A 72,089-nucleotide genomic window follows, 5' to 3' on the forward strand; every position below is an offset into this window, starting at 1 on the left:
CACTGATCACAAGAGCCTCCAATGTGTGTTCACTCAGAAGGAACTCGTGGTTAGAATTACTTAAGGATTATGATATGAGTATTCCTTACCACTCAGGTAAGGAAAATCTGGTTGCTGATGCCTTAAGCAGGTTATCCATAGGGAGTACGGCCCATGTTGAAGAAGAAAAGAGGGAGTTAGCTAAATATGTGCACAGACTTGCACATCTGGGACTCAAACTTATAGATTTCACAGAAGGAGGGATAGTGATGACTAATGGGACTGAATCATAACTAGTGTTAGGGCTGATTTGAAGGCGAATGTTCAAAAGTAAAGAGTATTGACTTTTGAACAAGGGGGAGATGGTGTACTAAAGTACCAAGGTAGATTGTGTGTACCTAGGGTGGATGGACTCCAATAGAGGATCTTGGAGGAGGTTCATTGCTGCAGATATTCCATTCATCCGATTTCCTCCAAGATGTACCGCGATTTGAGAGAGGTATATTGGTGGGAAGGCAAAGAGAGAGATATTGTTGCCAAGTACCTGAGTTGCCAACAAGTGAAAGTAGAGCACCAAAGTCCTGGAGGTTTGGCTCAAACTTTAGAACTTCTTGAATGGAAGTGGAGATAAATAACATGGACTTTATCACAGGTTTGCAAAGATCTCGAAGGCAACATGACTCTAGGTGATTTTCGATAGAATGACAAAGTCATCCCTTTTCTTATTGGTAAAGACTACTTAATCGGTTGAGGATTATGCTAAGTTGTACCTTCAAGAGGTGGTGATACTTCATGGAGTTTCAGTCTCCATTATTTCATATAGAGGTGCACAATATACTGCACAATTCTAGAAATCATTTCAGAAAGGTTTGGGTTCAAAGGTGAACTTAAGCATTGCGTTTCATCCTCAGATAGATGGGCAATCACATACTATCCAGACATTAGAAGATATTTTGAGAGTTTGTGTGATCGAATTAAAAGGGAATTTTGATTATCAAATGCCTATCATTGATTTCTCTTACAACAATAGCTACCATTCGAGCATCCAATTGGCTCCATACGAAGATCTTTATGAGACAAGATGAAGATATTTATTTGGGTGGTTCGAAGTTGGTGAAGCAGGATTAATAGAACCAGATCTAGTTCACCAAGTTATGGAGAAGGTGAAAGTGATTCAAGAGAGTTTTAAAATGGCATAGAGTTGCCACAAGTTCTACATTTATGTTAGGAGAAGGACGTTAGAGTTTGAAGTGGATGATTAAGTGTACCTAAAGGTCTCACCCATGAAAGGTTTTATGATGTTTAGTAAGAAGGGGAAACTTAGTCTCCGGTACATTGGTCCTTATTGAATCTGCAAAAGAGTTGGCAATGTAGCATATGAGTTGGAGTTACCCAAAAGTTATAAGCGGTTCATTTGGCATTGCATGTGTCTATGTTGAAGAAATGTTGGGATTAAGGATAGTTTAACCTATGAGAAGGTTCTTCAAATTTTAGATCATCAAGTTTGCAAGTTGAAAACAAAAAAAGTTGCATCGGTCAAAGTCCTATGAAGGAATCAGTTTGTTGAAGAAACAACTTGGGAAGTTGAGGATATGAAGAGGACATATCCACATCTCTTCGAATTCGGAGAGAATTCATATCAAGGTACTAAATTCTCTCCTAAGCACTTTATAAGACTATGTGTAAGCATGTTATTACTTGTTTTTATTTGTTGAGTGTTGTAATGAAGTTACTGCTCTTAGCTTAGCGGAAAAACTCTCATTCGAGAATGAATGTTACCAAGTGGGACATATTGTAACATCTTGTAAATCAAAATATATAGGATTAAACAAGAAACTAAGAATAGTTATTTTTGAAAGAATAGGAGAAATCTGGAAAATTTCCTAAGTGTAAGAGTAGGATTTTGGTCTTTTTCTAATGGTCATAACTTTTGGATCAGGATGACTTAAGGTCATTTCTTCATATGGTTGGAAATACCTCGAAGTAATCTTTACAATGCCGTTGAGTTTGCAAATTTTTTATATCGTATGAGGGAGATATTTCTTTCGGAAGTTGGGTTTTTGAACTAAGGAAGTCCAATCCGTATTTTAGTAGGGGTAAAGTGGTCTTTTCACCCAACTATTTCCTAATTCATTTTAAGAGTTTATTACGGGTAAAATTAAGCCTTAATTCAGTTTTAGAAAAGTTGAATACGCTTAGGGATTGGGAGAAGAGATAAGAGAAGAAGATTTTTCCAAGATCGTTGAGTGAGTTTCGTCCCTGGTGATCCCTTTTTGGTATGTGAGATATTTTTGGGTTAGGTTTTCCACCCACACAACTATATGTTTAATTCAGTGAAATTAGAGTAGATTGAATTATTAACATTGAAGTTCTTGATGAAAAATCCTTGAAATCTTGTTGGTTGAATTGTAGTATAACTTTTATTGTTTGTTTTGTGTTCCGACATTGTTTTACAAGTCTAAACTATTGGGTATTGAGAATTTTAGTGATACTAAGTGCTTGGGGAAATATCCATGAGATTTTAGAAGGTTTAGATATGAAAAATCGGAGATGAAAAACCGAAAATACCACCGGATAGGCCTTGGGGCTTTGCGACTACCAGATCCCCTCAAAAGAGCCTCTGTCTAACACCGCGCGGGATATAGCGCCATAGACTAGAGTCTGTGCGTCAGGCTCAAGCGCTTTGCACCTCTCAGAGCGCAAAGGTCACATGGAGACCCCATTCTTTCCCTATCTTTTCGTACTAGTTCCTAAGTGATGTGCCCACATTTGTTGGTTGATTCCAACCCTCTAAAGTACATCTAAACACCTATATATCATCCATAAAAATGAGATCATGATCCTTGAATCCATGATCCAATAAAATGAAAGTTAAGATCAAAGTCAAAAGAGCTAAGTGCCAAGTCTCCAAGTTAAGAAGCAAGTCAAAGTGAGTTCTTAAAATTTCCAAGAGTCCTTAACCAACCTTTTTAACTTTGTTTAAAGACTCAAGTTACAAGTTGAGCAAGAGTAAAGAGTTGAGTTCATTCTCAAAAGTCATAAGGGGAACTAAGTAATCCCTAAGAGTTACAAATGTTTTCACATTTAAACAAGTAAAGAGCCTTCTGGCTGTTTTCAGACAGAAGTAATAGCTTTACGAAATGAAGAAAGCAAGTAAACTATGATTTCCAAGAGAGATATTAAAGATAAGTGTTGAGCACTAATCTCAAACCAAAAAATCAGTACCTTGTAAAAACATAAGAGCCAATATATGTTTGTGAGTAGTATTGAGCATCGATGTGGGGATGCGAGTTCATATTAACTCAAGTCACTATGAAAACCATGTAGCCATCATGGATAGAAAAGGGTCATATCTTTTAGATAAACCATTTTCACAGCATAATAGTGGACGCATTAGGCAGTTCAGGCAAGGTTAGGATGGTGGGGGCAGTGTGGGCCGAGTAACGTTGTATCATCACTATATCTCTTAAATGATGGTTGTCGATTAGAGAAGCTCCCACATAAGTTATCATATTTTCATATACATAAGTTATTTGCATTTTTTTACATACATCTCAGATATCTATTGAATCCATATATATATATACAAAGTTTACAACATATTTTCAATCAGTTTTTCTTTATATTGCGGTTACATTTTAAATTGCATTATATTGAACCGAGTAGTTATTCATGAACTGTACAGAGCCAAGTTAAGTGTCTCTTCTTACTCATTTCCAGTTTAAGTTTGTTTTGGATTTCCAACTCGCATACTCGTACATTCAATGTACTGATGTCAGTTGGTCTGCATCATATTATGATGAACACACAGGTAACTAGGATCAGCATTCGAGGCACCGTTGATCCAGTTAGCAACTCAGAGCCAGTTGGTGAGTCTCCCTTCATTTTGGACGACATCTTTAGTTTTAGTTATTTGTTTAATATTCAGTTGTTAGGATGAGTGGGCGTCCTGTCCCAACATCCATCTTTATATCAGAAGCTTCATATACAGATGATATTAGTTTTCTTACTCTTTCCTTTCACTTGTAATTGACTAAGACTTGGGTTTCCACTTTGGCTAGTTATTTTAATTTAATTTATTTCTTGAGATTATATCTTGTGTTTGACTTTTTTGCTGAGTTAAGTAAGCCAGACCAATGGTTCGCTCAAGACCAGAAATGATCAATGAGTGTCGGCCACGTCCAGGGTGTAGGCTCAGGGAATGACATCTTATTTTCTTCTAAATGTATAGGAATGATAAAGAGTGGTTTAGCATCTGATTCGACCCTTAATTGGGTGAGAAAAATAAGTCTAGGCTTAGTAGGAAAAAAGAAAATACCTAAATACCCTTATTCAGATGAATGAGATGCCTTAAACAAAGAGGTCTCACTCAAGTGAGCATTACTTTTTACAGTGTGCTTGGAATTAAGTAAACTTTATGGCATTTGAAAGTATTTTTTTCTCATTTTCAAACAACATAACTTCTAGCTCAAAATGAGTTATAGCCAGTTTCTCATATTGTTGGAAACACCTTGAAGATATATTTCCAACCTATCCGAAATTGTGAATTTTTGATATTGTATGAGGGAGATATGCCTTTCAGAAGTTGGGATGTTGGATCGAGGAAAGTACAATCCGTATTTTAGTAAGGGTAAAGTGGTCTTTTCACCCTACTATTTCCTAATTCATTTTAAAGGTTTATTATGGGTAAAACTAAGCCTTTGTTCAGTTACAAAATAGTTGAATATGCTTAGGGCTTGGGAGAAAAGAGAAGAGAAGAAGGAGAGAGGAGAAAAGACCAAGATTTTGCCAAGATCGTTGAGTGAGTTTCGTTATGGGTGATCTCTTTCAGTTATGTGAGATTTTATGCATTGGGTTTTTCCACCCACACAACAATATGTTTAATTCAGTTAAATTAGAGTATATTGAATGAACAACATTGAAGTTCTTTATGAAAAACCCTTGATTTCTTATTGGTTGAATTATAGTATACCTTTGGTTGTTTAATTCGTGTTCCCGGATTGTTTGACGAGTCTAAACTATTTTGTATTGATAATTTTAGAGATCGTAAGTGTTTAGGGGTAGATCCATGGGAGTTAAGAAGGCTAATAGATGAAAATTAGAGAAGAAAAACTAAAAAAATCCCATCGGATAGTCCCTGGGGCGCTGCGCCAACCAAAGAGACACTGAACAGAGTCTGTCCGTCAAGCTCTGGTGCTCTGCGCCTCTCAGAGCGCCAAGGTCTCGTGGAGACCCCATTCTTTCTTTATCTTTTTGTACTAGTTCCTAAGTGATGTGCAAACATTTCTTAGTTGATTCCAACCCTATAAAGTACATATAAACATCATGAAATCATCCATAAACATGGTTCCCTTAAAGGTTCCATTCGACCAAGTGTCTCACATTGGGGCGCTCCGATCTTGTTTATATGAAAGAAAGATAGTTCTCTTAGGATGTGTATAGACTAATGCCTATTGAATAAGATGACCATTAAGAATAAATATCCTCTTCCAAGGATAGATGATCTTTTCAACTAGCTTCAGGGTGCTTCTTGCTTTTCAAAAATTGATCTTAGATCAGGCTACCATAGGTTGAAAGTTAGGGAATGTGACATTACAAAGACAATTTTTAGAACCTGATATGAGCATTATGAGATTTTAGTTCTATCCTATGGTTTGAAAAATTCTGAAGCAACATTCATGGATCTTATTAATAGAGTATTTAAACCTTATTTAGATCTGTTTCTCGTCGTCTTTATTGATGACATACTAGTTTATTCAAGAAATGAAGAAGATCATGCTAGTAACCTCAGGATTGTTTTGCAGACTTTGAAAGATAAAGAGTTATATGCCAAGTTATCCAAGTGCGATTTTGGATTAAGTCCATGGCATTATCGGGCCACATTGTTTCCGGTGATAGGATTAGGTTGGTACCCGAAAGATAAAAGTAGTTCAGAGTTGGCCTTGACCCACATCTCCAATAGAATAAAGAGTTTCTTGGGTTTGGCTGGCTATTATAGGAGGTTTGTTGAAGGATTTTCATCTATATCGTCTCTTTTGACCAAGCTAACTCAAGATAATCATGTTTCAATGGTCTGAAGATTGTGAGAAAAGCTTTCAGGAATTGAAAGAGAGATTGACTACCGCTCTAGTTTTGACCTTACTATGATGCATCAAGAGTTGGTTTGGGCTGCATGTTAATGCAAAATTGCAAGGTTATAGCTTATGCCTTCAGACTATTGAAGGTTCACGAGAAGAATTATACAACCCATGACTTAGAATTTGCTAGAATAGTTTTTTCCTTGAAGATATGGCGTCACTACTTCTATGGTGTTCATGCTGACATATTAACTGATCACAAGAGCTCCAATATGTGTTCACTCAGAAGGAACTCATGGTTAGAATTACTTAAGGATTATGATATGAGTATTCCTTACCACCTAGGTAAGGCTAATGTGGTTGCTGATGCCTTAAGCAGGTTATCCATGGGGAGTACCACCCACGTTGAAGAAGAAAAGAGACAGTTAGCTAAATATGTGAATAGACTTGCAAGTCTGGGAGTCAGACTTATGGATTCCACAGAAGGAGGGATAGTGGTGACTAATGGGGCTGAATCATCAATAGTGTTAGATGTAAAAGAGAAACAAGACCAAGACCCCATTTTGTTTGATTTGAAGAGGAATGTTCAAAATCAAAGAGTATTGGCTTTTAAAAAGGGGGGAGATGGTGTATTGAAGTACCAAGGTAGATTGTGTGTACCTAGGGTGGATGGAATCCAAGAGAGGATCTTAGAGGACGCTCATAGCTCTAGATATTCCATTAATCCCGGTTCCTCCAAGATGTACCACGATTTGAGAGAGGTATATTAGTGAGAAGGCATGAAGAAAGATATTGATGAGCTTGTTGCCAAGTGCTCGAGTTGCCAACAAGTGAAAGTAGAGCACCAAAGGCCTTGAGATTTGGCTCAGACTATAGAACTTTCGGAATGGAAGTGGGACATGATTAATATGGACTTTATCACAGGCTTGCCAAGATCTCGCAGGTAAATGACTCTAGGTGATTGTCGATATAATCACAAAGTCAACCCATTTCTTATCGGTAAAGACTACTTATTTGGTTAAGGATTATGATATGTTGTACCTTCAAGAGGTGGTGATACTTCATGGAGTTTCGGTCTCCATTATTTCAAATAGAGGTGCACAAATCTGGTTATCTTTTAAAAAAGGTTTGGGTTCAAAGGTGAAACTGAGCATTGCTTTGCATCCTTAGATATATGGGAAAACACGTACTATCTAGACCTTAGAACATATGTTAAGAGTTTGTGTGATCGAATTCAAAGGGAATTTGGATGATAAAATACCTCTCATTGATTTCTCTTACAATAATAGCTACCATTCAGCATCCAAATGGCTCAATATGAAGCTCTTTATGGGACAAGATGCAGATCTCCTATAGGATGATTTGAAGTTGGTGAAGTACGTTTAATAGAACTAGATCTAGTTCAACAAGCTATGGAGAAGGTGATAGTGATTCAAGAGAGGTTGAAAATGGCAAAGAGTTGCCACAAGTCCTACACATATGTTAAGAGAAAGTCGTTAGAGTTTGAAGTGGATGATTGGGTGTACCTGAAGGTCTCACCCATAAAAGATGTTATGAGGTTTGGTAAGAAGGGGAAACTTAGTCCCCAGTATATTGGTCCTTACAAAATCTCCAAGAGAGTTGGCAATGTAGAAAATGTGTTGGAGTTACCCAAGAATTAGAAGCGGTTCATCTGGTATTTATGTGTCTATGTTGAAAAAATGTTTTGGTGATCCTTCATTGATTGTACAAACTGTGAATGTTAGGATTAAGAATAGTTTAACCAATGAGAAGGTTCCAATTCAAATTTTAGATCGTAAAGTTTGCAAGTTGAGAACAAAGGAAGTTGCATCGGTCAAAGTCCTTTGGAGGAAACAGTTTGTTGAAGAAATAACTTGGGAAGCTGAGGAGGATATGAAGAGGACATATCCACATCTCTTCGAATTCGGAGAGAATGCAAACCAATGTACTAAATTCACTCCCTAGAACTTCATAAGACTATGAGTAAGCATGTTATTACTTGTTTTTATTTGTTGAGTGGTGTAATGTCGTTTAGGGGAAAAGTTCTCATTCGAGGAAAAATGTTACCAAGTGAGAGATTTTGTAACATCTCATAAACCGAAATATATAGGATTAAACAAGAAACTAAGAAGAGTTATTTTTGGAAAGAATTGGAGAAATCTGGAAAATTTCCTAAGTGTAAGAGTAAGATTTTGGTCATTTTCAAACGACCATAACTTTTAGCTCAGGATGAGTTAGGGACATTTCTTCATATGGTTGGAAATACCTTGAGGAGATCTTTCCAACTCTGTTGAGCTTGCAAAATTTTGATATAATATGAGGGAGATATGTCTTTCAAAAGTTGGGTTGTTGGACTGAGGAAAGTCCAATCCGGATTTTAGTAAGGGTAAAATGGTCTTTTCACCCAACTATTTCCTAATTTATTTTAATAGTTTATTACGGGTAAAATTAAGCCTTAATTAAGTTTTAGAAAAGTTAAATACGCTTAGGGCTTGGAGAAAAGAGAAGAGAAGAAGATTTCGCCAAGATCGTTAAGTGAGTTTCTTCGCGGGTGAGATCTTTTTGGGTTGGGGTTTTCCACCCACACAAAATATGTTTAATTCAGCAAAATTAGAGTAGATTGAATGATGAACATTGAAGTTCTTGATGTAAAGTCTTTGGATTCTTGTTGGTTGAATTATAGTATATCTTTGGTTGTTTGATTCGTTTCCCGCGTTGTTTTACGAGTCTAAACTATTGGGTATTGGGAATTTTAGTAATCCAAAGTGTTTGGGGGAATATCCATGGTATTTTAGAAGGATTAGAGATAAAAATTGGAGAAGAAAAATAAAAAAATCCCATTGATAGGCCCTGGGGTGCAACGCCTACCAGAGCCCCTCAAAATAGCCTCTGTCTGACACCACGCCAGGAAGAGCGCCATAGACCAGAGTCTGTCCGTCAGGCTCTGGCACTCCGCGCCTCTCAGTGCGCCAATCACATGGAGACCCCACTCTTTATCTATCTTTTCATAATAGTTCCTAAGTGATGTGCCCACATTTCTTGGTTGATTCGAACCTTCTAAAGTACATCTAAACACCGTGAAGTCATCCATAAAAAGGTGATCATGATCCTTGAATCCATAATCCAATTAAAGGAAAGTTAAGATCAAAGTCAAAAGAGCTAAGAGTCAAGTCTCAAAGTTAAGAAGCAACTCAAAGTGAGTTCTTAAAATTTCCAAAAGTCGTTAACATACATTTTAAAATTTGTTTGAAGACTCAAATTACAAGATGAGGAAGAGTAAAGAGTTGTTTTCATTCTCAAAAGTTATAAGGGGGACTAAGTAATACCTAAGAGTTACAAATGTTTTCACATTTAAACAAGTAAAGAGCCTTCCGTCTAGTTTTCAGACAGAAGTAATAGCTTTATGAAATGAAGCAAGCAAGGAAACTATGATTTCCAAGAGAGAGATTAAAGCAAAGTTTTGAGCACTAATCTCAAACCACAGAATCAGTATGTTTTAAAAACATAAGAGCTAGTATATTTTTGGGAGTAGTATTGAGCATCGATGTGGGGATGAGAGTTCATATAAACTCAAGTCACTATGAAAATCATGTAGCTGTCATGTATAGAAGAGGGTCATACTTTTTAGATAAACCCTTTTCACAGCATACTAGTGAATCCATTAGGCAGTTCATGCAAGGTTATGATGGCCGGGCAGTGTGGGTCGAGTAACGTTGTATCATCACTATAGCTCTTAAATGATGTTTGTCAGTTAGAGAAGCTCCTGCAGAAGTTATCATATTTTCATATACATCAGTTAATTGTATTTTTTACATACATCTCAAAGATCTATTGTATCCATATATACATCCAGATTTTACAACATATTTTCAGTCAGTTTTTTTCTTTATATTGCGGTTACTTTTTAAATTGCATTATATTGAACTGAGTAGTTATTCATGAGTTGAACAGAGCCAAGTTAAGTGTCTCTTCTTACTCATTTCCAGTTTAAGTTTGTTTTAGCTTTCCAAATCGTATACTCGTACATTTAATGTACTGATGTCAGTTGTCCTGCATCATATTATGATGCAGACGCAGGTAACTAGGATCTGCATTCGAAGCACCATTGATCTAGTGAGCAACTCAGTGTCAGTTGGTGAGTCTCCCTTCATTTCGGATGACATCTTTAATTTTAGTTATTTGTTTAGTATTTCGTTGCTAGGATGAGTGGGGGTCCTGTCCAAATATCCATCTTTATATCAGATCCTTCATATACAAATGGTATTAGGTTTCTTACTCGTTTCACTTGTAATTGACTAAGACTTGGGTTGCCACTTTGGCTGGTTATTCTCATTAAATTTATTTCTTGAGATTATATCTTATGTTTGACTCTTTTGCTGAGTTAAGTAAACCAGGCCAATGGTTCGCTCAAGACCACAAATGATCATTGAGTGTCGATCACGTCTATGATGTAGGCTCGAAGCATGACATCTTATTTTCTTTTAAATATATAGGAATGAAAAAAGAGTGGTTTAGCATCTGATTGACCCTCAATTGGGTGAGAAAATATAAGGCTAGTCTTAGTAGGAAAAAAGAAAAGACCTAATTACCCTTCTACAAATGAATGAGATGCCTTAAAAAGAGAGGTCTCACTCAAATGAGCATAACTTTTTACAGTAAGCTTGAAGTTAAGTAAACTTTGTGGCATTTTAAAGAGGACTCAATGACCTTCAATTTGATAGGTTATTCATAACCTAAATCTTTATGTGAAAAAAATATATGATCGATTCTAGTTGACCCAAAACTAAAAATTGATGTGTGACTTAAAAGAACTTCTCTTTAGTTCTTTTAAAAATTTGAGGTGTTACATCTAGTGACCTTAATTAACACCTAAAATAAATTAGAAACACTCGATTCAATTTTGTTCACAATTGAAGAATGGTTCGAGTCTTAATTTTGAAATTCTTGAGATGTTACATTTAGTGTATATAATTTTAGTTTATACACAAAGGATTAAATCCTTGGTTATAATAAGTATATATATTTCTTTATTCACAATATAAGATGAAAATTAGACATGTCAGCGGTACGATTGTAGACAAGATCATATATAATTTTTCTTGATTATGTCAATGGTATAGCTTCAACTTCTTGTGTTAATGCATTTTATATGTATTGAACGGGACCAAGTAGAGATAGTTGTTTTAGACTGACTAACAAAAGCATATTCTCTAAACTATTAAATTTACTTATATTCCTAATCCGATAAAACTATTATGATATATATACATTTATATTGTTTTGATTTATTAAAAGATGTAATTCTAAAATGTGTCAAAATATCTAGTAGATTGGATGATAATAATATATATTGGTGAAATAATAAGTTATTTGATGTAATATATGTCTCGTTATGGATATTGATGATATTCCTCTTTTATATGATTATTTTAATCCGACACATAAAATAAGTTAAGTAGTTCTCTAAAGCAAATTAATCATTGAATTGAAGTTATCAGTAATTTAATTTATTTATTAGTATCTGTAATATTAAAATGGGGATTACATAAGTGTTCAATGTGAAATTTCGAAATATACATAGCGGGGTGTAATTACGAATTCCTTGCGGAACGATTTGTAATTTAATATGGTCAGAATAATTCAAATTAATTATTTAGAATAATTTCCATAATAGAAAAACTCGATAATTAATTTTGTGAGGAGACAAGCATTAGTTTTCTTTTTTAACAAGAAAACTAGGGTGTAATTTTCGGTTGAAAGAGAATATATGTTTTTTGGTTCCCCTCTTTGGAATGGTAATAAATCTCTATAATTAGGGATTCTTCTAACCCTAGAAAGAGAATATGTTTTCTATATGATACTTGCGCACCCAAATATTGAGAGAGTTTGAGTGTGAGCTTGGAATCATTGTAGAAGATAACAAAGTTGTTGTCTATTTTGTGGATTCGCTTGAAGGTATGTCTAATATGTGAATTCGCTTGAAGGTACTTGTTAACTGTTTTAAAAGGTAATTGTTGAATTAAATTTGAGCAAGTTAATGTGTTTTAGCATGATTATATGTGTTCTAACATGAATATTATTGATATATATTATTCTTATAAGCAATATTGTAGGCTTCAGTTGTGCATATAGTTTTGATCCAACAACATATGCATCAAGGTTAGAGCATATAGGCTCACATGAGTCACACTTTGTGTCCTCACTAGAACTTGTCATGTAGTTTTATTCAATTTTATATGATATGACCATGTTTGTCGTTTTGAGATATGAAGCTTCAACATCAAGGACTGTAAAGATGATAGAGAAAGTATAGAATAATTTATGTATAACAAGTGATAAATTAATTGTGGTATTTGGACATATTAATTAGGGATAATGCGCAAGTATCCCCTCAACCTATGCCCGAAATCTCAGAGACACACTTATACTATACTAAGGTCCTATTACCCCCTGAACTTATTTTATTAATAATTTTCTACCCCTTTTCAGACTACGTGGCAGTATCTTGTGGGCCCAACACTGGTTTATTTTTTTTCAAGCTAGTGCCACGTAGGCTAAAATGGGATAGAAAATTACTTATAAAATAATTTCAAGGGGGTAATAGGACCTTAATATAGTATAAATGTGTCTCTGGTATTTTGAGCATAGATTTAAGGGGTACTTGTGCATTTTCCCTATTAATTAAGTTGTAAAACTTAAGAAGAAAGATTTTAATTAATAAAATTGGCATTCCAGCTAGCGGTCCAATGTTGTCGTTACACATTTAAAGTGATGCTTTTCTCATTTTAACGTAATTCTAATGAGTCGACAGTAAAGTTTATTCGATGATGAAGTGATTTTAAGTAGTAGACACCAGGCAACTATCTAATTTATTACAATCAAAATGCATCGATCAGTATATATAACAAATTAATGTGTGCAACTACACAAACAAAAAATAATATTTTATTTCCATAGTCTGATGGTGATATATATTCTCCTGTTAACAAAAATTCTACTTATTACATTTTTCTTTATGTATTGAAAATGATTTTTTTGTATAAATATAAGCTTCGAGGATCCAACATACATACATATGTTAGTTAATCTTCACTTGGAAACTCAAATTGTACTTTTATGTACTTGATAATTACACTTTACGCAGCAACCAAAAATCATTTCCAACACATGCATGCTACCTATCACACAAGTAGTGCACCTCTTCTATCTATATTATTGTATATTGTTGTGTTTATAGAAAGATTAAATTTATTTTTAAATATCAAGTATTAATATTTTATGTATTGTTTTGTTTGATTTATTAAAAATATCATAAAAATATTATTTATAAAGATACCCTCCATTATTATGATTGAAAAGATGTAAAAGAGAATTTGGGGCACAATTGAATTTTAAATTGAGCTAATAATGCATGCATTAAAATCATTGCATTACTAATATCTAAAAATTTATGATATTCTTAATATACACTTAACACCACAATAGAGTGTATAATCGATATAAACATTAATTGCACATAGGTTAGGTTAGAAAAATGTATCATACAAGATATATATAATAATAGACAAAATTAATGTATATATAATTTTTTTAATACACTCTACTAAATGAACCTTTATTTTTTTACTTTTTAAGTTAGATAACAATCCATTACCACTTAGGGAAATTTGAGTTATATGACAGTTTTACGAGGAGATGAAACAGAGAAACTCAAGCCTTTGTCTGTTTAGAATATAATTTATATGTATTTTGGGGTATATTTAGACCTAAAATCTAATTTAATGATTTTGGAGAATCACTTGAACATTGTCAAACAAAGTTATAGAGTCATAATTGTTTATAATTAGTACTGGTAATTATTTATATGAGTAGTGCTACCTTTTTATCCTGTCTCCCTTTCATTTTCATCATCTGCTGAATTGTTTACAATATTGTCATTTGCTTCATCTGTCAACTAAGTTTTGCAAGAAAAATGTAGAATTCGTTATATTTAATTTCCCGCAAACAAAACATTATTGTAGACAAAGTATATTTTCAGCTGTAAATTATCAACTGAAAGTTTTTTTTGACCCTTTCCCATTTTACAATTTTAACTTTTAAAAATTTCTCATAACCAAAATTTAATTTGAGCAAATGGAAGTGGTGAATCAATCCAAAACAGCCTTGTTAAAAAAGAATGATATACTTTTTTTAAAAATATTTATTAAAAAATAACACCTTTAATTTTGGCAATACTTTAATTTCAAGTGACATATTTAAGGCTATAAAATTAAGAATATTTTAACATTTATAATATAACTTTAATTAAACTGTATGACAAATTGTATTAGATTATTACTTCCTTCGTCCGGTACTGTTTGTCAGGTTGAGCTTTTTAAAAGTCAATTTGACTAATTTTCGAAGTTAAATTAACTTACATTATTCAATATTTTAAATAAAAAATATAATATTTTAAAACTATATAAAAAATATTATAAATGTAATTTTTTGCATATTAATATAATAAAAAAATATATTTATTTAAAATTTTTATAATTTACTTTTAAAAATAAAAATTGTAACAAATAATACAAAATATTTGTGAATACTAATGATTTCCAAATGGGGTACCTTTTTGTTGTAAATAAGTGGAAAGGCAAAGTAGATAAATTCGCCTTTCCTAAGTATCCTTTTGGTCACAATTTCCAAGAGAAAAGAACAGAAAAGAAAAGAAAAGAAAAGAAAAGAGAGAATGTTTGTCCCTTCAATATTTTTGGTGTTCATCATGAGTTGCATAATAAGTGCAAGTGTTAGTTATGAAAGCAAGAGCACATCTGGGCATGCAATCTCATTTCCCACCCATGAACACTTGGATGTCAACCAAGCCATTAAAGAAATAATCCAACCTCCTGAAACAGTACATGATAATATTAATAATATTGTGGATGATGATGATGACAATAGCAGATGGAAGCTGAAACTTCTTCACAGAGACAAATTGCCTTTTTCTCACTTTACTGATCATCCTCACAGTTTTCAAGCTCGCATGAAAAGAGACCTCAAAAGGGTCCATACACTTACTAATACTACTACTAATGATAATAATAAGGTAATTAAGGAGGAGGAATTGGGGTTTGGGTTCGGAAGTGAGGTTATTTCCGGTATGGAGCAAGGCAGTGGAGAATACTTTGTTAGAATTGGTGTTGGTAGTCCTGTTAGACAACAATACATGGTTATTGATGCTGGTAGTGATATTGTTTGGGTTCAGTGCCAGCCTTGTACCCATTGTTACCATCAGTCTGACCCCGTATTTGACCCTTCCCTTTCTGCTTCTTTTACTGGTGTACCATGTTCTTCCTCCCTTTGCAACCGCATAGATAACTCTGGTTGTCATGCTGGTCGCTGTAAGTACCAAGTCATGTATGGTGATGGATCCTACACCAAAGGGACCATGGCCCTCGAGACTCTTACTTTTGGCCGCACAGTTATTCGTGACGTCGCCATCGGATGTGGCCATAGTAATCACGGTATGTTTATTGGGGCTGCCGGTTTGTTGGGTCTTGGAGGAGGCTCCATGTCACTTGTTGGACAACTCGGTGGACAAACAGGTGGAGCCTTTAGTTACTGTTTGGTTAGCCGGGGCACTAATACTGGATCAACTGGATCACTTGAATTCGGGCGGGAAGTATTACCCGCCGGTGCAGCATGGGTACCACTTATCCGAAACCCACGGGCTCCGAGTTTCTATTACATAGGCATGTTGGGTCTTGGAGTTGGAGGAGTGCGTGTACCCATACCTGAAGATGCATTTAGATTAACTGAGGAAGGAGATGGAGGAGTGGTTATGGATACAGGGACAGCCGTTACAAGGCTTCCCCACGAAGCCTATGTGGCATTTCGCGATGCCTTTGTAGCACAAACATCAAGCCTTCCACGGGCGCCTGCCATGTCAATATTCGATACCTGCTATGATCTTAACGGATTTGTAACAGTTCGTGTACCAACTATTTCCTTTTTCCTCATGGGTGGTCCTATCTTAACACTACCAGCTAGGAACTTCCTAATTCCAGTGGATACAAAGGGAACATTCTGCTTTGCATTTGCTCCATCTCCATCCAGACTTTCCATAATAGGGAATATCCAGCAAGAAGGCATCCAAATTTCTATTGATGGAGCTAATGGTTTTGTGGGATTTGGCCCTAATATTTGCTAGCCATGCATGCATGCATGTGATTAGTTATAGTAAATTAGTTTCAATAATAATGTATGTCATCATACAAGATATGAAGTATATAAACCATATATATTACTAGTAGTTATGTGCCTATTGAGTACGATCACAAACATTTATGCACCGGCGCCACTATAAATGTCTAAATAAATGAAGAAAAGAGAGATAAATCATGCTGTCTTCCTTCGGCTACATCCTTGAATATATGGGTATCGACTACATATTGGATCTAATCAAGTAGCTTTGATTCAAACCAACCTTATATATGTCTGAAATTGTGCTTTGATCGACAAAAGTCTCGAGGTAGAATATCGAGACTTTTGTATACAGAGTTGTATACACCCTTGAAAATATGGGTGGGACTACAGTTAGAATATTGACTACATATTTGATCCAATCAAGTAGCTTTGATTCAAACCAACCTTATATTTGTCTCACATTTTGCTTGATCGACAAAAGTCTCTAGGTGAATTTTTTATAAGACTTGAATAATTTTCCTTTCTTTAAGCTCGCTTTTTGAATGTAATTTAAACTCAAAATGTAATTTGATAATTTTAAATAAACACTTAAACATTGTCAAACAAAGCTAAGAGTCATATATTATTTGTTTATAATTAATATTAATACTGGTAATTTAATTCATATGAGTAGTGCAACCTTTTTATCGTGTTCATTTTTGTCATCTGCTGGATTGTTTACAATATTGTTGTTCGCTTAATGTATCAACTAAATTTTGCAAGAAAAATGTAGAAATTATTATATTTAATTTCCCGGCCGCAAACAAAACACTAATGTAAAAATTTCAAATTCATACTTTTGAGTACTTTTATATATACTCTCTCCGCTTCACAAAGAATAACCTTATTTGACTTGAAACAAACTTTAACAATATAAAGATGACTTTAAATCTTGTGATTCTAAATTAAAATTAGATCAAATGTACAAAATTATCATTTGATCTTGTGGCCTTAAACATGCCACGTGAAAAATTGAAATTAAAATGTTAACAAACAAAAAAAGATATCATTCTTTTTTAAACAAATTAAAAAGAACAAAAAATTATTATTTTTTAAACGGATGTAGTATATATTATTTTTAAAAAAACCAAAATATAAATATTAAATTGTTTTCTTTTTCTGAACATTATTATGGCATGTCAACGTTACAGTGAGAGCGAGAGAAAATAATTGATATAATTATTAAGGAATTAATTAATAAGTACAACTTTTAGGTGTAATGATGGTTCAATTATTGGCATGTCTTACATACACCACTTTGCTTTTGTGACATTAATTTCCACTCTTGTTATTTCTTTTGAATTTGGTGGGTTGGCGTTTTGTTCTATTTTAATGCACCCACTTTCTCTCAATATAATAATAATATTTACCTTGGTATTTCTTTTCTAATATTATTTATTCATTTACTGATAGAGATTGTTTGGCAACTAGTATTAGATTAGTGGAGTGTTTCTATGTAATAATTAATTAAATTAATAAAATAAAATCATTCACGCGTTGTTATTAAATTCAAACATGACTTGTTGCGTATAGTAACTCCGGTAATGCGTTCTCATCAAAATTAAGTAGGTGTTGAGATGATATAAAATTCATAGTAAAAAAAAGTACATGTAAAAAAAATTGAATAATTTGTATACCAAACTTCAATTCGATATAGTTAAAAGTATTATATTAAAGTTATAGTATGATTGTATTACAAAGATAGCGTTTATATTTTTCTATATGTGAAGGCAACATCTAATAAAGGATCAAAAACTAAAAAGATATTAAAAAAAAAAACAATTGACACCATTGAAAGGCATATATTTGAATTGTTTATTTAAGTCTTTAACTTTCATTTTTGACTTGCATTAATGACTAATGAACCTATTGATATATGACCTTCATTAAGGGCCTGTTTGGAATGACATTTTGGCAATAGGATTTAATGTATTTGGTGTAATTATAATGTCTTGTCCTATTTGGAAGAACAAATAATTACTTGGTCAGTAGGTAATTAGTGTAATTGGCAGGATTACACTCTACAATTTGCATGCAGAGGTTGTGAATTGATGGTAATTACGTGATGTAATTACCACTTAATTTTTTTTTAATTTTAATTTTTTTGTTTTAAATTTTTACTTCTATTATTTTAGGTTCTTTTTTATTCTTATTATTCTAAAATTTATAAAACTACATTTTTTTTATTTTATATTATTATATTTCATTTTCTTCTTATTCTCAACATTACTTTACGTGATTCTATGTAAAATTCTCGTATTATCTGTAAGATCCCGAAAATGAGATAAAGTGTCTAGAGCCTAACATGTTTTTCATAAAGTTATAATGTCCTAAATACGCTTAAAATATAGTATATAGGTGGTAGCTAAAATATTAGAGGTATTGGAAGTCAAACGTTGAGGGACGCCTAAGACGTTCGACGACTAAGTCACCTAGATGCCTAATATGTGGTTCTATGTGTTTGTGGGTGTTTAATGATGTTCTAATGTTCTAAAATATCTTATTATATGGTTTAGAGGCAGTGTGAAAAGTTTGAATTGATTTGGAAGTTGAACGTCAAGGGACGACCAAGACCTTGACGACTAGTTGCTTATGTGCCTCATGTGTCTTTGTATGCCTAAATCTTTATGATATGAGTCTAATAAGTCTTTAAAATGGTTTTAAAATGATGTTTTATTGTGTTATACTACGTTTCGTGAAGTTTGGAGGTCAAACGCCCAAGAACGTCCAAGACGTTCGAAAGATAGCCCCAAGACGTTCATCGTATGTCATGTTGGGGCCAAGGCTGTTTGGACATCTAATAGGTGTTTGTTTTGGATGAAATATATGTGGTAGGTCTATAACTTGTTAAGGTTTGTAATCACGTTGGAAACGTCCGAGTACGACTTCTAAAAGGCCCCACAAGAGGCCTCAAAAGAAGGACCCAAAACCAGTGTGCAGGCTGTCTCAGGCAGATCCTGGCGACGGAGCAGTCAACGGCCAGCCATGGCTGTGATGGCCCGTCAAAGGGTCCCGTCATGAGGGACTTATCCAAGGATGAACAGAGGAACCTTGGTCAGCCACTGTAGCCAACGACGGAGGCCTGTGATGGCCAGTCGTGGCTTTAACGCCCCGTTAAGGCCCATCCATCGCACGACTGCCTCCTGCGCATGTCTGCTGCCAATTAAAGGGGTGAATGGGAAATTCACCCCACGTCCCTCCTGACTATAGTAGATTTATGTCACTATTTTTTGGTGAATATAAGTCATCAAAAACGTGATCACCCCATTCTAGAATCCTCTAACAAGATTGAAACATTTCCCTCCAAAAATACTCTCTTTAGAAACCACCATTGTTGGTGAAGCTCAAGAACAAATTCAAGCTGGGTTTTCCATGGATGAATCATCATGTTTAAGAGGTTTTCAACTAGACAAAGGTATGGTGATCTTCATCTCTAGTTATCTTTTCATCTAGAGAGCCATTCTCAATGTTTTTCAAAGAAATCTTATGATCAAGTTTCCGATCTTCCAATCTCGCCATGAGTTCTTTTTAAAAATATTTTTAATGATTAAATCATGATGAATTGAAGTTAATACAATAATATATATAAAATATTAAATTTAATTCCATTTATAAAGTTTTTCATTTGTTTAGTATAAATTTTAAGTAATTAATTTTAGTTTTTAAAATTTATTATATTTTATGATTGCGTGCATCCAAAGAGAACATGTGTAATTAAAACCGGTCTGTATAATTACTAGACAGTGTAATTACTAGGCTGATAATTGCACTAATTCCAATTCCCAAGTGGCTTTCCAAACAGGCCTTAAGTAAATAATCATTCACAAAATATAAAATATCAAATTGGACTATAATGTCTCATACCAAACACAAATTGAATATCGTAACTAGGGGTGGGTGTTAGTATTCGATTTGGGATTTCTAAATTTCGAATTCAGTAATTTCTAGTTAAAAGTAGATATCAAATATTAAAATTTTGAATTTTGGTTCGATAATTCGGTAATCAATAAATCAAACTTTGGTTTGGTATGATATTCGGCGACTGTATTGAACTTGTAGTTGATTGTATTGCAAATTTAACATTATTATTGAAATCGTTTCTATTTTTCTATATGGATGCATAATATAAAAGAGTATTAACAAGTAAAAGGCCATCAAGAAAACTAAATTGTATAAAAGAGTATTAACAAGTAAGAGGCCATCAAGAAAACTAAATTGACACAACTTAAAGACATGTATTTGGGCTGCTTATGTTTAGTATCTAACTTTCTCTTTGAACTTGTGCTTAGTGAGTTATGAACTTTATATATGGGTTTCATTAAATAAATAATTTGATATTCGAAAAAATAACTAGTATCATATGATTCTAATTTCTTATACCAAACTCAAACACAAGTATCGTAATTCTAAAATTTTACTTCCAAACGCCATATCAAAAATTGAATTATCAAATACGAACTTATCAAGCAAATTAATTAGGCTCAATAATCCGTCTTTAATTTTGATATTCTATGTCCAGCCTTTATTGTAATTCTTACTCCCAAATATCAAATTAGGAAAAAAGTTGATTTCATCTGATAATTCGATTCTCAAAATTTGTGTCTAGACCCAGGGGAAACACATTCTTTCAAGATAAGCCGAAGAAATATTTTATTATTTTGTGTTAAAATTCAATTTGCTAGGATAGTATTTTTTTCTTATATAAGTTTAGGTTAAAACAGACAAAGGAAAAAAGATTTGATAGTATTTTAGCAACGAATGATCTAAGCCGCCACTATGAAATAGATATATTTGCTTACTTTAAGCTAATTTTCCGCTTAATCATTAATATATAATGTTATTATATAATGGTAAACCTTATCACCATCAAAGTACCGCACCTAGCGAAAAAAGAAACATGCCTTTTTGAAGATCACTTGTCTACGTAATAAAGTATAAAACCAAACCCATTGATGACCCTCTAAAATTGACAGCGTAATAAAGTATAAAACCAAACCCATTGATGACCCTCTAAAATTGACAGCAATTTTTATATAGGCACCTCAACTAGACGATGCTTATTTTAGAAACTTTAAGTAGGATCCTATTATGTCATTTAGACAATTTCTTTTGAGTTGACATATTATGTTTCTTACACTACTTTGAGTGTGTGAAAGACATAATTTTATGGTTTTAAAACTTTTTTATCTCTTTTTCTTCCTTCTCTCTCCTTCCCACATTTCCTGCACCATATAAAACCACTTTGCCACCGTTATATATTCAACTTTCTCCTCTCTTTGTCATTTCTTAACGTGGAAAATTAAATCAATTATATATATCAACAAAAATAATTTAAGAAAGGATAAAAAAATATGTCTAGAGCATATATCTTCTTTATAACATCAAATTTTTCCGCCTAATTTTTTTCTTAGTTTCATTGCCGGAAAGTTTGCTGAATCCTTCAGATTTTTGTTAGTCTATTTTCACCTCCCTTTATTTGAGTTAATTTTTTTCAGATTCTATTTTTGAAATATTAATTTTCGACTTCTCAAAGTTTTTACCTTTTCTATTTTGATGAACCCATTTCAAGTAAATTCATAAATAGATATGATTTTATCATGGATAAATTTTTTTGGGTACTTTGAAACTTTCAAAATGAGCAGTTCCAATAGTGAAGGTTATAGAAGAAAAAAAGAAGAAGATAAATTTAAGGATTGAAGAAATGGTAATAGTATGTTAGTTAAATTATGGGTATTTACTTATGACCCAATTTGGTTATAGATATTTGAAAAAAAAAAAGATGATAGTAGTGATAATTTTCAAACTTGAAGAAGAAGACATCAAAGTAATAGTGGTTATAGGAGGAGGAGATGTGGAAATGGTGGAAGAGAAAAATAAAAGTATTGTAGATTTTATTTCCCCCCTTTTTTCTTCTTTATTAAAAGGTAATTTTTAAAGTAATTAACTAATTAAGTAGTTTTAAAATGGGCTTTTATTCATAATATTTTTTTAAAATATTTTTTTTAAATATATATGTTACGTGCCATTATTTAATTCTCTACTTTGACATATCTTCGGAAAGTGTAATACACACATCTTATATATTTGGCTGATTACCAAAACGTATCAATATGACACAACGTTCCCCTAGTTAAGGTGTTTAAAATGAATAAGTCCTACTTGAGGTGTCCAAGTGAAATTGATGCCAACTTTAGGTGGTTGCTGATGGGTTAGGCAAAAGTAAAAATATTTACAAATCTCAATATATATATGTATGCATGTGTGATATATATATATATATATATATATATATATATATATAATACTCATATGAATGTGTAGACATATTAGGAGAGTTATGATTAGAAACGAAGTTACAAGGGACAAAGTGATAATGACTCTCGTGCAAAACAAGATGAAAAAAGCAAGACGGAGATGTTGCAGACATGCAAAGAGGAGGTGTGTGTACGCTCTAATAAGAAACCGCGCAACATGAAGTATAAGAGGTAGAGGTAGATTGAAAAATAATCGAGGAGAGGTGATTTGGTTAGACATAGCTCAACTACATATTACTAAGAAATAACACTAAATATATAAAAAGGTATGAAAGTCGAGAAATAGAGTAGATATTTTAGTGGGAGAGATAAGGTCATAACATCATCCCGTCCCCTCCTAATAGTAGTAGTTAGTATCAATCAATTTCTTATTCTCTGTAACAGCCCGTATTACGCATATACTTGTTGTATTCTTGTGATACTGGCTTTACAGTATAGGTGAGGGACCATGTTCCTTATATTATTAGTGTTGATTTAAACTATCCGGGAAAGTGATGTAATGTCTTGCATGTTTCAGCATGTGTACTGTAAGTTAACTCCAACGGAAATATTTAAACTAGAGATAGTAAGGTGGTAATTGAGCTTAAAGTTGAAAGTTAAGTTCTAAGTTGAAGAAAAAGAAATTAATGTTCAGAAAATGGAATAAAATAATTGAGATTCTTGCTTGGATAAATTAAGCTACCAGTTGCATCACCTACTTGAGTTATATGGATAAAGTTAAAGAGCCCAAGTTCGATGGATCAGATTTAGGCCTATATTAATGGGCTCAACTTAAAGCCCAAACCTATTAAAAGAAAATAAAATATGAAAGTAAGCCCAACAACCAATCTTCCAAGGCCCATTACAGTTGAGGCCCAAGTAAAAGCAAGTAGGTTCATCACATAGTTTGACATTTTGAGTTGCTTGATGTACATAAGCAGGTACATCACCTACCTGACCAATTATTGGCTGAAAATGGACCAAAAATTGAGGAGGTTCTAAAGGATATTTTTGTAGTCAGTAAAGCTCCATATAAATCAAATATGATCTGATCTTTTCACCCATTTTAACATATAAAAAAAGGAATTAACTTCAGCTCTCTCTCTTTTCTCTTAAAGCTTAAACCAGCAGCCTTGAAAACTTCTAGGGTTTTTGAAGAAACCCTCATATCTGCAAACCAAGGTAAGTGAAAACACATGTATTTAACTTAATTCTCCATGGATGATTAGGAAAACATGTTATTCATGTTTAAGTATAAGTACAAAAATAGAATATTTCTAGAAGCTACTACTTACTTCCTTTGTTATTAAGATACTTTTTCTTCTTTCTTTGGTTTAAGTGTGAATGAAAGTTGAAGTTTTAGACGAATTCAAGTTAAAAGGAGAAGTTGCAAAAATTGAGGTAAGGTAATTACTCCATTTTGTACTCATTATGTATGATTTTGAGTGAGGAATTAGGGGTGTGCTGTCATGAAGAACTCAAGGGGGTGATGGAGTTCAATAATTGGTTGTATAATAAAGAATAACTGAGGTTGTTTTATGTGAATTGTTTTTAATGTAACTTGGTTAATCTTGGAAAAGGATATATGATGTATGTGTCAGACACAGAATGAGAGTGTGGTGATACGCACTATGTTAAGAGTTGTATGAACTCATTATTTGTCAAAGTTATACACTGTTTTCTGTGGCTCACGGTGTGATATCTGCTAATTTTAGTTTGTCATGACTTAAATTGTAGATTAAAACCAAAAAGGGGAAGCTAAATCGTGATAGTTATATAGGTCAGAGGATAAGGTATGTAAGGCTATTCGATTCCATATTCCTTGGCATGAAATCTGATACTTGATGATTAATATCAATAAAGTGAATCTCTTAAGTGATATTCCTAGTAAAGGACACATAGTGGCTGCGTACTATCTCCAAATAGCTAACAATATTTCTCCCTCTCCTTAGTGACTATAATTACTTCATTATATGTTAACTATTCTATACTTGTGCGATTATTCTCCCATGTGCTGGTATAAAAATGGTCTTTACAAAAGCAAGTTTGGTGAATCCTCCTCTTTGTTATTTGAAGTCAATCGTGTCATAAAGTTCTTAAAGTAATGTGTTGATGTTACTTAGCTCCTTATGTCATTGTTACTGTAACACTTTGAAAATTCAAGATGAGTCTTAAAGCTTAAAATAGGTTATATGAAGTTTAAACACTATTTTAGCACCTATTTTAGTGAATATAGGTCATTTGAGAAGTTTAGGAATCAAAACGTCCAAGAACGTCCAAGACGTTCGAAAATTAGTTCTAGGAGGTACTAGCCTGCCTAAGCCTATTTGGCAAGCTTTTAGAAGTGAAAAATCCATGAAAACTGGTGGAATAGTAGTTAGTAGGTGATTAAGATGATTTGTGGTAGAAACTTCCGGGTATTACTCCCCAAGGACCAACAAAGGTCCCTTGAGTAGGACCCTAGCACGTAGGAGGCAACACTGTCTGGGCAGTATGCAACCACGAGAGGGCAAACTGCGGCTTGTACGTGGATCGATGGGGCGTCAATGCTAAAGGTTGACTAAAACTTATCCAAAATGTATGAGACCTCTCCTAAACAAGTCTCTGACCAAAACGATGATTGTGCAGCATGGGCGGAGGCCTGTCCGTCGATGGACCAACGACCCGTTGATCGTGATTTCGTCGATGGGCCTGCAATTTTCCTGCACATATTAACTTCATTTTTATTTAATTAGTTAAGGGATTAGGTGGTTAATTAGGGATTTAAGGGAGTCTATTAAGTTAATTAACCCCCATATAAAGACCTCAACCCTCGTTAGATTAAACACAACTTACAAAACAAATCCTTTTCCTTCTCTCTTCTTTCTCTCTCTATTGGAAGACACCATTGAAGACTAGCTAGGGGAATGATTTGGAAACTTTAAAGGGACTATTTCAACCTAAAATATTCATCATACGTTAAGGTAGGAGATCTAATTCTCCTTAGAGACCTCTTTTCTCAAAGGGTTCCTTCAAAAATATTTTAAAAAATTGGGTTCTTCTCAATCTCAAAAATAGGGTTATGAATTGATTTGTTTATGTTTTATATTGGATAATATGAATAAATTAACATGTATTCTAACTTAATTATGGTATATCTTGATGATTTAGTTTAGTTTTTAGATGGTGACCCTTAATCCTAGGTTTGATATTGACATGAATTAGGTTGAAATTGATTCAATTGACTTGGTTATTGGTTGAATTGCTATTAATTGATTTTGTTACATTAATCATGAAATTTTTTTAGTGTATTGTACTCTTTCATGCTAGTTCTTGATATGATAATCTAGGTTAGGAATCGAATTAACCTAAGTGTCTATCTTAAGCTATGATCTAGTATTAAATTGTGATGTAGTGATTCTCCTAGCCTTGCTATCATGTTGATTATGGAAATATGAAGTTGTACATCTAAATTGGATTTAATTGAGGGTTTATGGTAAGACCTTGATGATTAACTATGATGGAGACTTGGAAGTATGAAGTTGTACATCTAGATTGGATTGAATTGAGGGTTTATGGTAAGACCATGATGATTAACTATTAAGTCATGATGTTATATTGGAGTAAGCCTTGTATTACGATTGATAGGATAGTATGATGTTTAATTGAAATATCTTGACTATGTTGTGAGGTTGATTAAGGTGTATGCATTGTAAGGATGCTGATGACTATCAATGTGCCTTATTATGATATGAAATGCTAATGTGCTAACCTCACTTATATGAATTTTAATGAAAGGACTTATACTCATGCGATTCTTATTGACATATTGATGATGATGATTATACAAGGGCTAGATCCTATGACCTAAACTAAGCTATGATTGATAATAAAAGACCTAAAGACATTTCAATAAAGGGACTCTAGCTTAGCACCAAGTGAACTAGAGTGAGGAGTCTCCCTTCCCACATAGGCACCAAAGTACTCTTGGTACTGGAGACTACAATGCATGGAGCATAAAGAGAGTACCAACTATATCTCCTAGTTCTTGAACTATGTTCCCCCCCATAGGAATACTAGCTAGTGGATCCACGTAGTTGCAATGTTTTGATGTTTTGGTACTACCTTGGCAAGTAGTCCACCTTCCTTTGGTGTAGGTTTTTATGACAATGGATTCCACATTAGCTCATGTGGTCTATGTCGGTTAGGGAAAGATGTTCCCAAAAAGTAAAGTGAATGAAAGGATTGAACTCTAACTAGGATAACCTAAGGGGTCTAGCTTAATCTAGGTAGGGGTATGGGACTCTAAATAAGCATTGCACTAGTTATCCTTGAGGGGAGTCTTAGGAGGATGTTCTTATGTATCTTTATGATTATGATGATATATGATATGTATATGATGAACTTGCACATTGTTTATACTATATGTTGATTAGGTCACTTATGAGTATGTGTTGGTTTACATTGTTATAGTAAGATGAAATGTTTATCTAAATTTCATGTTATGTGTTGTAAGATGTTAGTCATGATTCTTTTTGGGTTACTTGATTGAGTAAGGTTATGGGGCTTTGGTTGGTCATTGCACTTGTTGACTCGATAGGGGTTCATGGGTAATGGTCTTGCTTTGTTATACTGGAGTGTACTCTTATTCATAGTTGTTGTGAGATATGACTTTATGATGGAGTTATTTATATATGTATCTACTTACATGGTATGAAATATTGATATAACTAGACTTGATGTTGTAGTATTGTGATAAACATGCCTATGGCTTAATAAATGTGAAATGTTAATTGGAATGGTCTTGTTGAATGTTCATAAGGGTTTTTTCATAGAAAATTACATAATTTAAGAAATGCCCTTTTCTTAGTGTATTTTATAAGTATATGTGCATATTGTCTCATACTTAGTACAAGTGACATACTAAACCCTCTTCCTTTCCCCCCAGCATTTTAGGTTCTGGTCATAGAAGGCTCATTCTAGACGACTTGAAGAAGACTTGGATATTCTCTACCATCCAAGCGGGTAGGTCCTCACTTTCGTAGGGCGATGACCATATCTACCTTATGGAGTTGATTTTTTTCTAAGATACTTATGTTTATTCAATTTTCATTTGAGTACAATTTGTATAAGCTTATATGTCGCTTCTTTACATTGATGTAGGGCTATGCCCAAATTTCTATGATCATTTAGATGGTATGAGATGAGACAATCCTTAAGACTAAGTTCTATCTTATATACATATATGTTTAATAAAAGTAGAAGACTATGTAAACTTCCTATACGAAGGGTCTATGTGTACTCGATATATATTTATCATATGTATGTAGATGACCTCCAAGTAGAAGTGATAAAAGTTTTCAAATTTCCGCCAAATTTGACTTATGAATAAGTAAGATAAGAGGCTAGTCTTAGTCCTCAAAGAGGACGACGACACCAGTTACATCTAGGGGGTAAACCCGAATGTGAAAAACTTGGTATTAGAGCATAAAGTTGAATTATCTTATAATTAATATCTCTCTCAACCACGTCTGTGTATGTTCGTGTTCATAATTGTGAAGCGCGCCACACTTATGGATAGGAACCTACATGATGCCTAGGAAACTCTCATTTTCTTAGAAATCTTATATCGTGCCATTAGAGTATACTTATGGTGTGCTTTTGCATCTAATCCTATTGTTGTGATTATAGGAAGAATGAGCACTCTGACTTGAAGAGGAAATTGCTAATGTGGGAGCTCCTCCCCATGGTGATCAAGTTCCTTCACTTGAAGAAGATGCTAATATGGAACAAGCTCTGGTCAACCTCCACCCTTAACAGATGGACATATAAGGGCTTCCCTCATCCATTTGGCTCAATCCTCCACTATTCAAGCCCAAGCTATGACGACCTAAGACAATCGGGAGGTTGTACCCCGTCCTCATTAACAAGTTACTACTATGGCTTCCAGTCTAAGGGACTTCACTCAAATGAACCCTCCTACCTTCTACGGGTCTAAGGTTGAGGAAGACCCCCAAGAATTCATCAATAAAGTCTATAAGATACTCTTGGCTATGGGGTTGTCCACAAGTGAGAAGGCCGGGTTGGCTACTTATCAACTCAAGGACATGGATCAAGCATGGTTTGTGCAATGGAGGGATAATAGGCCATTGAGGGATGGTCCGTTGACTTGGGAGATCTTTAAGAAAGATTTTTTAATTGGTTCTTTTCTAGGGAGATGAGGGAAGCTAAAGTTGCGGATTTCATCAACCTTCACCAAGGAGGTATGAGTGTTCATGAATACTCTTTGAAATACACTAAATTGTCGAAATATACTCCTTCATTGATTTCCGATCCTAAAGATGAAACGAGCCTCTTTGTGATGTGGGTGTCAGATGATTTGCAAGAGGAGTGTCATTCGCCTATGTTACATGACAACATGAAAATTTCTCGTCTTATGGTGCATGCCAAGCATGTGGAAGAGAAAAGAGATAAGAGGAACAGTAGAGATTCCAAGAGGGAAAGATCGTTTGAAGGAGGTTCTTCAAAGAATAGGATTGAGATACAAGACAAGTCTAGGTTTAAGAAGCGGGTTTCAAGTCAAGTTTCTTCCAAGTTCTCTAAGTCTAGTGGTAATAGGGTGTCTAACCCTAAGTTTAAGAAGATAAAAGTTTATAATTCACCAACCGATAAACGAACTTGTGGAAAATGTGGCAAGAAGCACTACGGTGATTGCCTTAAGGGGACGGACAACTATTTTTGTTTTGGTAAAATTGCGCATAAGGTTAGGGATTTCCCTAATGTGAGGGTTCAACACAAGGGTAGTGGTCAAGCTCAAGCAAGTGGTTCTAATTAGACTCCAAAGAAGAACCACTTCTATGCTCTTCGCTCTAGGGTGAGCAAGAGACTTCTTCCGACGTGGTGATCGGTATGTTGAAAGTTTTCTCTATTGATGTATATGCCTTACTTGATCCTGGTGCTACTTTATCCTTTGTTACTCCTCTAATAGAAATTAAGTTTGATATTTTACCCGATATTTTGCATGAACCTTTTATAGTGTCTACTCCAGTGGGAGAGTCGGATGTTGCAAAAAATGTGTATGGAAATTGTCCTATAATGTTGCCCAATAGAGTTTCTTATGTTGAACTAATAGAACTTGATATGTTTGATTTTGATGTTATATTGGGTATGGATTGGTTGCATGCTTACTTTGCTTCTATTTATTGTAAAACAAGGGTGGTGAAGTTTTACTTTCCAAATGAACCCTTATGAGAGTGGAAGGGGGAAAAATCTATTTCTAGAGGTCATGTCATCTCTTGTCAGCATACAAAATGATCTCCAAAGGTTGTCTATACCATATTGTAAGAGTCCAAGATCTAGACTCTAAAATTCCTTCCATTGAGTCAGTCCCCGTAGTGAGAGAATTTCCGGAGGTCTTTCCTAATGACCTTCCCGATATTCCTCCCAAACGGGAAATTGATTTTGGTATTGATTTGCTACCGGATAAAAATACCATTTCATATCCTCCTTACTGGATGAGTTTGGCCGAATTGAAAGAGTTGAAGTCACAACTCAAGGATTTACTAGAGAAATGCTTTATAAGACCTCGTATTTCTCCATGTGGTGCTCCGGTTTTGTTTGTGAAGAAAAAGGATGGGTCCTTAAGAATGTGTATTGATTATCGCGAACTCAATAAGGTCGCAATCAAGAAGAAGTATCCTTTCCCTCGGATTGATAACTTGTTTGATCAACTCCAAGGGGCAAATTACTTTTCTAAGATTGACTTGAGGTCGGGATATCACCAACTTAGGGTGAGAGGTGAGGATATACCAAAGACAGCATTCCCGACAAGATATGGTCATTATGAGTTCTTAGTAATGTCCTTTGGTCTCACTAATTTCAAAGTTACCTAGATTCATTTGTCATTGTCTTCATTGACGACATCTTGGTATATTCAAAAAATGAGGGTGATCACATGAACCATTTGAGGGTAGTGTTGCAAGTACTTGAAGAACATCAATTCTTTGTCAAGTATCGAAAATGTGAGTTTTGGTTGAGGTCGGTGACATTTCTCAGTCATATCACCTCAGTGAGGGAGTTGAGGTTGATCCAAGGAGAACAAAGGTGGTGAAAAATTGGCCTAGACCTCTGACTCCAACCGATATTAGGAGCTTCTTGGGTTTAGCGGGTTATTATCGGAGGTTTGTGGAGGGTTTTGCGTATATTGCATCTTCCTTGACTACATTGACCCAAAAGAATTAGAAATTTGAGTGGTCGGAGGCATGTGAAAGAAGTTTTCAAATATTGAAAGATAGACTTACTTCCGCTTGGGTGTTGACCTTACCGGAGGGTGCAAAGGGTTTTGTTGTGTATTGTGACGTATCCCGAGTGGGTTTGTGGTATGTGCTTATGCAACATGGGAAGATGATAGCCTATTCTTCTAGGCTACTTAAGGTACATAGAGAAACTATCCAACTCATGACCTTGAGTTAGCGGCCATGGTTTTTGCATTAAAAATATGAAGCATTACTTATATGGTGTCCATGTCGATGTCTTTACCGACAATAAGCGTCTCCAATATGTGTTTACCCAAAAGGAGTTGAATCTCATGACAAAGAAGTTGGTCAGAATTGTTGAAAGATTACGGCATGAGTGTCCTCTACCACCCGGCAAGGCCAACGTTGTTGTGGATGCCTAAGTCGTATGACTATGGGTAGTGTATCTCAAATAGATTGAATCCAAGAAAGACCTAGTGAAGGATGTACATAGGTTGTCTAGGTTGGGTGTGAGGTTGGAAGATTCTTCGAATGGTGGTTTCGTGGAACATAATAACTCCAAGTCATCCTTAATAGTTGAAGTGAAGTCCAAAAAACACCTTGACAAACCATTGATAGAGTTCAAGGAATCGGTCCTTGGCAAGTTTAACGAGACATTCTCCCTTGAGGGGATGGTATTTTAAGGTGACAAGGAAGATTATGTGTTCCCAATGTAGATGGGTTGAGGGACCGAATCCTTGAGGAAGCCCATGGGTCCCGCTACTCCATTCATCCGAGTTGGACAAAAATGTACCATGACCTTAGGGAAGTATATTGGTGGGAAGGTATGAAGAAGGACATAGCGGAGTTTGTCGCTAAGTGTTTGAATTGCCAACAAGTACAAGCCGAACATCAAAAGCTGGGTGTCTTACTACAAGAAATCGAAGTTCCTTCTTGTAAGTGGGAAGACATCAATATGGATTTTGTAGTGGGTTTACCTCAGACTCAAAAGAAATATGACTCTATATGGGTGGTTATGGATAGGTTGACCAAGTCTGCTCATTTTAATCCCGTTAAGTTTACTTATTCGGCAGAAGATTGTGATAGGATATTCATATATGAGATTGTGTGCCGCCATGGTATTCCGTTATCCATCATATCGATAGGGGACACAATTCACATCTAGGTTTTTGAGGTCATTCCAAAAAGGGTTGGGTACTAAGGTGAAGTTGAGTACCACTCTTTATCCCTAAATGGATGGTCAAGTGGAACGTACTATTCAAACCCTTGAGTATATGCTTAGGTCTTCTATCATTGATTTCAAGCGAAATTGGGATAAGCATTTGCTTTAGGTAGAGTTTCCTTATAATAATAGTTTTCATTCATCCATTTCCATGGATACCTATGAAGTCTTGTATGGTAGGAGATTTAGGTCTCCTATTGGATGGTTTGAAGTTGGAGAGACTTATCTTCTTGGTCCAGATTTGGTTTATAAGACTTTGGAGAAAGTCCATATCATAAGCAATCATACAGAAGGGATTTGGAGTTTGAAGAAGGTGATAAGGTGTATTTGAAAATTTCACCAATGAAAGGGATGGTTAGATTTGGCAAGAAAGTGAAGTTGAGTCCTTGTTATGTGGGTCCCTGTAAAATCTTGCAAAGAGTTGGTAAAGTTGCCTATGAATTGAAAATTCCTAGTGAATTGGCTTCGGTTCATCCGGTTTTCCATATTTCCATGCTTAAAAAGTGTATTGGTGATCTCGAGTCTATTCTTCCTATTGAGGGTTTTGATGTCAAGGATAACCTCTCTTATGAGTAAGTTCTGCTTCAAATTCTTGATAGGCAAGTCAAGAAGTTAAGGAATAAAGAGGTGGTTTCCGTAAAGGTGTTATGGAAGAATCACCTAGTTGAGGGTGTAACATGGGAGGCCGAGGCCGACATGAAGTCCCGTTTCCCTCATCTATTTGATAACTAAGGTTAGTAGTTCTTACTAATAATGAGTATAATGAATAAAATTTAAGTTGTTTTGATTTTTAGTGAAGTTTTGCAAAATGTGCATTTTTGGTTTTTGCTTTACAGTGAAGTGAACATTTGAACTTGAAATTTTGCTCTTTGGCTTGTTAAAGTTTCTTGTTCTTTTTTATATGATCAGTAATTATCAAATGATATGTAGTAGAATTATAATTTGAAATTTGACATAATTGGCTCATGTAAAGTATGCTGAGGTCATGCTATTGTTGTGAGAATAATATTCCTCATGATGTAATGTTGAACCTTATGTGTGGTAATTGATGTTTTAAATTGCCTTGTATAAGTAATATGACTGATGTTATTATGTATTGTTCTTGGTTGGACTGCTAGTCTTGAGGCTATTCCTTTCTCCAAAAGAATTTTTTAGTTTCATTCGGTGATGAATGTTCCTAAGGGGGGGGGGGGGATAATGTAACACTTCGAAAATTCAAGATGAGTCTTAAAGATTAACATAGGTTCTTATAGGTCTAAACACTGTTTTAAGACCTATTCTAATGATATAGGTCATTTAGGAAGTTAAGGACCAAAACTCCCAAGAACGTACATGATGTTCGGAAACTAGTTTTAGGAGGTTCTAGCGTGCCTAAGCCTATTTGACGAGCTTTTAGAAGTCGGAAAATCCATGAAAATTAGTGTAAAGGTAGTTAATAGTTGATTAGGATGATTCGTGGTTGAAATGTACGGGTACGACTCCCCAAGGACCAACCAAGGGCCCTTTAGAAGGACCCTAGCACATAGGAGGCAACACTGCTTGGGCTGTGTGCAATCACAAGAGGGAAAATGACGGCTCATGCGTGGATTGATGGGGAGTCGATGCCAACAGTTGACTAAAACCTAGAAAAAAAGTTGGATCCCTCTCCTGAGCAATTCACTGACCAAACCCACGATTGTGCATCATGGAGGGAGGCCTGGCTGTCGATGGACCAATGGCCCGTCGATTGTGGTCTCGTCGATGGGCCTGCAATTTTCCTGCACATTTTAACTTCATTTTATATAATTAGTTGAGGGATTAGGTAGTTAATTATGGGTTAAGTCAGTCTAATAAGTTAATTATCCCACCCCCCTTTAAAGACCCCTACCCTCATTAGATTAAACACATCTCATGAAACAATTCCTCTTCCTTCGCTCTTATTTCTCTCTCCATGGAAGACACCATTGAGACTAGATATGGGAAGGATTTGGGGGATGTAAAGGGAAGATTTCACCCTTAAATCTTCATCAAACGTTGTGGTATGTGACCTTATTCACCTTTGAGACCTCTTTCCTCAAAGGGTTCCTTTAAAATATTACCAAAAGTTGGGTTTTCATGTGAGTTCTTCTCAATCTCGAAAATAGGGTTATGAAGTGATTTGTTTATGTTTTTTATTGGATAATATGAATATATTAACATGTATTCTAACTTAATTATGGTATATATTTATGATTTGGTTTAGTTTGTAGATGATGACCCTTAACCCTATGTTTGATATTGACATCAATGAGGTTGAAATTGATTCAATTGACTTGGTTATTACTTTAATTGCTATTAATTGATGTTGTTACATTAATCATGAACAAATTAGAGTGTATTGTAGTCTTTCATGCTAGTTCTTGATATCATGATCTAGTTTAGAAAATAAATTAACCTAAGTGTCTTATCTTAGCTATGATCTAGTATTGAATTGTGATGTAGTGATTCTCCTGGCCTTGTTATCATGTTGATTATGGAAGTATGATGTTGTACATATAAATTGGATTGAATTGAGGGTTTATGGTAAGAACTTGATTATGAACTATGGAGTAGACTCGGTAAGTCATATGATCTCTATCCTTTACTTCCAATTGTGGTTAATTGTGATTAAGTCATGATGTTATATTAGACTAAGCATTGTATTAGGATTGGTAGTATGGTATGATATTGAATTGAAATGTCTTGACTATGTTGTGAGGTTGATTAAGGTGTATGTGTTATAAGGATGCTGATGACTATAAATGTGCCTTATTATGATATGAAATGTTAATTGAAAACTCACTTATATGAATTGTATTGGAAAGAATTATACTCATGCGATTCTTTTTGAGCTATTGATGATGATGATTATACAAGTATTAGTCCCTATGACCTAAACTAAGCTATGATTGATAATAAAAGACCTAAAGACATTTCAATAAAGGGACTCTAGCTTAGCACCGAGTGAACTAGAGTGAGGAGTGTCCCTTCCCACATTGGGAAGGTAGGAGCACTAATGTACTCTTGAGATTGGAGACTACAATGCATGGATCATAAAGAGGGTCCCAACTATATCTCCTAGTTCTTGAACTATGTTGCTCCCATAGGAATACTAGCTAGTGGATCCACGTAGTTTCTATGTTTTATGTTTTTGTACTACCTTGGCAAGTAGTCCACCTTCCTTCAGTTTAGGGTTTTATGACACCATATTACACACTAGCTCATGTGATCTATGTACGTTAGGGTAAGATGTTTCCAAAGTATAAAATGAATTAAAGGATTGAACTCTAACTAGGATAACCTAAGGGGTATAGCTTAGTCTAGGTAGGGGTATGAGATTCTACCTAAACATTGCACTAGTTAGCCTTGAAGAGAGTCTTAGGAGGATGTTCTTATGTATGTTTATGCTTATGATGATATATGATATGTATATGATGAAATTGAACATAGTTAATACTATATATTGATTAAGTCATTTGTGAGTATGTGTTGGTTTACATTGTTATAGTAAGATGAAATATTTATCTAAATGTCATATTATGTGAAGTAAGATGTTAGTCATGATTATTTTTGGGTTACTTGATTGAGTAAGGTTATGGGGCTTTGCTTTGTTATTGCACTTGTTTACTTGATTCGGGTTCATGGGTGATTGTCTTGCTTTGTTATGATAAAATGTACTCTTATTCATACTTATTGTGAGATATTACTTGATAAAGGAGTTATTTGGATATGTATCTATTTACATGGTATTGATGGTTGATTTAACTAGACATGATGTTGTAGTATTGTGATAAACATGCCTATGACTTAAAAAAATGTGAAATGTTTATCGGGATGGTGTTATTGAATGTGCGCAAGGGTTTTTAAAGGACAAATGCATACTTTATGAAATGTCCTTTTCTTATCATATTTTATAAGTATATGTGCATATGGTATCATACTTAGTACAAGTGGCGTACTAACCCCATTTCTTCCTTTTCCCCAAATATTTTAGGTTCTGGTAGTTAAAGGCTCATTCGAGATGACTTGAAGAAGACTTGAGTACTCTCTACAATCCAAGTGGGTAGATCCTCACTTTCCGAGGGCGATGCCAATATCAAGCTTATGAAGTTGCTTTGTTTTCTAAGATACTTATGTTCATTCTATTTTCATTTGAGTACGATTTATATAAGCCTACATGTGGCTTCTTTACATTGATGTACGGCTATAACCAAATTGCTATGATCGTTGGTATGAGATGAGACAATCCTTAAGAATATGTTCTATCTTATATACATATATGTGCAATAAAAGTAGAAGCCTATGTAACCTTCTAATATGAAGGGTCTATGTATAATCGATATATATATATATATATATATATATATATATATATATATATATATATATATAATATATATATATATATATATATAATATATATATATATATATATATTATGTGTATGTAGAGGTCTATGTAAAACTCCAAGTAGAAGTAGTAAAATATTTTCAAATTTCCACTAAATTCGACTTATGAATGTGATGAAGTAAGCTAAGATCCTAGTCTTAGTCCTCAAAGAGGACAACGACGCCGGTTACGTCCAGGGGGTGAACCAGGATATGACATTTACTATCTTGAAATATTATTTTTCATGTCCTCTACTACTGGTCCATCCTTGCATAACTCCAAAATGACCGTGACCACCAAAACAACATCTCAAAAGAGTTATGATCATCTAAAGAATTATAACATTCGAAAAGCCAAGACGTGTTCTAGAGCTTAACATAAGTGTCCGAAGGTTTAAAAACCGTTTTAAAGTCCATTTTTAATGAATATAAGTAATTTAGGAAGTCTAGAAACCAAAACATCCAAGAACGTTCATGACGTCCGGAAACTAGTTCAAAGAGGTACTAGTGTGCCTTAGCCTATTTGACTAGCTTTTAGGAGTCCAAAATTCATGAAAATTGGTGGAAGGGTTTATAAAAAGTGTTTAAGGTGATTCATGATCAAAAATTTTAGGTACGACTCTCCAAGGACCAACCAAGGTCCCTTGAGGAGGACCCTTTAATTTTGGGGTGAAAGACTACCTGAGCAGTATGTGTCTACGAAGCCAGTCGACGAGGCATGTGGATCGACGGGGTATCAATGCCATACATAGATCAACACTTAGACATTTTCACTAATGTTCCATTTGGAAAATTCTCTGAACTCATTGATGAAGTGCAGTACGGAAGGAGGCAGGGCTCGTTGACTCACAGACGGATCGTTGAATGGGGTCTCGTCTGTGAGGGGTCCGATTCTCTGCACATTTTCAAGTGACTCAAATCAATTAATTAAGGGGTTAATTATTTAGGGTATTATTTAAGCCTAATTAAGTTCATCAACCCCCATATAAAGAACCCAACCCAATTAGACTAATAACAACTCATAAAACAAAACTCTTTTCCTTCTCTCTTCTTTCTCTTTTTATAGGAAGACATCATTAAAAACAAAGCTAGGAGAGTCTTAAGGGATTAAAGGGATGATTTTGTTACATAAATCTTCATCAATTAAGAAGGTATGATATCTAATTCACCATTGAGACCTCTTTCCTCAAAGGGTTCCATCAAATTAATTTCCAAAAATTGAGTTTTCATATTGGTTTCATACAATCCCGAAATCGATGTTATGAATTGATTTTTTTGGATATTATGAATAGATTAACATGTATTTTAACTTATTATTATATATCTTGATGGTTTGTTCTTGTTTGTAGAAGATGACCCTTAACCCTTAACCCTAGGTTTTGATCTTGATATGAATTAGATTGTATTGGTTCAATTGAATTGGTTATTGGTTGATTACTACTAAAGGTTGTTGTTACACTAATCATGAATTAATTAGGGTCATTTGTAGTCTTTCATGCTAGTTCTTGAGAAGATCATTTAGGTTATGAAGTATGTTGAGGATTGACCTAAGTATCTTGTCTTAAGCTATCTAGTATTGAATTGTGATATAATGATTATTCTAGCCTTGTGATCATGTTGGTTATTGACTTATGATGATCTATAACCAAATAGATTTGAATTGAGGGCTTTTGGTAAGACCTTGATGATGAACTATGAAGGAGACTTGGTAAGTATTATGATCCCTATCCTTTACTTCGAATTGTGATTAAGTCATGATGTTGTATTGGAGTATGCCTTGTATTAGTATTTATAGGGTGGTATGATGTTGAATTAAAATGTCTTGGATATGAATTGTGAGATGTTATCTTAAGATGTAATTGTTAGAAGGATGGTGAATGATTTACCAATGTGATTTATCATGATATGAAAATGTTAGTGTGCTAACCTCACCTATATGAATTGTAATGAAATTATAATACTCATAAAATTATTATTGAGCTATGATGATGATGATGTTATACAAGGATTAGACCCTATGACCTACTATAAGCTATTATAATTAATAAAAACATTTCAAAAAGGGACTCTAGCTTAGCACTGTGTGAACTAGAGTAAGGAGTGTCCCTTTCAACATAGGGAAGGTAGGATAACTAATGTACTCTTGATATTGGAGACTATAATTCACTTAGCATAAAGAGGGTTCCAACTATATCTCCTAATTCCTGAACTATGTTGCCCCCATAGGAATACTAGATAGTAGATCCACATAGTTGCTATGTTCATGTTTTGGTACTACCTTGACAAGTTGTCCGCCTTCTTTTGGTGTAGGGTTCCATGACACCGGATTCCACATTAGCTCATGTGGTCTATGTCGTTTAGGGAAAGATGTTCCCAAAAGGTAAAATGAACTAAAGGATTGAACTCTAACTAAGATGACCGAAGAGGTTTAGCTTAGTGTTGGTAGAGGTATGAGACTCTACCTAAACATTGCACTAGTTAGACTTGAACGGAGTCTTAGGCGGGTGTTTTTATGTATGTAAATGCTTATAATGCTATATGATATGTATATGATGAACTTGCACATTGTTTATACTATATGTTGATTGGTTTCACCTATGAATATGCGTTGGTCTATATTGTTAAAGAAAAATGATATGTACCCTTAAATGTTATGATATGTGAAGTAGGATGTGAGTCATGATTGTTGTTGGGTTACTTGATTAAGTAAGGTTATGGGCTTTGCTTGGTCATTGCACTTGTTGACTTGATAGGGGTTCATGGTTAATTGTCTTGCTTTGATTATGTTGAAATGTACTCCTACACATGCTTGTTGCTAATAGGACTTGATAACAGAGCTATTTGGATATGTATTCACCTACATTCTATGCATGTTGACTTGACTAGACTTAATGTTGTTGTTCTTGTAATGTACATGCCTATGACTCAATGAACATGCATTATTGGTTGGTCTTGTCTTATTGGATGTTCATAATGGTTTTAAATGAAAAGTTCATACTTTATGAAATGTCCCTTTTCTTAGGATGATTTCAAAGTATGTGTTTATATGGTCTCATACTTAGTACAAGTGGTGTACTAACCCCATTTCTTCCTTTTCCCCAATATTTTAGGTTCTGATCGTTGAAGTGCTTTGAAGATGACTTGAAAAAGACTCGGATATCTTATTCATCCAAGTAGGGTAGGTCCTTACTTTTCGAGGGCGATGTAACTATCTAGCTAATGAGGTTGTTTCGAGTTTAAGACTATTATGTTCTTTCCTTTTCATTTAGTATGAAACATTGTATAGCCCCTGTGAGGCGTTCTTACTTGATATACGGGTTATGCCAAGTTATTACATTCTTATTAGATGGTTATGAGATGAGGCAACTATTATGCATAGATTTTATTTTATATACTTATTTGCAATAAAATTAGAAGACTAAGTAATCTTCCTATACGAAAGATCTACGTTTACTCGATATATATATATATACCATGTGTATATAGAGGTAATGAAAAGTTTTAAATTTTTTGCTAAATTCGACCTATTGAATGTAATGATGTAAGCTAAGAGACTAGTCTTAGTCCTCAAAGAGGATGACGACGTCAGTTACGTCTAGGGGCTATTCCTGGATGTGCCAAACTTGGTATCAAAGAATGAGATTGAATTATCTTTGAGTCTATGTCTCTCTCAACCTTGTCTATGTAAGTTCATATTCATATTTGTGAAGCGCGCCTCACTTATGAATAGGATTCCTACTTGATGGTTAGGAAACTCTCACTTTCTTGGAAGTCTAGTATCGTCCCTTTGAAAGTGTTAGATCTATGTGCTTTTGCATCTAATCCTATTATTGTGATTATAGTGAAATGAATACTCAAAGAAATGCGGCACGAAGACTTGAAAAAGAGATTGCCAATGCGGGAGTTCCTTCCCGTGGTTATCAAGTTCCTCCTCTTAAGAAAGTTGTGAATGATGACCAAGCACTGACGAATCCTCCTCCTTTGACGGATGAGAACACAAGGGACGCTCCTACCCAAGCTTTATCCACCACTACTCAAACTCAAGACATGATGGCCCACGCTAACTGGGAGGTTATACCAAGGTCAAATCAACAAGTTGCTACGATGGCCTCCCACCTAAGGGATCTCACTAGGAGGAACCCTCCTATTTTCTATGCTATGGGGTTGTCTACTACTGAGAAGTCCGAGTTGGGAACCTACCAACTCAAGGATGTGGATCAAGAGTTGTACGTCCAATGGAGGGACAACAGGACTTTAAGAGGTGGACCCTTGACTTGAATAGTGTTCAAGAAGGCCTTTCTTGATTGGTTATTTCTTAGGGAGAATAGGGAAGTCTAAAGTAGTGGAGTTCATCAACCTTCACCAAGGAGGAATGAGTTTTCATGAATACTCCTTCAAACTCACTAAATTTTCAAAATATGCTCCTTCTTTGGTTTCCGGTCCTAGAGATGAAATGAGTCATTTTGTGACGGGGTGTCAAATTATTTGCAAGAGGAGTGTCGTTACCCTATGCTACATGAAAACATGAAAATTTCTCGTCTCATGGTTCATGCCCAACAGGTAGAAGAGGCAAGGTCTAAGAGGAATAGTAAGAAGGCCAAGAAGGCATGATCATTTGATGGAGGTTCTTCAAAGGGAAGCCTTGAGATACAAGACAAACATAGGTTTAAGTAGAGGGTTTATAATCAAGTTTCTTATAATTTACCTAAGGCTAGGGATGATAGGGTGTCTAAACCTAAGCCTAAAAAGGAAAAGGGTACTAGTTCACCAACAGAGAACCAAACTTGTGGAAGTTTTGCAAGAAGCACTATGGTGATTGTCTTAAGAGACGAATTATTGTTTTGGATGTGGAAAAAGTGGGCACAAATTTATATATTGTCCTAATGTGAGGGTTCAAGACAAGGATAATGGTCAAGTTCAAGCGAGTGGTTTAAATGACACTCCAAAGAAGAACCGCTTCTATGCTTTCTGCTCTAGGGGTGAGCAAGAGACTTCTCCCGACGTGGTGACTGGTATATTGAAAGTTTTCTCTATTGATGTATATGTCTTACTTGCTTCGGGTGCTAATGTATCATTTGTTACCCCTCTAGTAGCTAAAAGTTTGACATTTTGCTCGATAATTTGCATGAACCTTTTATAGTGTCTACCTCGATGGGTGAGTGGGTTGTTGTAAAAAGGGTGTATAGAAATTGTCCTCTAATGTTGCCCAATAGAGTTTCTTATGTTGAACTAGTAGAACTTGATATCCTCAATTTTGATGTCATTTTGCCTCTATAGATTGTAGAACGAGGGTGGTGAAGTTTAACTTTCTATATGAGCCTATTTTATAGTTAAAGGGGGAGGGGGAGGATATTATATTCCTCCAGGTTGTATCGTCTCTTGTTTGAAAGCATGCAAAATGATCTCTAAAGGGTTTTTATACCATGTAGTAAGAGTCCAAACTTTAGACTCCGAAATTCCTCCCATTGAGTCGGTCCACTTAGTGGGTGAATTTCCGAAATTCTTTCCTAATGATATTCTCGGTATTTCTCTCAAATGGGAAATAGATTTTGGTATCGACTTGTTACCGGATATAAATCCCAGTTCAAATCCTCCTTATCGGATGGCTCCGGATGAATTGAAAGAGTTGAAGTCTCTACTCAAGGATTTACTAGACAAAGGCTTCATTAGGCCTAGTATTTCTCCATGGGGTGCTCCGGTTTTATTTGTGAAGAAGAAGGATGGGTTCCTTAGGATGTGTATTGATTACCGCCAAGTAAATAAAGTCACAATCAAGAACGAGTATCCTCTCTCTCAGATTGACGACTTGTTTGATCAAGTCCAAGGGGCAAGCTACTTTTCTAAAATTTACTTGAGATCGAGGTATCACCAACATAGGGTTAAAGGTGAGGATATACCAAAGACGATATTTTGGACTAGATATGATCACTATGAGTTCGTAGAAATGTACTTTGGTTTCACAAATGCCCCGACGACGTTTATTGATCTCATGAATAGGATATTCCAAAGTTACCTAGATTCATTTGTCATTCTCTTCATTAAAGACATCTTAGAATATTCGAAAAATGAGGGTTACCACATGAACAATTTGAGGGTGGTATTGCAAGTGCTTAAGGAGAACCAATTATTTGCCAAGTATAACAAATGTGAGTTTTGGTTAAGTTTGGTAGCATTTATTGGTCATATCATATATAGTGAAGGAGTTGAGGTTGATCCAAGTAAAGCTGAGGCGGTCAAGAATTGGCCTAGACCATTGACTCCAACCAACATTAGGAGTTTCTTGGGTCTAGCGGGTTATTATCGGAGGTTTGTGGATGGTTTTGCATCCATTGCATCTCCCTTGAGTGGTCAGAGGCATGTGAGAGGATATTCAACATTTTGAAAGATAGGCTTACTTCCGCTCTGGTGTTGACTTTACCAAAGGGTACAAAGGGTTTCATTGTGTATTGTGACACATCCCAGATGTGCTTAGGGTGTGTACTTATGCAACATGGGAAGGTAATAGCCTATGCTTCTAGGAAACTTAAGGTGCATGAGAGAAACTATCCAACTCATGATCTTGAGTTAGCAACCGTGGTATTTGCCTTAAAAATATGGAGGCATTACCTGTATGGAGTTCATGTTGATGTGTATACCAATCATAAGAGTCTCCAATATATGTTCACCCAAAAGGAGTTGAAGGTGGTTAGAATTGTTCAAAGATTACGATATGAGTGTTCTCTATCACCATGGAAAGGCTAATGTGGTTGCGAATGCTCTAAGCGTATAACTAAAGGTAGTGTATCTCACATCGATGAAGCCAAGAAAGACCTAGTGAGAAATGTTCATAGGTTGGCTAGATTGATAGTGTGTTTGGAAGATTCTCCGAATGGTGGTTTTATGGTCCATAATAACTCCGAGTTATCATTGGTCGTTGAGGTAAAGTCTAAGCATTACATTGAAAAATTATTGATAGCGTTGAAGGAATCAGTTCTTAGCCAGCTAATTGAGTCATTCTCCTTAGGAGGGATGGTGTTTTTAGGTACCAAGGAAGATTGTGTGTTCCCCAAGATAGATGGGTTGAGGAACCGGATCCTTGAAGAAGCCCATGGATCCCGTTACTCCATTCATCCAAGTTCGACAAAAATGTACCATGAACTTAGAGAAATATTTTGGTGGGAAGGTTTGAAAGTGGACATAGCGGAGTTTGTTGCTAGGTGTCTAAATTGACAACAAGTGAAATTGAGCATCAAAAGCCGGATGACTTGCTACAAGAAATCCAAGTTCCTACATGGAAGTGGGAAAACATCAATATGGATTTTGTAATGGGTTTATTTAGGACTCAAAGGCAATATTACTCTATATGGGTGGTTGTGGATAAGTTGACCAAGTCCGCTTATTTTATTCCAATCAAGTCTATTTATTCGGCGGAATATTATGCTAGGACCTTCATAGATGATATTGTGTGTCGCCATGGTATTCTTTTATCCAACATATCGGATTGGGCTGCACAATTCACATCTAGGTTTTGGAGGTCATTCCAAAAAGGGTTGGATACCAAGGTGAATCTAAGCACCGCTTTTCATCCCCAAACAAATGGTCAAGCGGAGCGTACTATTCAAACCCTTGAGGATATGCTTAGGGCTTGTATTATTGATTTCAAGGGGAATTGAGTCAAACATTTGCATTTGGTTAATTTTTCTTATAATAATAGTTTTCATTCATCTATATCCATGGCTCCCTATGAAGCCTTGAAGGGTAGGAGATGTAGGTCTCCTATTGGATGGTTTGAAGGGGTGAGCCTTCTCTTCTTGGTCCCGATTTGATTTATAAGACTTTGGAGAAAGTTCATATTATAAGGATTTGCTTGAAAAAGGCCTATAGTCTGCAAAAGTCTTATGCCAATCATAGGATAAGGGATTTGGAGTTTGCAGAAGGTGATAAAGTGTATTTGAAAATTTGGCCTATGAAAGGGGTGGTTAGATTTGGCAAGAAAGGAAAGTTGAGTCCTCGTTATGTGGGTCCCTAAGAAATCTTGCAAAGAGTTGGTAAAGTTTCCTATGAATTGAAATTTCCTAAAGAATTGGCTTAGGTTCATCCGGTTTTCCATGCTTAAGAAGTGTATCGATGATCCCGAGTCTATTCTTCCTATTGAGGGTCTTGGTGTGAATGATAACCTCTCTTATGAGGAAGCTCTGGTTCAAATCCTTGATAGGCAGGTAAAGAAATTAATGAATAAAGAGGTAGCTTCCATAAAGGTGTTATGGAAGAATCACCTAGTTCAGGGTGCAACATGGGAGGCCGAGGCCGACATGAAGTCCCAGAAGAATCACCTAGTTCAGGGTGCAACATGGGAGGCCGAAGCCGACATGAAGTCCCGTTACCCTCATCTATTTGATAACTAAGGTAGTATTTCTTACTAATAATGAATATAATGACTAGAAATTGAAGTTGCTTTGATATTCTAGTGAAATTTTGAAAAATGTGCATTTTTGATATGGTTATAGTGAATGTTACATTGAAATATGCCTAATTAACTTAAAAATTGTCAATTTGTCTCTTTGGCTTGTTTTTAGTTATGTTCTCAATTTTGTTATGGTGAGTCTTTATAAAATTATATGTATCATGTTTATATGTTAAGATATGGCATAATTGACTCATATATGATATGTTGAGCTCAAATAGTTGTTGTGAGAAGGATATTTCTCATAGTGTAATGTTGGCCTTATGTGTGGTAATTGAAGTTTTTGATTTTCCTTGAGTAAAGTGATATGTTGTTGGTTGGGCTGCTAGTTTTGAGTCTATTCCTTCTTTCAAAAGAATTTTAGTGTTATTTGGGAACGAATAGTCCTAGGGGGGGGGGGGGGGAGGGATAACGAAACATTTCAAAAAGACAAGACGTGTTCTAGAGCATTACATAAGTGTCATTAGGATTAAATATTGTTTTAAGGTCCCTTTTTAATGAATATAAGTCATTTAGGAAGTCTAGAAACCAAAACGTCCAAGAATGTCCGGAAACTAGTTCAAAGAGGTACTAGTGTACCTTAGCCTATTTGACTAGCTTTCAGAAGTTGGAAATTCATGAAATTTAGTGGAAGGGTGTCTAACATGTGTTTAAGGCGATTCATGATTGAAACGTCCAGGTAAGACTCCCCAAGAACCAGCCAACAACCCTTGAGGAGGACCCTTTCATTTTGGGATCAAAGACTGTTGGGCAGTGTGAATCAACGAAGCCAGTCGACGAGGCATGTGTGGATCGACATGGCGTGGATGCCATCCATCGACCAAAAATTAGCCATTTTTTCTAATGGTCCATTTGGACCAGTGTCTGAACTCATCGACGAAGTGCAGCATGGAAGGAGGCAGGGCTCGTCAACTCACAGACGGAATGTCGATCAGGGTCTCGTTTGTGAGGGGTCCAATTCTCTGCACGTTTTTAAGTGACTCAAATTAATCAATTAATTAAGGGGTTAAGTAGTTAGTTAGGTAATTAGGGAAGCCTAGTTAAGTTCATTAACCCTCCATATAAAGACCCCAACCCCATTAGACCAATCACAACTCACAAAATATAACTCCCTTCCTTCTCTCTTCTTTTTGTCTCTACTGGAAGACAAAATTGAATACCAAACTAGGGTAGGATTTAAGTGATGCAAGGTATGAATTTCTTCCATCAATATTCATCAATTAACAAGGTATGATATCTAATTCACCTTTAAGACATCTTTCCTCAAAGGGTTCCATCAAATTGATTTCCAAAAATTGAGTTTTCAAGTGGGTTTCATCCAACCTCGAAATTGATGTTATAAATTGATCTGTTTATGATTTATTTTGAATATTATGAATAGATTAACATATTTTATAACTTAATTATGATATATCTTGATGGTTTGGTCTAGATTGTAGAAGATGACCCTTAACCCTTAACCCTAGGTTTTGATCTTAATATAAATTAGATTGACTTGGTTATTGTTGAATTACAATAAAACTTTGTTGTTACACTAATTATGAAACAAATAGGTTGAATTGTAGACTTTAGTGCTAGTTATTGAGAAGATGATTGTAACAATCCGAAAACAACTATGCTAAGTAAGACCTATACATACGTAGAATGCATAGGTTAGACGGGTTCACACCTATGAAACAACAAATAAAACCAACTTCATGAGTTGGTTTATCTAGTCATGGTAAATTCCAGCCATTATAGGGCCACGAACACTAGGATTCACTTGGTGAGTCTTAACCGGACATAGAGGGTTAGTCCTAGGTCTTAAGGATTCTAGGGGTAAAAAGGTAATTTAAGGGCTAGGGGTAGTATGGTAATTACCCTAGGCTTATATTTAAACAATTAAGTAATATTTTTTGTTAGTCAAAATGGGTCAAAGCTCGATGGTCAAACCTGAGTTTGACCGGATCCCATACTCGGGTTCAAGCCGAGTTGGAGGCATAAAATGGGGCGATTTAACTGATTTAAATTAGACAAAAATCAAAAGGGTCATTATAGTAACTTAATATGAAGATTATAATCTGATTTTATCATCTAAATTATGTTGAATAAGTCAACAACAAACTCCCCAAGCATGAGGCGCAGGACTCCCACTAAGAGTGTACTTAATGTACACTCTTAATTCTTTATATACTCGTTAAAACATTTTTCATCTTTACCTTACAATTCATAAACGTAAATCTAAAGTAAACATACTGTTCGAAGGAATTCTCAGCTTCATCCATCAAGAAACAAAAAGAAAAATTTGTACGCCTAACTGTTTTAAGAAATAACGTAAAGAACCTAACTTGTGAACAAGAACCAAAGCTCGGAAGAAAAGTTTATGTGTGGGTTAGGACGTGTGGTTGGGGCTGGTTGTCAAGGCTGAAAAAGATATGGGTTTTCTCCTCTCTTGGTCCCTTTCCCAACAGTCCCCTAAGGCTGAGATCAATTTCAAAGTAATAACTAAGGTTGTCCTCTTCGCATGCCTTTGTAATTAGATTCTATGAGCGATTGATGCATGCGTTGGTATAACTTCTGGTAGATGATTTTAGGAATGATTGTGATTGTGTGTAATGTGTGTTCTCGTACTCTTTATGATTTTTTATGTACATCCGAATGATGAATGTCATATGTGCACAAAGCATGTTATTTTTTTGTAATTGTGTTGTCACTGTTTAGTTGAAAAAATTGTGAATTATGTGTTTATGTAATGTTGTGTGTTTAACATGCAAAAAAGAAATAGTGATGTTCATGAACAAGAGAATGAAAGTAAAGTCGTTAACGAATTGGTTAAAAGTACATGTAAAACTTTAAGCTAAACACATAGGCTAAATGCAAGAGAGTGAATTAAAGGCATATGTTAATTGACTATAGTTTCGGCTAATGACTACTAAAATTGAAGAGAAATAGATGCTTCCATTAAGGGTTGAACTCGACACATTAAGGTCCTAACACTAAGAGAAGAAGTCTTAAATCAAAAGAAAAAAATAGTGTGAGAAAGGGGATTCGAACCCAGCTACTCACCCAAGGCTGTGAGACACACAAATCTCACACCATAATGAAATAATAAAATTGAGGACACTGGGATTCGATCCCGGATTCTCTTGGAAGAATATACGAAGAAACCTAACACTCTAAATAATTAAAAATAAAATGCTGCCCAAGGGATTCAAACACGGGTTCTTTTGACCGAAATTGTGAGGATCATAAAGTCTTACATATAATGATATAAAATGCAGCCACTAGGGATCGAACTTCGTTCCCCTTGGACGAATGTACAAGATGCATAAGTCTTGCACAATATACACTAAGATGATCATGAAAAACTTAACTAGATATGAGTAACCCTAAAGGTGTACTACCATGAGTGTTAAGTACACTAAAGGCCATGAGCATGGCATATGATGTAAGTTAAAGGCAAGATGAAGAAATGAACATTCATGTAATGAGGTGAGTAATTATGTTAAACTATGATGCTAATGAAATTGGTGACAACATGATCAGAGTTTAAAATGAATGGTGAGACAAGTCTCAACCAAGCCTGAGTAATGGTCACTAAAAGTACTCACCTAAGAGAGTGTTGAATATTAAGAGACAAGTATCAATCACATTCTATATGTAAGAGTAAGGACAATTCACACTTAATAAGTAAAGAAGACACGAGAAATAATCTAACGAGTTATTAATACCTCATGCTAAAAAGCAAGCACCGATGATGTATGAGTTGAATGTAAATAGGAACTTTAAACTAAGAACCGATAGGCTAGCTATGAGTGGTGATGCCTTCTTTTGGGAAGGGTGGAGGTTCACATAAATCGCATGAGATGAGAGTGTCCACCAAGGTGGGTATGGGGTTCCCTAAATCTCCAAATCTTTGAACTATGTTGCCAATATAGGGAACTAGCTTGGTTCGAACCCCTAAAGCTAGCATGTTTTTGGTTTCACTTTGGCCAGTGACTCCACCTCTTTTCGGTGTGGAAGAGACACCGGATTTCATGATGCTCAAATGATCTATGTCGGTTAAGATTGAAGTTCCTCAAAGTATTAAATATAATAAAATGAACGATACCAAAGGTGTTTTTGCAAGACAATCAAGAGGTGAAACCAAATTCAAGTAATGACATTATGTCATTCTTGGTCATTTTACTTCATGATCCCGATGAGATTCTTAAACTTCATCCTAGGTATAACTGGTGTTTACATCAGTGTATGAATTAATGAAATGAATAATGTGTAGTATGAATGAATGAAAGAAGAATACTCTGTGTTTGCAAAAGGAGGCCCTCGGGTTGAGGTCCCATATGTTGGTCCCTCACTTGAGATGTCTTATTGCTTCATCCATGATTCCAAGGTCTCGTGGATATGAAATGTATAATATATGAAACATGAAATGTATGTTATGTGAACCTATTTGTGTATGATGTGTGACATATTCATGGTATACCCTTCCTTATACGAATTAGGCAAGTCAAGAGACTTGACCTCCTAAGGAAGAATGTTGATTAGGAAGAGCCATTCTTGTTCATGCATTACCGTTATGTGTTGCTGCATATACTCATTCTTAGTACATATGTGTAATAATTCCATACAATATTACTATTTAGGTGCAGGCTCACGTTGATGTTTAAGGTATCATTGCAGCTTTTCAGACTCAGAGATTTCATCCGAACTTGGTAGGTCCTCATGCATTCGAGGATGCCTGCTTTTACATTTCTTGCTTAGTAGTAGGTTTGAACTCGTGGAGTATTTTCTAGTAGTGTTTCTTTCCTATTTTATTCAGACTCTTGTAATAGTGTCATTTTGGCAAGTATTACTTATGACTTGGTATTCTATTTCTTTCAAGTTGTATGTTTCTATAACTAGATGGTAGATATATGAGCAATGAACCTCCTTACAAATATGTGTTTATATGAAGTCTATGTATACTTCAACTATAAAAAAAAGTTTTAAATTTTCCGCTAAAATTAACCGTGTAAATGTGACAAATGCAAGAAGAGACTTGTCTGTGACCCCTGAGAGATCAACGATCTGGTTGTGATTTGGATTCCCGAATCCGGGTTGTGACAAACTTGGTGTGAGAGAATTAAGTTAAATATACAAGACATCAAGCTCATATTAACAACGTTATGTAGTATCTATGTTATGGTAGTGAAGTGCACCAGTATAATGAATTAGACACTACATAAGGCTTATGAAATTTTCCCTTCTTCTACTCTTCATTGTGCTAAGTAGAATTGTGACATAATTGAGTCATTAAGAATCTAATACTCTTCTTGTATCTACGTGTATATAATTAATACAAGGAGAAATGTAGGCAGGTGGGTAGGTGAGGCAGTTGTTGGAGGAAATCAAGTTCCTCCTCAAGCCCCAATTGCTGCTGATCAAGCGCCTTTCAATCGAGTTGGTTTGACAGATGGTGAAGTGAGGAATGCTTTGCAGCAGATGGCACATGCTATCACAACTCAGGATCAAGCCATCACAGATCAAGCCGTGAAAAAGGGTGCTCCCAGAGAGAACCCTCATGCTAGAACCATGGCTAGTAGGCTGAGGGACTTCCCCAGAATGAACCCCTCAATTTACTACAAATCCAAGACCAATGAGGATCCCCATGAGTTCATGGATGAGGTCCACAAGATCCTTTATGCCATGGGAGTAAATGAGGAAGCGAAGGCTGAGTTGTCTGCATATAAACTCAAGGATGTGGCACATATTTGGTACCGGATGTAGGCTGATAGACTAGCACGTAGAGATGTTCCTATCTCTTAGGATGTTCTCAACACTGCCTTTCTGGAGAGATTCTTCCCTAGAGAGCAACGAGAAGTTAAGGTTGAAGAGTTCATCAACCTAATATAGGGAGTATGTCTGTCAAGGAGTATTCCTTGAAATTCGTTAAACTCTCAAGGTATGCTTCTTCTCTGGTGGCAAATGTAAGGGACGAAATGAGCCGATTTGTGAATGATGTGTCGGAGGATCTAGTGGAAGATTGTCGGCAATCCATGTTTCATGATAGTATGGATTTGGGTAGGTTGATGGTGCATGCTTAGCAAGTGAAGGAGAGCCACCGTAAGAGGAGAGTTCATGTAAGCAAGAAGCCTAAGACTGCGGATCATTATGGTTCTAGCTCGGGTAGGGGCTTATTTTGAGTCCAGAACAGGCCAAAGTTCAAGAGACATTCAGGTAATTTTGCTTCTTCAGGGAATTCAAATGACAAAGTGAACGAGTCTAGACCAAGAAGGAGCAATGAAAGGAATGTCCAGCGAAAAATCAAGCTTTGTGGTAAATGTGGACATCCTCATTGGGGTGAATTTTTAGTAGGTACTAACACCTGCTTCATGTGTCAAGAATGGATACATGATCCGATATTGTCCTCAAACGATGAATGAGACCAAGGTAGGTGCTCAGCCTCGTCCGAATGCAAATGCTGCAACCTAACTCCTAAGCGGAACCAGTTTTATACGTTGAAAGGTAGAGAAGAGCAAGAGAAATCAGCTGATGGTGTCACAGGTATTTGCATATCTTTACTTTCCCTGTGTATGCATTGTTATATCTAGGATCCACTCTATCATTTGTTCTCCTTTGATAGCTAGTAGATATTATGCGCTTCCTAACGTCCTGCATGAGCCGATTCTAGTAAGTACCCCCATATGAGACGACATTAGAGTAGAAAAGTGTATAGAAATTGCCCAATTTACATCCTTGATAGATTCACTCGCTGATCTTGTGGAATTAACCATGCTCGATTTTGATATAATCTTGGGTATGGATTGAATCCATAAGTGTTATGCCACAATAGATTGTCAAAACAGGGTATGAGGTTTCAGTTTCCAAATGAGTTAGAGTGGGAACGGGAAGGGCATGGTTCAAGTCCAGTCGGCCAAATTGTTTCACACTTAAAGTCCAATAAGATGAAATCTAAGGGATATTTGTACCACTTAGTTAGAGTCAATGACTTAGATCAAGAAGTTCTTTCAATAGAATTTGTGCCGATAGTGAATGAGTTTTCAAATGTATTTCCGAAGGATTTACAATGAATCTCTCTGAACGTGAGATTAATTTTGGTTTTAATTTAGATCCCAACACCAAGCCAATTTCTTCCCCAATACAGGATGGCCCCGGCTGAACTCAAAAAGTTGAAGTTGTAGATAAAAGATCCACTTGATAAGGGCTTCGTCTAGCCAAGCATATTTCCATGGGGTGCTACAATATTGTTCATAAAGAAAAAGGAATGAACCCTTAGAATGTGCATCGATTATCGACAACTTAACAAAGTCACTATAAAGAATAAGTACCCTCTTCCCAGAATTGACAATTTATTTGACCAAATCCAAGGTTCAAGTTTATTTTCAAAGATAAACCTTCGATCAGGCTACCATCAGCTTAGAGTGAGGCGAGAAGACGTCCCTAAAATGGATTTTTGTACTAGATATGGTCACTATGAGTTTCTAGTAATGTCATTCGGTCTCACTTACGCACCAGGCGCATTTATGGACCTTATGAATAGGTTTTTTAGTGTACCTTGATTCCTTCACCATAGTATTCATATATGACATTCTCATATACTCTAAGTCTAAAGAAGAGCATGGGGTACAGTTAAGAAAGGCACTGCAAGTACTGAGGCAACATCATCTGTATGCAAAGTCAAGCATATGTGAATTCTGGTTGAGATCTGTGACCTTTCTTGTTCATGTTGTGACTGACCAAGGTGTTGAAGTTGATCCTAAGAAGGTTTAGGAGGTGAAGAATTAGTCGAGACCCCTTTCTACTACAGATATTTGGAGTTTTCTAGGCTTAGACAATTATTATCGCATATTTGTGGAAGGATTTTCCACTATTGCGGCTCCACTGACAGCCTTGACGAAGAAGAAGGTAAAGTTTGAGTGGTCTGAGAAATGTGAGAAGAGCTTCCAAGATCTCAAAGACCGACTCACTTCAGCCTAGTTCTAATATCGTCGAGGAGTGGTGCAGGATATGTGGTGTACTGTGATGCTTCCTGGGTAGGTTTGGGAAGTGTTCTTATGCAAGATGGCAAGGTGATTGCATATACATCGAGACAGTTGAAGATCCACCAGAAGAACTATCCTACTCATGATCTTGAGTTAGGTGTTGTGGTGTTTACATTAAAACTCTGGAGACATTATTTATATGGTGTACATGTTGATGTATATACTGACAATAAAAGTCTTTAGTATGCTTTTACGTAGAGGGAGTTGAACCTTCGTCAGAGGAGATGTCTAGAGCTGCGCAAAGATTAAGATATGAGTGTTTATTATCTCTCGGGTAAGGCCAATGTGGTGGCTGATGCATTAAGTTGATTGAGCAATGGGAGCATGTCTAATATCGATGAAGATAAGAATGAGTTGGTTAAAGAGCTAAACCAATTGGCTAGATTGGGTGTACGGATGGAAGATGCAGCAAGTGAGGGTGTTTCCGTTCACTCAAGATCTGAATCCTCGTTTGTTGTTGATGTTAAAGCCAATCAGCATCTCAACCCAGTACTCATGGAGTTGAAAGACTCAATATTGAGTAAGTTGAATGAATTGTTTTCCCTAGAAGGGGATGGTCTACTCAGGTACCAAAACAGGTTATATATGCCTACTATTGATAATTTGAGGACTAATATATTGGCAAAAGCTCATGGTTCAAGGCACTCCATTCATCTAGGTGCCAAAAAGATGTACCATGACTTTAAAGAGGACTATTGGTGGGAAGGAATGAAGAGAGATATGTCTAAATTCGTGGAGGAGTGTCCGAATTGCCAATAGGTTCAGGCAGAACACCTTAAGTCTGGGGGTCTCACTCAGACGGTTCAGATTCCAACATGGAATTGGGAGGCTATCAATATGGATTTTGTGGTTGGTTTTCCAAAGACTAGGAAACCACATGATTCAATATGGGTTATTGTTGACAGAATGTCCAAGTCTGCTCATTTTGTACCTGTTAAGTCTATTTACAAAGCTGAAGATTATGCCAAGCTTTATATTGATGATATAATAAGATGGCATGGGATTCCTCGGTCTATCATCTCGGATAGGGGATCCCAGTTTACTTCTAGTTTTTGGAGATCTTTTCAAAAGCGCTTGGATTCACAGGTAAAGCTTAGTACTGATTTTCATCCGCAGACGGATGGACAAGAAGAGCGTACCATCCAGACCCTTGAATACATGTAAAGAGATTGTGTTATTGACTTCAAGGGGAGTTGGGATGATCACTTGCTGCTGAAAGAGTTCTCTTCAATAATAGCTACTATTCTAGTATTGTGATGGCGCCTTTTGAAGCACTATATGGACAAAGATATAGGTCTCCTGTAGGGTGGTTTGAAGTAGGAGAATTACCATCCTTGGCCCTGAAATCGCACATGAGGCTATGGAGAAGGTAAGAATGATCAGAGATATATTGGCTACTGCTTACAGTCGTCAAAAATTCTGTACAGACAAAAGAAAGAGATCTCTAGAGTTTGAGGTAGTGATCAAGTCTACTTGAAGATATCACCTATGAAAGGGGTGATGAGGTTTGGTAAGAAAGGTAAGTTGAGTCTGAGGTATATAGTTCCTTATGAGGTCTTGCAGCGAGTAGGAAATGTGGCCTACGAATTGAAGTTACCTCAAGAATTGGCTTCTGTTCATCCAGTGTTTCACGTTCCAATGCTCAAGAAGTGTCTAGGCGCTCCAACATCCGTTCTTCCTGTGGAGGGGTTAGGATTTGATGAGAACCTTTCCTATGAAGAGGTTCCAATCACAATTCTAGATCGTTAAGTGACGCGACCGAGGAACAAGGACGTTGCCATTGTGAAAGTCCTATGCCGGAACCACCTTGTTGAGGGAGCAATGTGGAAGGCCGAGGATGATATGAGATCCTGCTATCCTCATTTGTGCAGTTCCTAAGGCTAGATATTCTATTCCTAAAGTCTGATTTACGTTTAAGAAACTCTATGTTCTAAGTGTTGTAGTCAACTTGGTGTGATAGGTCACTAATCGTATATGTTATAATGGCACTATATCAGTTAAAACGAAGTTATGTTGCTTTTTTTGTGTAGCATAGGCATGTTTTCTGTGTTGCATGATTTGTCGTGTGCATTAATATAAGTGTGATTGACAATGAAATTTCTCAATATCAAATATGAAGCTTTAGATTAGCTTAAATGGTATAAATCATCCGTATAAGTGTGAATCCAATGTTCAAAAAGGAGAAATGTTTAAGTATCATGGAGTAGCTTTCGAAAATCACCCTCTTTGTTAAATGGTGAGTAGTGTCATTCCGGGATGAATATTCCTAGGGGGGGGGGATAATGTAACAATCCAAAAACGACTATGCTAAGTAAGACCTATATGCACCTAGAATGCATAGGTTAGACAAGTTCACACAACTTTATGCGTGTGGAACCGGACCCCAAGACCTGTGCACCAGCCAAGCCAACCTACTTGGTGAGTTATTTGAGCTAGGAAGGGGTTGTTCCAGCCATGATAGGTCCCCAATACTAGGATTCACCCGGGTGAGTCTTAACCGGACTTAGAGGGTTAGTCCTAGGTCTTAAGGGTTCTAGGGGTAAAAAGGTAATTTTGAGTTTAGGGATAGTATGGTAATTAACCTAGGCTGATATTTGATTAATTTAATAATGTTTTTAATTAGTCAAAATGGGTCAAAGCTCAGTGGTCAAACCCGAGTTTGATAAGATCTCCACACTCGGGTTCAAGCCCAGTTGGAGGAACAAAATGGGGCGATTTAACTGATTTAAATTAGACAAAAATCAGGAGGGACATTATAGTAACCTAATATGAAGATTATAATCTAATCTTTTCATCTAAGTTATGTTGAATAATTCAACAACAAACTCCTCAAGCATGAGGCGCAGGACTCCCACTAAAAGTGTATATCATGTACACTCTTAATTCTTTATATACTCCTTAAAACATTTTTCAGCTTTACCTTACAATTAAAAAACATAAAAAAAAAAGTAACTTACTATTCTAAGGAATTCTCAGCTTCATCCATCAAGAATCAAAAAAGAAAATTCGTACGCCTAATTGTTTTAAGAAATAACGTTAAGAACCTCACTTGGGAACAATAATCAAAGCTCGGAAGAAAAGTTTATGTGAGGGTTAGGACGTGTGGTTGTGGCTGGTTGTCAAGGCTAAAAAAGGTATGGGTTTTCTTCTCTGTTGGTCCCTATCCTTAGAGTCCCCTAAGGCTCAGTTAAATTTCAATATAATAACTAAGGTTTTCCTCTATGGATGCCCCTGTCAATAGATCTTATTTACGATTGATGCATGTGTTGGTATGACTTCTGGTAGATGATTTTATGAATGATTGTGATTGTGTGCAATGTGTGTTCTCGGGATGTTTATGATTTGATATGTACGTCCGGATGTTGAATGTCATATGTGCACAAAGCATATTATTTTTTCGTAATGTTTTGTGACTCTTTACTTGAAGAAATTGTGAATTATGTGTTTATGTAATGTTGTGTGTTTAACATGCAAAAAGAAATCGTGATGTTCATGAACAAGAAAATGAAATTAAAGTCCTTAACGAATTGGTTAAAACTAAATGTAAAACGCTAAGCTTACGCATAGACAAAATGCAAGAAACTGAATTAAAGCCATATGTTAATTGAGTATAGTTTCGGCTAATCTCTAGTAAAAATGAAGAGAAATAGATGCTTCCTATGAGGGTGGAACTCGATACCTTAAGGTCCTAACACTAAGAGAAGAAGCCTTAAATCAAAAGAAAAAAATAATGTAAGAAGGGGGATTCGAACCCGGCTATTCGACCAAGGGTGTGAGACACGTAAATCTCACACCAGAATAAAATAATAAAATTGAGGCCATTGGGGTTCGATTCCGTATTTTCTTGGCAGAATATATGAAGATACCTAACACTCTAAATAATTAAAAATAAAATGTTGCCTAAGGGATTCGAACACGAGTTCTTTTTACCGAAATTATGAGGCTCATAAATCTTACATATAATGAAATAAAATTCAGCCACTAGGGATTGAACTTGGGTCCCCTTGGCCAAATGTACAAGATGCATAAGTCTTGCACAATATATACTTAGAGGATCATGAAACACTTAACTAGATATGAGTAACCCGAAAGGGGTACTACCATGAGTGTAAAGTACACTAAAGGCCATGAGCATGATATATGATGTAAGTTAAGGGAAAGACGAAGAAATGAACATTCACGTAATGAGGTGGGTAATTATGTTAAACTATGATGCTAATGAAAATGGTGACAACATGATAAGAGGCTAAAATGAATGGTGATACAAGTATCAAACAATCCTAAGTAATGGTCACTAAAAGTACTCACCTAAGAGAGTGTTGAATATTAAGAGACAAGTCTCAATAGCATTCTATATGTAAGTGTAAGGACAATTCACACTTAATGCGTAAAGAAGAGATGAGAAATCATTTAATGAGCTATGACTACCTCATGCTAAAAAGCAAGCATCGATGATGTATGAGTTGAATGTAAATAGGAAATTTACACTAAGTACCGATAGTCTAGCTATGAGTGGTGATGCCTTCTAGGGTAAGCGCGGAGGTTCACATAAATCTCATGAGATGATACTTTCCACCAAGGTAGGTATGGGTCTCGAACCCCTAAAGCTAGCATGTTTTTGGTTTCAATTTTGCCAGTGACTCCACCTTTTCTCAGTGTGGGGGCGACACCGGATTTACAGATGCTCACATGATCTATGTTGGTTCAGGTTGAAGTTCCTCAAGGTACTACAGATAATAAAATGTTTGTGAAAGACAATCAAGAGGTGAAACCGGATTCAAGTAATGACATTAGGTCACTCTTGGTCATTGCACTTCATGATCCCGATGAGAGTCTTAAACTTTATCCTAGGTATAACTGGTGTTTACATCATCCTTTGAATGAATGAAATGAACAATGTGGATTATGAATGAACGAATGAAGCAGACTCTTTGTTTGCTAATGGAGGTCCTCGAGTTGAGGTCCCATATGTTGGGCCCTCATTTGAGATGTCTTAATGCTACGTCCATGATTCCAAGGTCTCGTGGATATGAGATGTATAATATATGAAACATGAAATTTATGTTATGTGAACCTATTTGTGTATGATTTGTGACATATTACAGTATGACCTTTCTATTATGAATTAGGCAAGTGAAGAGACTTAACCTCCTAAGGAAGCATGATGATTCGGAAGAGCCATTCTTGTTCATGCATTACCATTATGTGTTGCTGCATATACCCATACTTAGTAAAGGTGTGTACTAATTTCATTTAATATTACTATTTTAAGTACAGGCTCAGGTGGAAGTTGAAGGTATCATTGCAGATGTTCAAACTCAGAGATTTCATTCGGACTTGGTAGGTTCTCATGCATTTGAGGATGCCTCCTTTAAATTTCTTGCTTAATACTAGGTTTGAATTAGTATAGTATGTTCCACAATTGTTTCTTTCCTATTTTATTTAGACGCTTGTAATAGTGCCATTTTGGCAAGTATTACTTATGACATGGTATCATATTTCTTTCAAGTTGTATGTTTCTATAAGTAGATGGTAGATATATGAGCAATGAACCTCCTTACAAATACGTGTTTATATGAAGTCTATGTATACTTAAACTATAAACAAAAAGTACTAAATTTTCTGCTAAAATTAACCGTATGAATATGATGAATGAAAGAAGAGGCTTTTATGCGACCTCTGAGAGGTCAACCATGCCGGTAGCGATTTGGATTCCAAAATCTGGTTCGTGACAATGATCTAGGTTATAAAGTATGTTGAGGATTGGCCTAAGTATCTTGTCTTAAGCTATGATCTAGTATTGAATTGTGATACAATGATTATTCTGGCCTTGTGAACATGTTTTTTATTGACTTATGATGATGTATACCCAAATTGGGTTGAATTGAGAGTTTGTGGTAGACCTTGATGATGAACTATGGAGGAGACTTGGTAAGTCTTATGATCCTTATCTTTTACATCAGATTGTGGTTAATTGTGATTAAGTCATGATATTGTATTGGAGTATGCCATGTATTATGATTGATAGGGAAGTATGATTTTTGATTGAAATGTCATGACTATGAATTATGAGATGTTAGCATAAGATGTGAATGTTATAAGGATGGTGAATGATTTACCAATGTGCCATATTATGATATGAGAATGTTACTGTGCTAAACCTTACCTATATGAATTGTAATGGAAGGATAATACTGATGTTGTTCTTGTTGATCTATGATGATTATGATGCTATACAAGTATTAGACCCTATGACCTACAATAAGATATAATGATTGATAAAGACATTAAAAGCATTTCAAAGAGGGACTCTAGCTTAGCACCGAGTGAACTAGAGTGAGGGGTGGTCTTTCTCACATAGGGAGGGTAGGATCACTAATATACTTTGAGATTGGAGACTAGAATTCACTTAGCATAAAGAGGGTCCCAACTATATCTCCTAGTTATTGAACTATGTTGACCCTATAGGAATACTAGCTAGTGTATCCACATAGTTGATGTGTACATGTTTTGGTACTACCTTTGAAAGTAGTCCGCCTTCTTTTGGTGTAAGGTTCCATGACACCGGATTCCACATTAGCTCATGTGGTCTATGTCAGTTAGGGAAAGATATTTCCAAAAGGTAAAATGAACTAAAGGATTGAACTCTAACTAAGATGACTTAAGGGGTTTATCTTAGTCTAGGTAGGGGTATGGGACTCTACCTAAACATTGCACTAGTTAGCCTTGAAGGGAGTCTTAGGAGGGTGTTTTTATATATGAAAATGCTTATAATGCTATATTATATGTATATAATGAACTTGCACATTGTAGATACTATATATTGATTGATGTCACCCATCAATATATGTTGGTCTATATTGTTAAAGCAAAATGATATGTACTCTTAAATGTTATGATATGTGAAGTAGGATGTTAGTCATGACTCTTGTTGGTTTACTTGATTAAGTAAAGTTATGGAGCTTTGCTTGGTCATTGCACTTGTTGACTTGATAAGGGTTCATGGTTAATTGTCTTTCTTTGATTATGTTAAAATTTACTCTTATACATGCTTGTTGCTAATATGACTTAATGATAGGGCTACTTGGATGTATATTCAACTATATGGTTTCAAAAACACCCACAATTAGGATTGTCGCTATTAGGTCGGGGAAATTTTGCCATGCCCCAATCCTACACCTTGGACGTGGCCAATACCCGAGAACCATTGTTGGTCCTCAAGAGAAAACTAATCCCAATTGACTACAAACAGAGATTAATGTAACACCCCAGAAAATTTTGAGCTAAGACTCAAACCATTCTTTGTTGAGAATAAGATTTTTACCAAGGAATTTAAATTTTTTTAAGTGTTAAAGTCACTATATGTAGCACCTTGAGTTTCAAAAAGAACTAACGAGAATTCCTTAAAGTCATTTTCCTAGGTTCTTCTAAGTTTTGAGTCAACTTCAAACAACCATAACTTTTAGCACATGATGATTTAGGAGACCCATAAGATATCCAATGAAATATTTTTTAACTCCTCTTTCCAATGCCACAAAATTTACTAATATTTGAACTCGTATGAGGGAGATAAGCCTTTTTTAAGTCAGGTTGTCTAATTAAAGAAAGTTGCTCAAAAATAGGAGGGGTATTTAAGTCTTTTTCTTACACCCACTTATTCTAAATGCAAATAAAACCCAATTAAGGATCTAAACCGGTTGGAATAAGTTTCATTCACTCTCAAAAGAGCTTAGAGTTTTAGAGAGAAGACTCAAGAGGAGAAAAAGTTCAAAGTTTCAAGCATTTGTTCAAGATATTCAGGATTTCGCCAAGAAGAGGACCCAAAATTTTCTAATGACAACCTGGATAAGCAAATAATTTAATCAATTTGTACCAACTTTTCAAAAGAATTGATACCAAGAAGAGGACAACTATAGACGGGTAATTAGAGAGGTGTGTTAAATGACCTTGGGGTAGGTATACTTACTTTCTTCGAACACGAAATTATTGGAAGCACACGCACATCAGAGCTCAATATACACATTGATTCCATTGACGATGGAGTTGAAAATGTGTCGATATTTCAAAGTAGATGCCACCATTGTTTCTTATCCAACAATCGCTATCCAGAATCCCTAAAATGTTAATTAGGGTGCAACAATCAAATTGAGATAAATTGGAGGGAAGAGGAGAAAATATCTCTGCCTTAATATTATAAATAATTGAATTTTAATTTGAGGATTATCACAATTAATATTTTATATATAACTTTTCACATTCATTAAGAATATTTTTGTAAACAAATAGTTTATTCGTATAATTTATGCGAAACATATATTTTAAATACAACAAACCAAACACACAATAAAAAATATTTTCAATATAACTTATCACATTATAGATTATTCCTTTATAACTAATTTCGTCATAACTTGAATTCAAACCAAACAACTCCATAGGGTTGGTTCATTAGTGATAAATTCATGACATTAGTCAATATTTAACACCGAGTTACCTAAAAAATGGGCACATGTGTGTCAGTTTATACACATAAATATATGCATTTTAATATTTAAATCTAATATCAAAATGCATAAGCATCAATGTTCACTATATAAAACATGATCATTGCTGCTTAATATGTATTTTTAGCAGCAATTATTATTTTTTATGCATGTCTTTAAATATTTTAGCGACATTGATTCGAATGACACTTAATTAATACCGATAAATATTCTAACACTCAATATTAATATCAATATTTATTGTCGTAACTAACTTATCTCATTTTGGACTGCGTTCCTCGGAAAAGACTTGAATGGCTTACTTGGGGAAAAAGGTGATCTCAATATAAATTAATAAAATAAAATTTCATATCCTATATATGGATCTCCTAGCATTTGAAAAGATTATTAGATATTTAAGTGATTTGTGCTTTATACATGTGAAATGGATATGCAATTTAAAGAAAGATTAGTAAATTATTTACTTTCTCTATTTTAATTTGTAGATATAATTTGACTCGTCATAAAATCTAAGAAATTTGAGTATATTTTGTAATGTTTTAATATTTTTTAAATATAAATGCATTTTTAAATAAAACAGTAGATTTTTATCATTTTTATCAAATAGTTGGGACTCAACACGAGTAAAAATTTCATAGCATCATAAAGTATTTATCAAATAAAAAATATATTTTTTGTTTACTAAAAAAAATGTCAAATAAATTAGACAATGTTTTTATAAAAAAAAGAATTACTAGTAGTTGAAGCGGAGAAGCAAGAAAATGGTGATGATTATGGGTGTGCTTAGTACGAAAGGAAAACATTTTCTAACTTTTTCATATTTGGTTGAGATAAAAGTGTTAGAAAATATTTTTCAAATCAATTCAACTTTTAAAAAAAATTAAGAAAAATGACTTCCCTTCAGAAGTTAAGAAAAAGATTTTCCAAAACTGTCATCCAACTTCGAATTACATTATTTTTTTAAAAATATCAATCTCTAAAAAATTAAGTTTGTTTTAAAAAAATATTTGATTTCAAATTTAATTTTTTTTCACCCCTACCCGCGCACTCCCCACCCAACCCACCTCACCTCCCAAAATAAATTTTCAGTTTGTTTTTAAAATTATTTTCAATTTCAATTTCATTTTTTTTATTTTTTGACCCCTAACCTCCCCCACCTTCTACCCCCACAACCCCCCCCCCCCCCCCCCCCAACTTAAAAAAAATTGTTTTTAAAAAATATTTTTCAACTTCAAATTTTTATTATTTCACCCATATTCCTCCTTCCCTAACTCCCCCCCGCCCCCCCTCCCCCCCCCCCCCCCCCCCCCCGCGTGAAAAAATAATTTAAGTTTATTTTTTAAAATATATTTTCGATATCAATTTTTTATTTTCCCACTCCTACCTTGACCCCCGCCCCCTAACACCAATCCCACCTCCCAAAAAAAATTTTCATTTAAAAAAAATAATTTCAACATCAAATTTTATTTTTTTTCACTCCTACCACGCCTACCAGCCCCCCAACCTCACCAAAAAAACGTAATTTATTTTTAAAAAATATTTTTCGACTTTAAATTTTTATCTTTTTAACCCCCACCTCACCAGCCCCCCTCCCCCCCCCCCCCCCCCCCCCAAAAAAAAGAATCATTTTTTTAACTTTCATTTTTTAATTTCAATAATTATTTTCTACTCTAAAAAAATAAAAGATTTTTCATTTATAAATTAAACAAGATTAGTTTCTTCTCACCAACCAAATACGAGAAAATAAATCATCAATATACTTATATTCCAGATAAATATTTTCCACATTTTTCCTTCCTACAAAACACACCACCCTATATAAAAAAAATTCAATGAAATGAACTTACGCAAAAAGAGGCACAACTCTCATTTTGCAAAGTAAAAAAAATATTCATCAGTGTTTTTGTAATAACTTTTGTTATGTCTAATAAATTCTCATATTAAAATAAAAAAGAAGAGAAAAGACATAAAGACACCATCGAAGTTGTCCCATATTTGTATAAAGACACCTAAACTTTTAAAGTGTCCTATCACCCCACCAAAAATACTATATATCATTGTAAATTGGCCATTTTTATCCATTCCATCGTCTATGTAATGCCAGTGTTGCTCACTCTCTAGGTAACCCGACCCGACCCGACCCTTTTTTTTGAAGAAAATTCGTGAACTTATTTTCATTTTTTTTCTCAACTTTTCCCTAAAACCAAACGAAATACACAGTGTTGCTGTTGACGATAGTGTTGTTGTTGCCAATCTCGTTGTTGATAATTGTGATCGTTGTTGATGTGTATATGTGAAGATTCTTGGAGATTGAAGGTCTATAAGGTTAGGGTTCTAAAATCTTCACTTTTTTTTCTATTATTCTGATTTTATGGATTATTATAGTGTGGAAGTGTTAGAATCGACCTCCTACAGTTGACATTGTTAGGATATTTTTGAGTATGTTGGGTAATCAACTTAGTGTAGGGTATTGTGTTATTGACTTAGTGCAACTGTTATTGATTAGGGTTTTGTGATGGCGTTTTAAGTTAGGGTTAGATGTTATCCACTTAGATCGAATCTTATTATTTGTCTCTAATACATTTGTAGACTTCAATTTGTACACTATCAACTTATATTGTTAGTGTTTTTGTTCTGTTAGTACTGTTAAAGCTAAATGTTAGTGCTTTTTTCTACTTTTGTTTGTTAGTGTTTTTGCTGTTGTTGTTTGTTAGTGATTATGTTTGTTGTGTACAACTTGTTAGAGTTATTTATTAAAATGTGTGTTTGAATTGTGTTTGTTGTTGTTACATGATTTTTCAGGATGGCTTTTACTCTAATAACTTTAAGATGGTATCATGGGGGGAAATCAAATTTGGTGCACCACCTAAATATATTGGGTGGCATGTGACATAATTCTTAGATGTAGATGTTGATAGGATGTCTTATTTTGAGTTGAGGGACTGCATAAAGAAACTAGGATATACAATAGATTGTGATTTTTTCATAAAGTGGGATGGGTTATTGGTCCTTGTTGATAATGATAAGGTTATATTTGACCTTTTCAATATGATAAATGATGGGGATACAGTGGAGGTGTATATTTGTCATGGGGTTAGTGAATCTAATCAGGCCCCATTTGAATTGGAGTTTGTCCCTCATGTGACTTAAAGTGGGGTAGGTGAGGAATATTTTAATGAGACTTCTAACCCTAATAATCAGCCTCCTACTTCTACTTTTCCTTCCATCCTTACAACTGGTCCTTCTGAAACTTCCAGCACTCCATTTGAAGCTCAGTCTTCTACTGTGCCTCCACCATCTCCTTCTATTATGCCTCCTCCTTCATCTGATTATCCTATAATAGATAATGATCCAACTGATGATGAATTGGAAGATGAATCAGGATCTGAAGGGGATACTAGTGAAGATACTGAGGTTGACACTGATGTTCATCAAGAGTATGTAGATATAAGGGCAACCAAGAGGTATTTCAAAAGGTCACAAAGGAGAACTAGGGAAACTACTTCAGTTCATATTAATGTTAATGAGAACGGTCCAGATATAGGGTTTGATGAGACAAATAATGGTTGGAGTACTAGGGTATGATGAGACAAATAAGGAGTTAGACAAATATTAAGGATTAATCCAGATAGTACTAGTGTAGTGAAGGTTGGAGAAGATTCTAAAACTGGGCAGAAGTTTTTTGAAGAATTTTATGTTTGCTTCAATGCTTTAAAGAAAACATTTTTTGGAGGTTCTAGGAGGTTGATTGGTTTTGATGGGTGTTTTCTCAAAGGTGTGTGTCTTCCAGTTGTTAGTTGCAGTTTGTAGAGATGGAAACAACCAAATGCTCCCTATTTCTTGGGCAGTTGTTGAGGTTGAGAATCAGTATACCTGGACATGGTTTCTTGAACTAGTGAAGAATGATCGTGAACTTGGAGAAGGGCATCAACTATCCATCATTTGTGATATGCAAAAGGTAATTACTGATATCCATCTTACTATTTTATTGTTGTTGAGTTTTTCACTTTTATTTATTCTTTTTCTGTTATGTTGGTTTGTTAGGGACTAGAAATTGTTGTGTATACTTTATTGCCACTTGTTGAACATAGAAAATGTGCAAGACATGTTCTTGCAAATTGGTCAAAAAATTGGAAAGGAGTTGAAAGAAGAAGAGTGTTTTTGAGGATTGCTAAATCCACATTTGAAGCTGAGATGATGGACAATATAGAGGCACTGAGGAAATTAGGACAAAAAGGTTTGGATAATCTTTTATGGTATGATTTGAATACATGGTGCAAGAAGTATTTTGAAGAATATAGCAATTGTGATGTTGTGGACAACAATATGGAAGAAAGCTTTAATGCTTGGATAGTGTCTGCAAGGTATAAAACCATCATTACAATGCTTGAGGAGATACGGGTGAAGATGATGAAAAGAATTGGTGATTTTGAGAGAGTTCTCAAACACTGGGATCACTGATATATCTCTTATGTCTTTGAAGATTTTGCAAGAAAACATTCAAAAATCTATGCAATGTAACTTGACTTGGAATGGAGAAAGAGGTTTTTAGATTAAACACCATGGATTTACACACACTGTGGACATTGTAAATAGGAGGTGTAGTTGCAGATCCTGGAAGCTCAGGGGAATTCCTTGTCCTCATGGTTTTGCTTCCTTTCATTACAAAAACTTGGAACCAATCCATTCTGTGGCTAGTTGTTAAAGCAAGGAAACCTACCTCAAAACATATGCCCATTTTATTCAGCCAATGAATAACATGAAAATGTATCCAACCTCAAATAATCCAATTGTAAAGCCACCAAAGATCATAAAGTTGCCTGGAAGACCAAGTAAGGTTAGAAGAAAGTAAGCAGATGAAAGAAGAAAAACTGGAAAGTTGAGCAAAAGAGGTGCTGTAATGACTTGTAGAAAATGTGGCACAAAAGGACACAATAAAATAGGATGTCCTACAAGAAACCAAGATGGTCCAAGTCAATCAACGGAACCATGTTCTAAGGCAAGAAATACTGGTCCAAGTCAGTCATCTGAACCATCTTCTCAGACACAGGTACTTTTATTTTTTACTCTCAAATGTATGTTATATGTAAATGTATATGTATTGATATATTAATATACATGCTACTGAAAGTGGTAGAGGAAAAGCCACAGAAAGATAAAAAACGAAGAGCAAGTGACAGAGGTGTTCTAGCTCAATCACATGAAAATGTTACAAACACAGAGGTAATATATCTAATTATTATATCATTGTCAAATAATATAGATATGCTTTAATATTTTGATTTCAAAGTACATACTGTAAATGGTAGAGGTAGATGTAGAGGTACAGGTAGAGGATTAGGATCAGGGAGAGAAATGGCTCAAGAAAGAAATGTGAATGAACGACTAAGTAGAGGAAGAGGAATTACTCAACATAGTCAAACTAGTTCTGAAGCAAACTGCAGTGGAGGAGGCCCTAGGAAGAGGGAAGAGACCAGCAGAACACGAGGACACCAGTGAAGGACAAACAAGACCTTTTAAATGGCCAAGAATGGTAGGTGTTGGCATATACCAAGCTGAAGATGGATTTACAACTCTCAAAGTAAGTTTACAACTATCAATGCAAGTTTATAATTTCATTGCAAACCTAATTGTCTAATATTTGAGTGTGTATTTATTTGACTAAGAAACCTGGATTGCCAAGTAGAAGAGTCATCAATACTAGTACAAAAGTTACAAAGAGGGCTAATGTTGTCACTGGTGATATTGGCTACACACCAGTACGTGGATTCAAATAGAAGGGGAAGACAACTATTACCAGTATCAACCTGGAAAGAATGAGGGATGAAAAGGTTATTCAAACTAGGTCTGTAGCTGCTGCTAATGCTGCTAATAGCCAAGGCCAAACAACTTCAAGTAGGAAGACTTCTGTGCCATGGAAATAAAAAAAAATTAACTATGAATATTTTTGTGTTGTTTTTTATTGGAAACAAACTCAGTTTTGCGTGTAACCAAGCAAACTTGAATGGTTTCAATCAAACTCGATTATGAAGTCTTCTTTTTAGTCAGTTTTGTTATTGCCTTTTTAATTGTAATTGACATATTTGTGAAGTTTCTCAAATGGTTGCCACGATAATATAGATAAGAGAACCAAATACATTAACTAATTGTTCAAATCATAATAATTTTGACAACAAAAAAAACAACAATAACTTGAACATTCAACAAATTCTATCCTTGAAGTTACACACACCTACAACTAGCAAGATCAAGACAATTAGCTTCTAGGTACACACACCTACTTCAAAAAATTTAAAAGTAACTAAACATGTCTATGACAATTTTGGTTGCACACCTACAACTTCCATCCTTCACATTCTTGGTTAGACTTAAACATAGAAAACACACAATATAATGATCAAGACGATTAGCTTCAAGTTACAACATTTGCCCTTATTTTTCTCCTTCATCATGACTTGGTTACTTTCAACACGACTTTCATAAGATGTCAATACTTCTTCCAACTCCTTAATTCTCTTTGCTAATCTCGGAATAACGTACTTGGATCGTATATCAACTTCTTCTTGATCCCTCCATCTAAAGAAGTTGCACGCATCCTCCTAAAATACGCAAAGCACAAATTAAAGAAAAATACATAAACAAAAGATCTCCAAAAGAACTAGTAAACATACATGATAGCGTGGACAAGATCAAAATCTTCGAGTTGGGTTATGCTCCTACCATGAAGTTGGCATTGATAGTAAGTCACCATGTTTGCATCGCAGTTTCACTCGCAACATCGGATCATTCTCATCATTACAAATACGATTCAACATTGTATTTGACATTTTTAATAAAAAAAAACTAATCACAAAATTGAGAAGAAATTCTACCATAAAAAACTTCAAATTAACGTTTCTACTGGAAATTAAAAGAGAAAAGACGAATTCCTATCTTATTTTCTTGAGGAAGATGATGAAGTCGTCAAAAAGAGAGCACCAATATTGTTCTTGTCATGGAAATCAAAATTTTAGGGCTATCAACGGCTATTTTTGAGTTTAAATTGGGGAAGATACAAAAATTGATTAAATAATTAACATTAAAGAAAGAAAAGGACATGTTGCTGTTTTAAACTTGTAAATAAAAATGAAAAATGACCCATGACGCGCCTAACGTGCGTGTAAACAACCCAGATGAGTTACTGGGTAAAAATGACCAATTTATAACGATATATAGTTGTTTAGTGGGGTGATAGGATACTTTAAAAGTCTAGGTGTCTTTATGCAAATATGGAACAACTTCGATGATGTCTTTATGTCTTTTGTCTAAAAAAATAATATAATTAAATGATGACTCTACTTGCAAAATGGGAATTGATAATTATAGTATAAAAGTAATTCAATGGAAAAAAAAGATTGCGTGTTGTCATGACCCCAATTTTAATATAAGAAGCACACAAATGCAACCGGAGGAGACATAAATTATGTTTTCTTTTCGTGTTAAAAACTGTTTTAGCTTTGAAAACTAGTATTCTCCATGCGTGTTTTGGTACCAAGGAAAATGATATTTTGTGAAAAATATTTTTCTAGAGAACTTTTTTTCGAAAATATATGGATTATATATTTATTTATTCATATTTGGTTGGTGAGTAAAATATATTTTTTACTGTTTGATTGGTGTATGAAAAGTATTTTCCGAAAAATGTCTTTTAGTTTTTACTAGAGAGTAGAAAACACTTTTCGAAAATTAATTTATGATATGAAAATCAACCTCATGTAACCGATCTAGGACACAACCTCGATGATCGATCAAAAATTGACACTGAGATCTAACTCAGGACCTCACTAATAACTTGAAACAACACATTTGAACTGAAATTAATATCTGATCTAAGACCTAACCACGACACTCTAACTTGGACACAATCGACAAATCCAGAAAATTTGACTCCGACACTCGAATCAATATTTGAATTTCGAATTAATCAGGACCCGACCATGACAACACACCCTATGCGAGAACCAACTTTTGAATCGGGACGCGAAGTAGACAATTAAAATAAAGATTTTAATTTAAACTATTAGGGATATTTATTAGACCTAATTCATGGGTAGTACTTAATTATTTAATATGATTTTTTTGATAAAGTAAAATGTAGAAACACTTACAATTAATGTATGTATAAGTTATAAAAAAAATTATATATTATTTTATGTAAGATAAAAAATGGAACAAACTATACATAAATAACTAAATTTACATAAAATTACGTTATTTTATTTTATAAGAACTAATGCAGGATTGATATTTGGGCTCCAAAAACTAGGAATGAGTAAATCAGAAACTTAAAGAAAAGTTGTTAGGAAGGTCCAATACCCACCTGTCACATGAAATGTTTAAATATAGCTTAAATGATCAGTATGCTAATTAAGTACCTCATTATAAAGAAACTGTTAACGTTGAGTTCTGTTATGTACTTAATTCTTTTTTCTTAAATAGTAGTAAAGTAAAATAATATATGAAAATCCTACTAAAGTTATTTATATTATAAATAAAATTACTCATGTTAGATTAGTTAGCATCCTCTTAGAGTTATTGTAGAATAGGAAAGTCAACCATTTATTCTATGTGCTAAGCTCCTAGGTGTCAAAGGAAAAACTACCTATTATAAGGGCCCGTTTGCCCATAAATTTTCCAAATAATATTTGGAAAAAATTTGGCAAATAATATTTGTCCATACAATTTGTCATTATTTGGCAAATTTTTTTGGCAAATATCCCAAATTTCCAAATACTAGTTTTTTTTTGGTATTTGGACCAAATATCATTATTTGGGATAGTTTAAAAATTAAAATTTTACCCCAATCTTTTATCTTTTACAAAAACACCCTCTCTAGTAGTTGCTTGCGTTGTATTACATCATTTTTTACGTGAACACCAAAATAGTGATGAAATATTTAGTGAATATTAAATAATGATATGATTCTTGATGAAAATTATTAAAAATTGGCTTTAGGTAACAAAGTCATGTACTTTATCTATTTCACGATGTATGGAATAATTCTTGTTGCACTCACTCCAAATTATCACATTGCTTCATTGTCATGGACATTATTTGTTATTGTTGTAACAAACATTCAATTGACTTGTAATACAAACTTTTAGTTAGTTTTGATAGTTTTTAAAACTTGTGTGTATAAATCATATTTTTCTAAAAAGGTGAAATATATTTTCCAAATTTTATGGCCAAACACATGGTGAAATTTCACCCAAATTTTCACTCAAATAATATTTGCCAAGAATATTTGGAAATTTATGGCCAAACGCTAGCTAAAATCCACCAATACCAAAATACTTTTTCTTTGTCATAAAATATTATATTGTGGATGTTCACTACACCAAAAAGTTATTTTCTTTGTCATAAAATATTGTATTATAGATGTCCACTACACCAAAAAGTTATTCTCACCTATTATCTCAATTACTTTCCTCCATTATGAAGATAATCATAATCTTCATAACCTACAACTTTATAACCATTATTTTCATATCTTTCACTTTCAGAACTTCCTCCATTATATTCATGTTAATGTCATGTTTATGACGAACCTTTTGTATGCCTCTATGTTACACTATAAATAGAGGTATAAAGGTTCATATTGTATACACTTGAAGATTTGGAATAATAAAAAAACTCTCATATCTTGTCTACCTATTTCTATTGCTTTCATCTTCTATATTTCTTGTCTTATTTTATTTTAGTTTTACAACACGTTATCAACATAATTGTTCTACTATTGAAGATTCAAGCAAAGAAAATATAAAGAAGATAAAAATATTTGTGTACTTTTTTCTTGGAAATAACGTAATGACTATATAATTTATTTTATATTTTACTTTTGATTACACATCATTAATTTTCTTACCATATCAAAATTATATGAGTCCAACAATTTTTTTTATCAAACTTGTAATTTGAACACTTGTATATTTAAAAAGTAAAATTAGTTTTGCAAATTAATAACTTATAAAAATAATTTGTTAGTTTTGTGGCATATACATTGAATGGATTATTATTATTGATTATTTTTGCACCTCTTTATTTTTCTTTATCTAAGCATTCACTTGTTGAGTTATCATATATTATTTGTACTAGCAAAGTTTGTTTTGTGGTTTTTTAAATTTAAGTAAATTATGTTAATCTTTGTAACAATATTGAGAAGGAATGTTAAAAGATTTTAATTTATTTTAACTTGGGACTTTTATATGATTCCAACATAATGTTATAATTAATAAATTTTGTTCATTCTTCTTATACTTTAAGTCAAATTCAAAATCTATTTATGGTTTTCAATATTTACTTTTTGGTAACGCATTAGTTTTATTAAGACAATGACAGAGGGTAAGACAAAGAATTCAAGTTTCATCTCACCAAGTGGGTAAGAAGCGAGTTAGAGTCTCGATGCATCATGATAATAATATCTTGCGTTCCAATTCATTGATGTGGACTAAAGCTTCTTTATGTAGATAAGACATTGAGTTTAAGTCTTAATGCACTATAGTGATGATATGATGATAATTAAGGCAAAATAATATATTTTTGACTAAAAATCATGAAATCTGCCCAACTGATTTGTTTCATTCTCTTATCTAAATGTGGTAGAAGGGTATGATATTTCTGAAAACAGAAGTGGTTAAATGTATCAATATGAGTGTAGTAAAA

At 34.8% G+C, this 72,089-nt stretch overlaps 3 protein-coding genes and 1 long non-coding RNA gene across 5 annotated transcripts; all 4 read left to right on the forward strand.

Moving 5' to 3' along the window:
- The first annotated feature begins 14,215 nt into the window (after nt 1–14,215).
- LOC101252163 (protein ASPARTIC PROTEASE IN GUARD CELL 2) lies at nt 14,216–16,350 on the forward strand. The gene has a single exon (XM_004253160.5). It carries the CDS (start codon nt 14,788–14,790, stop codon nt 16,246–16,248), a length of 1,461 nt encoding a protein of 486 aa, XP_004253208.1. The 5' UTR covers nt 14,216–14,787; the 3' UTR covers nt 16,249–16,350.
- A 3,237-nt stretch (nt 16,351–19,587) lies between these two features.
- Nucleotides 19,588–27,780, forward strand: LOC112940590 (uncharacterized). 2 transcript variants are annotated; one of them, XR_003244932.2, is made up of 5 exons: nt 19,588–19,698; nt 23,695–23,758; nt 23,916–23,977; nt 24,314–24,369; nt 27,504–27,780. It is a non-coding gene; the product is annotated as an uncharacterized lncRNA (long non-coding RNA). The 2 variants fall into 2 exon arrangements; XR_011215128.1 differs by lacking the exon at nt 19,588–19,698 and having other exon boundaries at nt 23,641–23,758.
- Nucleotides 27,781–28,494: 714 nt separating this feature from the next.
- Nucleotides 28,495–29,390, forward strand: LOC138341959 (uncharacterized). The gene is made up of 2 exons (XM_069294141.1): nt 28,495–28,676; nt 28,769–29,390. Exons 1-2 carry the CDS (start codon nt 28,495–28,497, stop codon nt 29,388–29,390), a joined length of 804 nt encoding a protein of 267 aa, XP_069150242.1.
- Nucleotides 29,391–53,208: 23,818 nt separating this feature from the next.
- Nucleotides 53,209–53,643, forward strand: LOC138341960 (uncharacterized). The gene has a single exon (XM_069294142.1). The coding sequence runs from the start codon at nt 53,209–53,211 to the stop codon at nt 53,641–53,643; it is 435 nt and encodes a 144-aa protein (XP_069150243.1).
- The last annotated feature ends 18,446 nt before the right edge of the window (nt 53,644–72,089 follow it).

Source organism: Solanum lycopersicum, chromosome 2 (assembly GCF_036512215.1).
Source record: "Solanum lycopersicum chromosome 2, SLM_r2.1".
Classification (NCBI taxonomy): domain Eukaryota; kingdom Viridiplantae; phylum Streptophyta; class Magnoliopsida; order Solanales; family Solanaceae; genus Solanum; species Solanum lycopersicum.

Excerpts from the sequence above, each read along its gene's own strand:
- LOC101252163 (XM_004253160.5), top strand. The coding sequence starts at position 14,788 with ATGTTTGTCCCTTCAATATTTTTGGTGTTCATCATGAGTTGCATAATA.
- LOC138341959 (XM_069294141.1), top strand. The coding sequence starts at position 28,495 with ATGGCTTCCAGTCTAAGGGACTTCACTCAAATGAACCCTCCTACCTTC. Across the intron at positions 28,677-28,768 it reads AAGGACATGGATCAAGCATG|GGAGATGAGGGAAGCTAAAG; the intron begins GTTTGTGCAATG and ends GTTCTTTTCTAG.
- LOC138341960 (XM_069294142.1), top strand. The coding sequence starts at position 53,209 with ATGTCTAATATCGATGAAGATAAGAATGAGTTGGTTAAAGAGCTAAAC.